Source organism: Euprymna scolopes, chromosome 8, assembly GCF_053919585.1.
Source record: "Euprymna scolopes isolate OS-2025 chromosome 8, ASM5391958v1, whole genome shotgun sequence".
In the NCBI taxonomy this organism is placed as follows: Eukaryota; Metazoa; Mollusca; class Cephalopoda; order Sepiida; family Sepiolidae; genus Euprymna; species Euprymna scolopes.
Genome location: NC_136489.1, coordinates 122026401 through 122089769, shown reverse-complemented (window position 1 = coordinate 122089769; position 63369 = coordinate 122026401). Strand labels below are relative to the sequence as shown.

Here is a 63369-nt window from a genome sequence, read left to right as displayed (position 1 = left end):
ATACAGTACTGTTTCGTTATATCACAACTCATCAGTGCTGCTAGACTAGCACCTCTCCGAAGCCGAGGAGTAACCTAGAACCATCGTGTTGACAGTCAGCAGTTCTACCCATCGACCCATGGGAACGGTGCCCGCAAATAACCTCGACAAATGTCTATTTCAAACAAACATTCGTCCACCACTTTCATAGTGGTCAAACCGTTTACTTACAAACAAACAGTGAACAAACAAACACCCAAAGAGGGAGGGGCTTAGTGACACGTAGAAGCATTGTATACTTTTATTTTCTGCTATAACTCTAGCTTATGTTCGCCATTTTGCTTGATATTTAGTAATATCCTGCAAATTTCTTTTTTAGTTATATGTGGAAGGAAAACCAAAAACTCATAGCTGAATCCATTTTTTTTATCAAAATTCAAAATTGCCCTCTGCAAAAAGTTTAAAAGAGCACGGACGTGCATGTGCAAATACATCCGAAAGACGTCATCGGGAAAGAAAAAGATTATAAAAAGCAGAACGAGCACGTTAGAGAACACGATCACGTTAAAGACACGAAAGCACATTAGATACATGAGTGCCGTCACAACTGTAACGGGAGAATACAGAAATAAATGGCATTGTTACAAAAAAAAAAAAAGGAGTTGAAGTTCTTTCCTATTCTTTGTCTACTTTGCAACTGAGGCTACAAATTGTTGCGTTACACAGCAAAAGTATCGGATACATTACACTTGTTCCAAATTTCAAATCGTATTTTAAAAAATTAAAAATAATCAAATTTTTTATTGTATTGTAATGTTATCTCGCTCATTGAACATTGTGTCGTTTCAGACATAATAGAAGTTATTTGTGGCAATCCAGCGATGAAGTTTGGGGGTGCTGGCAACGATCCTGTTGTCATGACTTGGATTGGGAGAGAGCATGAGTTGTATATGGGTGGATCTCTGACCTCACTCGCTGAACATTGTGTCACTTTTATACATGATAGAAGACTCCTATCGCTGTTGGGATTCGTACACAACTGGCTAACTAATAGATGGTCTGAAACAAAAAATAAAACCGGTTTTCATCAAACGGAAATGGAATCATGTCGCCTTTTCTAGGGAGACAGTTGTATCGTTCCACCAAATAAAAAAACTGAGCTCCGAGGCGGAGCCAATATTAACCGTATGTATCGCTTGAAAAATAACAACAATAACAAAATCTAAATTTATAAGCGATAAAAATAAACAGTATAATTAATCTAGGGATTATGGCCTAACGGTTAAGGCACCGGACTGTGGTAAACATGGTCTGAGGTTCGATCCCTAGAAACAGTTAAACTACGCTGATGAGAAGTAATGACCTTGAAACACGCGTGTACGTAGATTACTGTTTTAAAAATAATAAATAAATATATATATATATATATATATATATATATATTTATAAAGTAATAGGGTTCGTGCGTTTCTGTCTGTGTGTACAGCTCTCCATCATCAACGAAATATAAAGGAGGTAAGAGGGTAGATCTCTCCTGGTAGAGAAACATTAGAACCCATTTTAGGATGTTTCTGTTATAGGAGACATAAGAATCAATGCCTAATTTCTTTATATACTAGTCTACAAACCACCCCCATATCGAATGACTTATGCTCATTTGCATATCACATTATATTAAATCTCTTTAACTAATTACCTCGACCTTATTACATATTGGAAATATTCTAATCATTTCAACTGTACTATTTACAAAATCTATTTAACATTTAATTATTTAATATATTTTCATTTAATTTTATATTCGATTTATTTCACTTTACGTATATTATCAAAACAATTCATTGGCGAGGAAAGCTTTATGTTTTGGGATTGTATTGAAAATGTAATGGAAATTTCAATTTCGTTCCGTTTTAATCTTTTATATTTTACTTGCCAATATAATTGAAAGAATACAATTCAACTATCGTAATTTTATATAAATAAACAAAAACAAATATTTTAAAATAAAACTTTATTAAAAAAGAAATAATTTTATTTTTAAATGAAAAAAATCAATTTAGTAAAATAATTGTATTAAACACCCCCAGCCTTGTCAGCAGACCTGTAAACCTATAAAAGTTAACATTTCGAATGTAAACAGTGATTTTTCGATTTTGTTAGCGCTTGCCGCAATTAAAGACAATTAAAACGGAACTAACTTTATTTCCATTCTATTTTTTAAACAACCCCCAAAACATAACGCTCTCTTCCAGTTATAGCCAATGTTTTTTTAATTAAATAAAACAGGTCAAAATAAACAGATAAGCGCATTTTCTTTTACATTTTTCTTACAACCATTGTCATTTAACCAACTGCAGGATACCGTTACTTTTGTGGGGTTGTTTTGAAAATGGCACGGAGATTATAATTTCGTTCCAATTTAATCTTTCTGGTCGAGCCTATTTCGAAAGCCTGTCTTATCATAGATTTGAACTACAAATAATTTATTACATTTTGATTATTACTATCTTAAGACTTAAAGCTTATATTTATTTCATTTTTCTATTTATATATTGAATTAGTTATTTCCAGTCTTATTTAAACTTAGCGCTTTCTTTAAACCGGATGAACCTTTTATAAAAATATGAGTTTAACGTAAAGAACACGAACAAGGTTTTATTCAACTGAATTTCTTCCAGTTTACTAACAAAATATATAAATTTAAAAGAGATATAATTAATAAAATAAAAAGGTTATGTAATTTAAAAGAAATACACGTACTCACAAAAGCAGAACTTTTTTTACACATTTTTTTTCTTTAAAACCATAACAATGAGACTAACAATTACCTAGATCTTAGTAATTATTTGTTTTAATAGAACTGTTTTAATTGTACTGTTTACTTAGTTAACCTAAGTTGGTATTACATTTATTTTACATTTACTTTTTTTTTTTAATTATTACTTTTAGATTGTGACGTTTACACCCGGAAGTAATGAGTCACACGTAGGTCGCTTTTATTCATTCCTTTTGGTCAAGATCAAAGTGTAGTATCTGTTCTTCAGATGCTGCACTTCATTTTCTTGTTCCTTTTCGGTGGAGGAGAAATCCTTCACGACTGAGACAATTTTTATTTTTGTACCTTTTCTCCACGTTAAAAAACGACCCTGGTGTCTAACTCTGTCCCGTGGGGAGGCATAGTAAATAGGTACAATATAATTGTTTATAATTGTACTATTCAGAAATATTATTTATAGTTCGTCCATTTCAGTTAGTATACATTTCCTTTACGCTTAATTAATTTACAATCATTAATATCGTTAAACAATTCCGTTTAAAACCGAAATTATGCCACCCAAACGAAGTAGAAACGAAAGTGAGGAAGAAAGAATGGAAAGATTGGAAGCTAATAGACTAAGAGTTGCTGCAATTCGCTCCAATGAAAACAATTCAGATAGAGAAAGACGTCTAGAACTTAACAGGATACGTCAAAGAGAAAGGAGAGCAAGACTGTCAGATTTGGAAAGAGAAACCCAACGTGAAGCTGACAGAACTAGACATGCTGTAAGGCGGTTAAATTCATCACAAGATGAAATTCAAGAAAGGCAAAGATATGCACTGGAAAGAGAAGCAATATTACGATCGAATGAATTATATGAGGTAAGTAGACGTACACAAGGTCAGTTGAGAGTGGCTCAACGACATCAGAATGAATCGGAAACCCAACGAAGCTTTCGCCTATACCAAGGGCAACAACGAGAGGCTGCATGGAGAGAGAGTATGACTTTGCCCCAGCAATTGACAGAAAACGAGGCAGCTAGACAACGAATGACTGCTTTGAGACACCATGAAATAGAACACTGCAATAGAAAAGGATTGCTCTACAACAAAAATGACTCTCTCACTACAGCTGATATAGGAAAAATGGACAAAGTATGTCAACATTGCTCAGCTGTAAAATTTAAAGGAGAAACCCCTGGTTGTTGTTCTTCTTCTGGCAAAGTTGTGCTTGATAGCTTTCCACCACTGCCTCAGTTGCTTCAAGATTTGCTCTCCGGCAATGGTCCCATCTCTAAAGATTTTCTGCAAAATCTACGCTGTTATAACAATTGTTTTGCAATGACATCATTTGGTCACAAAATTGCGGCAGTACATGGGTGGAATCCTTCTTTTAGAATTCGAGGCCAGGTTTGCCACCAGATTGGGAGTCTTTTACCACCTGAAGATGAAACAGCAAAGTTTATTCAAGTATACTTCTTGGATAGTCTGGAAGAGGAACTACATAATCGGGGACGTGACAGTAGACTCAATAGAGACATTCTCCAAAGTCTGACTGAATTTTTACATGAGAACAACAGCTTTATTTGTCAGCTGAAAACAACAAAGGAGAGGATTGAAGAAGAACACTTGGTAGAACATAAAGTTGTCATAAGGGAAGACCGAAGGCCGCAAGAAGAGCATCCACGGTGATTCAATGCTCCAACAACAACGTATGAGATTGGAATATTAATGGAGAATGAACCAACAGCTAACCGGGATATTGTCTTGCGTTTTAGAAATGATACATTAAAATGGATCTCCGAACTACATCCCCTCTACGATACTTTAATGTACCCGTTAATGTACCCCCTATGGTTCTCCATCTTACAACATCTACATGAAGGCATCCAATGGGCGAAAAGTTACCCAACAGCAATTTTATTCGTACCATTTAATGACTCGGCCTGGAAACTATTTTCTCTGGTACCGAAGGCTATTTCAACAATGGCTGGTGGATGTGTACTGCAAGATTGAAACAGAACGTTTACAGTTCCTGAGGCGTGAGCAACAGACCCTGAGAGCTGACAATTATAGCAACTTGAGAGATTCAATTCTTAGGGAGGATGGGAATCCAGAACAGTTTGGTCAACGAGTTGTACTTCCGGCAACTTATACAGGAGGCCCTCGATACATGTTTGAGCGTCAAAGTGATGCCATGGCATATGTTCGGCGAATGGGCCGAGCCGACCTCTTCATCACGTTCACAACAAATCCAAAGTGGACAGAAATTACAGAAAATTGTCTTCAAGGGCAAGACCCTCAGGATCGTCCAGATATTGTTGCCAGGGTTTTCAGGCAGAAGCTAAAAAAGTTACTTGAATTTATTAAAAAGGGAGGATTTGGCAGGCTGAGGGCTTTCCTGTACAGTATTGAATATCAAAAAAGAGGACTGCCGCATGCACACATCCTCACCTGGCAGGCCCCAGAGGACAAACTTCTACCAGAAAAAATGGATCTCTGCATATCTGCAGAGATCCCTGACAAAGAGGAAGATCCTGATCTTCATGCTAAAGTGATGGCACATATGGTGCATGGACCTTGTGGACCATTTAATCCAAATTGTCCATGTATGATTGACAACAAATGTTCCAAAAAATACCCAAAAGAATTTCTTCAGTGTACCGAGCAAGGCCAAGACTCTTACCCCAAGTACAGGCGAAGAAAACCAGAAGATGGAGGCCAGACTGGTACAATAAGGATGAAGAGAAATGGTCGGTATGTTAATCAAGAAATAACAAACCAGTGGATTGTTCCGTACAACAAGGTCCTCCTTCAGCAGTTCAACGCTCACATTAACGTAGAAATTTGCAGCTCGATCCAAAGCATCAAATATGTCCTCAAATACGTGAATAAAGGATGTGATCAAGCAGTGTTTGAACTACAAAGAACTGATGGAGCAGCTAACCAACAAGGCCAAGTACAAAGTCACATTGTGGATGAGATCCAGCAGTTCCAGAATGCAAGGTATGTCGGCAGTTCAGAGGCGGCCTGGAGGATATTGGAACATCCCATCCATGAACATTTCCCCCCAATTGTACAACTTTCTGTTCATCTTGAAAATGGGCAGCGTGTCATGTTCTCAGCTGATACTGCTCTGGAACGAGCCCAAGGTCCACCGCCTGCCACAACTTTGACAGCATTTTTTCAACTCTGTCATGAGGATGACTTTGCAAGGGGTCTCAAATACGCAGAAGTCCCTGAGTTTTACACTTGGAACAAATCGACAAAGAAATGGATGAGAAGAATGCGTGGGGTACAAGTTGAAGGTACTGAAAATGATGATGTATGGAAGGCACCATGCATTGGGAGAATCTACACGATTAGTCCAAAAGCAGGGGAGTGTTATTTCTTACACCTGTTGCTCAATGAGGTTGCTGGTCCAACTTCATTTCAAAATTTGCGAGCATACAATGGTCAGGTGTTTGAAACATACAGAGCAGCGTGCCTTGCTCGAGGCCTTCTAGAAAATGACCATCACTTGCATCAAGCAGTAGGAGAGGCAAGTGCCACTCAATCACCTTCAAATTTGCGAAGCCTATTTGTGATAATTTTAACAGCCTGTGAGCCAAGAAATCCTCTTGAGATCTGGATGGCTTTTCGTGATGTAATATCTGAAGACATTCTTCACAGATACAGGCAAGAAGTTAACAATCCAGAAGCAGATTTTAATGAGGACATCTACAATAAAACTCTTTGTCTAATTGAAGAAAAAGTTCTCCTTATGTGCGGTCAACCATTGGCAAGCTATGGATTACCTGCACCAACGCAAGGGAGAGATGAAAGACTCGCGAGAGAGTATCAACGTGAAGTTACTTATAATCTTGAAGAACTTTCCCTACAAGCAGAAAATATGCAAGAAAAACTGACCGATTCTCAAAGAGAAGTTTACAATTCATTCATGGCAATGTTGGAAGCACAAGGTGAAATGAACAAAAACATGATGTTTCTTGATGCTCCAGGTGGTACGGGCAAGACTTTTGTAATCAATTTGATCCTTGCAAAAATTAGATCCATGAGAAAGATTGTGCTTGCAACAGCATTCAGTGGCATTGCTGCTACTCTACTACAAGGTGGCCGCACTCTTCACAGCACTTTTAAAGTACCCTTGGATACTCATCGAATGGATCAGCCAGTTTGCAAAATTACTGGTAACTCAGCCTTGGCAAATGTAATTAGAGACACCTCTGCAATCATTGTAGACGAAGCCCCAATGACGCACAAGAGTGCTTATGAAGCAATTGACCGAACACTGCAAGACATCACAGGAAACAAGAATCCCATGGGTGGCATTCCAACCTTATTTTGCGGTGATTTCCGTCAAATCCTCCCAGTGGTTAAAAATGGCACAAGGGCTAACATTGTCAATGCAAGTTTGAAACAATCCTATCTCTGGAGGCACGTTATAGTGAAGAGACTGACTACTAATATGAGAGCCTATATCTCTGATAACACAGCTGCAGCAGACTTCTCAAAATTGCTTCTCCAAATCGGTAATGGTCAGTTTCCTATCACTTCTTCACCTGACACAATTAAGATTCCAACTGCGCTTGGTAAATGTGTCGGTAATCAGAAGCAACTGAAAGACAAAGTGTACCCAGACCTGCAAAACAATGGAAAATCACCGGATTGGCTTGCTGAGAGGGCTATTATTTCGCCATTAAACAGCAATGTGAATCATTTGAACAATTCAATAATGGATGAATTTCCAGGAGACACAAAGCAATACAAGTCAGTTGATTCGGCTACTAATGAATATGAAGCTGTTCACTACCCTGTGGAGTTTTTAAACTCTTTGGAGATATCTGGAATGCCTCCACACATTTTAAATCTCAAAATTGGATCGCCAATCATGATTCTTCGATCCTTGGAACCGCCAAAAACAACAAACGGAACCAGATGTGTTATCACCAGATTGCACACCAATGTACTTGAGGCCACCATTTCCTGTGGTCCCTACAAAGGCGAAACCGTTCTACTGCCAAGGATCCCCTTAGTTCCATCGGACTCAGAACTTCCATTTAAATTCCGGAGACTCCAATTTCCTGTGAAGGTGTGTTTTGCAATGAGTATAAACAAAAGTCAAGGTCAGACATTTAACACCATTGGCGTAGACTTGACATCAGACTGCTTCAGTCACGGTATGTTCTACGTCTCCATCAGCCGGACAGGAAGTTCAGAAAAACTCTACATTCTGGCTCCAAATCAAAGCAGCAGAAATGTAGTTTACCCTGAGGCTCTTCAGTGAAAAGTTCGAGAAATGGATATGAGGAAAAACTGACATGATCTGATTGTGGTAAGTTTTTAGTATTGAATGTGCAAGATAAAATTTAAGCAAGAGTTGAAAATGACTTCAATGAAAAATTTACTATGTAACATCAAGTAACCTTCCTTTTTGATGAAAATGTTTTGTGAAGTTCCTGATTGAATTTCAGTCACTACAAGAGGTAGTTAAAATGTTAATCACCTTATGCAATCGTTGCTCTTACAACATCAACTTACTGGAAAGGTGCCCACAGATTTTGGTACCCGAGTGCGCAACAAAGCTCCGTGCGAAGCACGGGTATCTTTGCTAGTATATATATATGTATATATATATATATATATATATATATATATATATATATATATATATATATATATACTAGCAAAAGTACTCGTCGTTGACTGGGTTCAAAAACAACCTACATAAAATGGACTCTGATTTATGAAAGTATGATAGGTTATGAAAAGGAAGGGTTGTAAATTTGGGTTGAATTTGAGGGTATCAAAACAAAAGCAAACTATGATGAAAGTAAAAATAAAATAGATAAACCTCATAATTTATTATACCATATCTGTTCACACGGAAACACTTATCACAATATTCTGTGAGTCTATATTAAAAACCTTGTTAAACTTTGTGACATATTTCCATTCTATGGAGGTCAGGCGCAAACGAACACCCCATAATTTTATTATACCATATTTCTTCAAACTGAAACATAATTATCAAAGTATACTTACGCAGATAGATATGAAAAGTCTTTATTAAAGTTTGTGCCTGTTTCCATTCTATGGAGGCCAGGCGTGAACGCAGACACCACAATTTTTTATGCCATCCCTATTTAAGTTGAAACATACTTATCAAATTATTCTTATGTACATCTATATCAAAAACACTTGTAAACGTTTTTTTTTTTATTCATAAATTTTTTATTTCCATACTTTGTGGACCAGGCGCGTACGCAGACCGCACAATTTTAATGAACTACCGTTCTGCCAGATCAAACATACCCATTCCTGTGCCTCGATACATCTTCTATCATTATATGTAATCAGTTTTTTAAAATAGTCAACCATATAGAAGCCTATTCGTGACCACACACACACACATTCAGCTTTATATTATAGATATGAGTAAAAATAAAATAAAAATACAAACGATGGTTGACGTTATGTTATTTGAGAAGGAAAACCGAGAATTGATAAAATAGTAATCAACGTTTCGCCCCGATTTAAAGGGACATTATCAGGATTCCTTAGGAAAAATGTAGAAGAAAACGGTTACAGACAACATGCGAGAGAAAAAGGAAAAAAATCCCTAAAGTCCTTCCCATTCTGGGTAAAATCTATAAATATGCGTGTGGGAAATTTGGATTATTCTATGCATATATATACACATTAAAACGTTATTTCTATAACTATGTACATGCACATTAACTTTATAAGAAATATAATAATCAGAGAGCAAAATATGAATACAGATCCTGAGACTTTCCCCTGAGTGCGTTAAAGGTACAGTAAAGTTTGAAAGGGGTAGTATAATGGTATGGAGCATGATATCTTCAACTGGCCCTTTTGTGAGGACTCATGGTAAAGTTAATGCCCAAATGTACAGAGAATTGATTAGAGAACATGTAGTTCCTAATCTTTCTGATTCTGATATCTTCATGCAAGACAGCGCACTGTTCCATAAAGCAAAAATAGTTTTAGAAGAGCTAAATAGATTCAATATTTGCGTTATAGATTGGCCAGCTCAGAGACCCAAGCTTAAGCCTATTGAAAATGTTTGGAAAATTATTGATGATAAGATCACAGAAAAAAAAACCAAACTCTTGATGATTTATGGGAATGTATAAGAAAATCCTGGAATAATATCTCACCTATAACATGTGAACGAGTAGTTCTATCTTGCAGCAAAAGATGCCATAGTTTGATTGAAAACAAGGGGCTTTTCACTAAATACTGAAAGATTCTTTTTTTTTTTTTTCATTAATAATTTCTCCCGTTCCTTAACTTTTGGGCACCAGTAATTTAATTAAATTTGTTTATATGTAAAAGCTAATATGTATTCAAAATCAAGAATAAAAAAAATATTTTTTATTTAACTACCATTATTAAACATTGGAAAATTCACCAAAAATTTTTTTCCCTTTTTCATAGATAAAATTAGAAGCCATTTAGAAGAAAATGATCGACCGCTCCTTAACTTTTGGACGCTACTGTATATATATATATATATATATATATATATATATATATATATATATATATATATATATATATATATACATATATATATATGGCAGATCATCATATAATGATTAGATTACTCTTACAGATGTTAAAAAGCATTTTAAAATAAATGTTTAAATTTCAACAATACTTCGTGTGGTTAACGGTAGCCGAATGGATTAGGTGCTTGCTAATGAAGCCAGAGATGGCTTCTGTTGACTGGTTCGAATCTATCGACTGTTTCATGTATTTATACTAGATAAAATGTTATAAGGAAAAAATATTTCATGTATTTTCAGCATTTATTTCAATTCTGTTCAATACATCAGCAGGGCTTAGCAGTAAGTTATAAAAAATATATGGCAATTAAGCTGCACAGAATCTCCCACGTTTCATTCCCATTGTGAATCGATCAGGCTAAAATCTAACCTGACGATTACTTATGAGAATGAAACGCTGAAAGGTCTGTGTAGCTTAATTGCCATACATTTTAATACCTTTCTCCGTCTGTCTGTCTGTCTCTCTCTCTCTCTATCTCTCTGTCTATCTCTATATAAATCTTATTCTACATTACACTTTCATTTTTTTTATTTAATCTCAGTTGTTTGTCTCTCGTATTTTCTCTATTTCTCTCTCTCTCTCTCTCTCTCTATCTATCTATCTGTCTCCTTTGTGTGTGTGTGTGTGTCTCTCTCTCTCTCTCTCTCTCTCTCTCTCTCTCTCTCTCTCTCTCTCTCTCTCTCTCTCTCTCTCTCTCTCTCTTACTCTTCTTATTTTTCTCACAGTTTCCTTCTGTTTTTCGTATTTCTGCTTTGTGTTTTCATCTGTCTTTGGCAAAGTGCGAATTTTGCAATTACCTTTCTTGTAAGTTATTCAGATTAGACCAGGTGCAGTCAACATAAATACTAAGTCTTTTTGTTTTAAATCTCATTTTACTTATTTGCATAAGCAAACTGGAATTTACGTTTCTATGGAAGTAGATAACTACAATAAATATAACAAATCAAAAAGACTCGAAATTTGCAAACAGAAATTAAAAAAAAAATGTCTTCCTTATTATAACAGACCGAATCCAATTGTAGGCAGCCATGTTTGATAACAGAGGATATGTCTTCCTTGTCACTTTTCTTAACAGCTGAGAATGACATCTACCCACGATTACACTCAACTAGCAAAAATGTGCCATTTTCTTGTCTGGAAAGTTCCTGCCGATTTTTAATTGTTCAATTCAATGCATTTTAGTTTCTTTCAATGTTACATGTTAGATTATGTCAAATTATTGATGGTAACGTTGTCAGGGAACCAACACGTTCTAGCCTCAGTCGCAAAGTATACGAAGAATAGAAAAGAACTTCATCTCGCTTTTTTTCTTTGTAACAACAACACTTTTCCTCATTGTTAGGGCCGGTACGTCACCCACGTGATCGTCTTCCTGGGCGTTATTTATGCCTCTCACACGTTCTTCACGTTCTTTATTTATGCCTCTCACATGTTCTTCACGTCTCTAATGTGATCCTTCTCTTTCTCTTTTTCACTGTCTTCTTTTTTTTTTTTTTTTTTTTTTTTTTTTGCCAGTGACGCCATTTCGAATGCATCTGCATACGCACGTTCGTGCTATGTTATACAATATATGGTAATGTTTAACGGCGGCAGTCAGGGAAGAACGCGAGAGAAGAAAAAAAATTCTATTTTTGCTATATATTAATAAATGAAAAATCATTTCCATTTAAAATCGCTTTAGTATTATGCATGTAAAATCGAGAAAAGAACGCGTCAAATGTGGCAACATTATGTGTATAAGGCAAAGCAAAACAAAATGACGACCAAATTTTGCCTGGTTTCGTGTTTATCTTGAAACGAAACCGAGCAAAAGCGTGCTTTTCTCAATTTAGTAGGGTCAGCTAGAATAAATAAAAACCTCACAAGAGATGGGTTGGTCTGGAAGTGAATATCTAAAAACAGACCGATACGTGTCACTGTGCCAAAACAGACGTTATGTGGCACTATTTCTTTGTGCCACTGTTTCTAACACACTCTGCAGCATGGACCAGTAGTAATTTGGCCATGAGCGTAGAGATACAAAGAAATCCCTTCCCATAATTCCCTTGCTATCTTTCTGTCTCTTTCCTGCACGACCACCATGATGTGAGGACGCATAGTCTATCTCTCCGTAAATGAGGGGGCCACCCCCTCCCTCACCACTAGTTAGGGTAGTTAGTTTTGAAAACCCTATTGTCCAGTTTTAATTGTAAAAATTAATTGTAATATGTATTGTTATATATATTTTGTAAAATAAAATAGTTAGTTATACCTTATGTATATTACAATTGTGTCGCGTGTCGTTTTTCTTGTGTCTGCCATGAATGCCTTCATAAATGTCTGAAGTCGAAAGGCGGCCCTGAGGACAAAGAGATGAAGATTCCCACCAGAATGCCACCAGGGTGAAGAGATCATCTTGAGAAAAGAAAGGAGCCACACCCAGATCCAACATCTCAGGTATGATTTTCTTCTTGCTACACAGACCCTAATGACTGGCCCATCTTCATATCTTCCCGAGACCGCTTTAAGACATTTACTATAACACGTCTGCCGGTCACACCTCAGTGACCGGCAGATAGTGGTATAGTTAAACCGATGATGGTGATGATGATGATGAAGACAACAAAAATCCTATTTCAAGCTTAAGCTTGACAGACCAATGAGAATATACTATTTAAATTTAACCATGATAAACGAACGAAAATCTTAGAACTACACGCCTGTAGAACTCTCTTCCGATTGCTTGCTTTCCAGCTGACTACAGTCGGATTGTCTTCAAGTCCAACGTAAACAACTTCTTGATGAACCGTCCCCCTAAGTAATCTAATTTACAAAATTCCCACTACTTATGTTTACTACGCTATAATCACCTTGACTAATATATACCCATTAACCCTTATCCTCAAGTGGCCTCCGGGCCTTGATAAGTGATGATTCCTGTGTAAAAAAAATTCTATTTGAAACTAAAGTGTGACAGACCTAGCTGAAGACGAAGCTTTTTTGTCAATAACCAAAGTCGCATCTACAAATTCTGTAACTAAATGCAAATATTTTGGATTAGACGAAATAATGTGGCATCTAAGTATGTCTTTCATCACTTTACGATTCTTTTACTCTCTTTTTTATATGTTTTCAACTGTGCGAATTCTGCAGAGTAACATTATTTTTATTTTCTTCGCAAACATTGCTAAGCCAATGGAAAGTATTCTCCCCCATCCCCTTAACTGTAATCACATCCGTCATTACGTAAATGTGAATTTGAGAAAAATATATAAAGTCGATTTCAGCAAGAAAAAACATTTTCAAAAATGTTAATGTACATCTGCGCCAATCTTGAATTCCGTACAAGCTTCCACTGATTTGGAAATCGTTATGATTTTAAATATGGAAACTTGTATCTTCTGTATATATAAAAGGTAAAATGTGTGTGCTTGTGTTTGTATGTCTGCAAAAATCTTTTGACACACGCAACGAACACTGAAAAAAAATCAGTATCCTTAGAAAGATCAAACTCTCGGACGACAAATATCCAAAACTGTGCCAAAAACATTAATTCTTTCACTGTCAACTGGGTCGTTTTTTCCAGTTTTTGCATTGACATTTTTGCTAAGTCATCCATGCCTTGCGATCTCAACTTAGGTTTTAAAGGTTTTCGAAGGTTCGTAGCATATCTGCACCGTGGGCCAGACGACTAAAGCGTTTCCTTATTTTCATCTTCTTTTTCCTCTTAACATTACAGGTTCAAGCCTGGCTACTGCGGCCAATTTTTTTTTTTTTGTGCTCGCACAGGTACTCGCTGCTATTTTCATTTTTTTAGGGGGTTGGTTATATTTTATTTTGTTTCTTTGCACTCGCTACTATTTTGATTGAAACATTTGTTTTACGCCTGGGTTGCTCAATAGCCTTAATATACCACCTCTTCTCACCCGGGCAACGCCAGGTACCCCTGCTGGCTATCATATCAAGGACAATCGTCTCGATGCCTCCGTTCAGTCTCAAAAAACAAAGGATACCCCGTATGTAATTGTGTAGCAAGGGTTGAGCAATCTCGAACCACACCTCTCCTTAATCGGCACTGCTTGAGTCCAGTGGCAAGGAGAAGTCCAGGACGACTGGAAACAATGCCAGGATAAGCAGAGAACACATACAGCACCTGGAAGTCCCAAATGGTAACCCATCTAGTACTGGCCAGGCTCATCGTTGCTTAACTTCGGTGATCTGATGGGCACCGATGTGTCAAATGCGATTATGCCGTATGTGTTACAGTTTTCTGTGTGTTTGTATATTTGTATGTCCGCTAAAAACTTTTGTCATTCACATCAAAGTGGCACGAACGTGGAACCATTAGAAAGAGTGACCTCTCAGACACATAATATCTAAAGAATGAAAAAATATCGTCAATTATTTCGTGTAGAAATGTCGTTTTTAATTTAAGAAGAGGAATCAGATAAAAAACGTTTGCAAACTGTGCATCCGCGAACCGTCGTTTCGTTCTTTCATTTTAAAAAGCTGAATTTATAAAATGATAACGTCTGTATCGTCGTTGTCCCATCGATAACGCGTTTGCTTACTAACTTAAGTTGTGCGAGGTCGCCCCCAACACATTTTTTTCTTTTTTTTTTTTTTTTGCTTACAAAATTTTGTTTTCAGTTTAGCCTCTGGCTGATGGCACCCAATTCCCGCTAGTTCCTCAAAAAATGTATAATTCGTTAAAATAAATGATCTCATGAAACAGAAATATATACTTTATCTAATAAATAGAGAATTCAACATTTGACAACATTGGAATATTATATTGCAATTTAAAAGTTGGTTAAAAGCTTCTTCGACAACAAAATTTTAAATATCTACATTTGGTATATAGGGAAATTTCCTCAGCTGTTCTACTGACTTCGCAGGCCGAAAGCAGACTCAAGGAATCCCATCGACTAATGGCGATCGAAAGGCGTTTGTAGATCCAATCAATTCATTGTGGTCCATGGTTTAGTGAGTATAATAATAGACCAAGGTGACTGCAAAAATTCTGCATGGCAAGGCCAATTGCTCTGTTTGTTTAATGCAATCAGGTGGGATATAAATCTGTGACGGAGGAGACCAGTGCATTTTGTTGTCTTGCAGGCTTTCATTGATGCTGTTTAATGTTTATGGTTGTTTCCACTTCAGTTATTAACGAAGCCACAAAAGGGTCAACACACGTTGCATTCTATATTAGAGACTTGCAACGCCTCTGTTGAGGCCAACAGGTCTGATGCTCGATGGGAAATCGGCATAATGTCTGGAGCCTATCGGATGACAGAGTTAAGAACATAGTGTCTAAGGAATTTGTCTTTTCGATCATAGGACATGGAGTCAGCACACGTTGACAAACTAACCATAACTACATGGGTATGAAGTCGATACAAGTTGACTTACTGATCACAACTACCTGATAGGGATTGGAGTCAATACACGTTGACCAAATAATGGAAAATACATTATAGTGTATAGAACCCGTACACGTCGACCGACAGACCACGTTTACATGATAGGCTATGGCGTCCATACATATTGACCAAGTGACCACAACTGCACCTGCTATGAAATAAATAATGACTTCGATGTATAAAAGTGTTGAGTGTTTTAGACAAAGTAAAAATTTTGTACATACACACACACATACACACACACACACACACAGACACACACACACACACACACACACACACACACACACACACACACACACACACACACACACACACTCAAGTCTTAGTTGGTATTGCGCCAAACACCTGTTGTAATAAGGTAAAACGATTTGCAACAGCTATTGTAATGGTAATGGTGCTGAAAATCTGGGCAGACTTGTTGTCACTCAGTCTCCATTGATTAATCAATTCTAATAAATCATCTAAAACCTTCTTGCGAGTAAATAATAATAATAATAATAATAATAATAATAATAATAATAATAATAATAATAATTCTGATTTCGTTTACCCATGTCTCCCTGAAAAGAGATGGGATTCATTCTCAGAGGACTTCCCTCAATCCCGGCTCCAAACCAGGAACGTCAAAGATCAAGGGTTTTCCTAAGGATATCGGCCATACCTACAATAGCAGAGGTCTGAAGGCCGCCCAAAACATCAGGGATTTGTAGTTTTTTCAAATGTCCTTGCAGACAACTTGATTAATACGACCAGGATTATTTGTGTTTTAACCCCATGTATACGCCTTATCTTCAAGGCCAATGGAGTAGGATTGCTCTACTTCTCGTTCTCCTTCTCTCTCACGTTCCTGTCCCAGAAGTCTACAATTTTCAAGTTTTGAGACCGTATCAATAATAATAATAATAATAATAATAATAATAATAATAATAATAATAATACCCAAAGGACGATGTTGACCAACTCTACGTAAAAAGGAAAGACGGCGGGAGGGGACTAGTTAATATAGAAGACTGTGTGAATGACACCGAAAAAGAACTAAAAAAAATACATATTGCAAAACACTGAAAGACTAATCATAGCAGCGAGAGACACTGCAAAAATTAATGAAACCGAAAACAGAGAGACAAAAGATAAGACAAGGAAAGAAAAGTGGGAAGAGAAACAACTACACGGAAGATTCATAAGGATGACAAAAGATGAAAATAACGAAAACACTTGGACATGGATGCGAAAAGGACACATAAGCTGACAAATTGAATCCTTAATATCTGCAGCACAAGAAAACTCGATAAGAACCAACCACATCAAATCAAACATCGACAAAACAGAAGAAAACAAAGACGAGACGATAAACCATATAAAAAATAAATGCAGCAAACTGGCCGAAAAGAAATACAAGAACAGAAACGACCAAGTGGGAAGGGTAGAACACTGGGAATTATGCAAACAACTGCATCTCGAACACACGAATAAGTCGTACAAACATAAGCGGGCAAGAGTACTTGAAAACGAGAATCACAAAGTCCTATGGGACATGGACATACAAACTAATAAACCCATCCAAGCAAGAAGACCAGATGTCGTAATAATTAACAAGAGAGAAAAGGTCTGTCAAATGATGATGATAGTCATCTTTCTTATGGCTAGGCAAATCTTCTTAGCTGTGACTTCCTTTGAGTTGACCTCATGCAAGTTTGGTTTCATTCTGCCTGTTTTATGCCATATCTAAACGTTTCAGGTCATTCGATTCTGAACACAATACATATTGTAAAAGACTCAACGTATAGATTTAGGTTTCTGAATTTTTTACATGAGGATTTATTGTCTGTATTCTTTGAGCTACTGTTTTTATCTTAAGAGTCATTTTCACAACGTTTCGATCGATGTAAGCTCCGACCTTCTTCAGGTGTATCTTGTCGTACTTGGAAATCTTTCTGTTGAACTCGACAGTTTTTTTTTTTTTTTGTCAAACTCGGGAGTCTGTACTGGGGTAACATGCTCTCTTTCTGTCAGTTATGACTGGATAGAAGTTCTAAGTAATTTGCGGTTGTATTCTGTGTGTGTGTGTGTGTGTGTGTGTGTGTGTGTGTGTGTTTGTGTGTGTGTGATTGAGGATTGAACCTTCAACCTCCAGATGAGTGTAACTTTACAACTGAATTTTACCAAGTACTTTATCCACTACATCACGGGTTCTTGGTTAATATGACACAAGTTGCTAATTTACAGATCGTTGCACATCTTTCCTCAACCATATTTCTGTAAAAAAAAAAAGCAACAGATATGCAACGATGTGAACTCTGTATGGCCGAATTTTATAGTATGTGATTGCATCTATTTGCCCAATTTCATATGCTGATCATGCTAAGCAAATTGACAGTGTTTTTTTTTTTATCAACCATTAATTTGCCAAAATAAGCTTAATCCTTGCAAAGTAACCTGATATGATAGTTTCGCATCAGATCAAACTAAGATGAGTACCCAGATAGATGCATTTGAAACGTGTATCGAATATGGTTTTATAGATATTTATCTTCGTCTATTTTTATTTATATGTGTATTATAGAAGATCAGAACAACATCGGTACCGTCGGTTTCAAATACAAACAAAGGGGACCTATAGCTTCTGTTTATGTCTGTCTTTCCGGAAAATGGGAAACTCACAATGTGACTTTTCTATGATAATTTAATCTTCAACACATTGTTAAATTTTTATTTTATTTTTATTTTTTTGTTATATTGTTACTAATTTAGGCTTCATACTTGCAAATTTTGTCGATACACGAGTTGTAGGCACATAAGAAAATTTCTCTTTTTTTATCTGTGAATCTAATACCGTGGCCTCCAACAACCTTCCATGATTACCGGTATATATATATATATATATATATATATATATATATATATATAAAAGTGAACGTGTCTGTCTGTGTGTCTGTCTGTGTACATTTCCCTACAAAATAACTTTCAGTCTACAGATATACAGGGTAGTGAGATTTGCGAAAATCTTTGCAATCCGTTTTTGGACAGAAATTTGGCTATTAAAGGGTCATGGTTCAACCATTTGACCTTTGAGAACTCTACCAAACTCCTCCACCAATTTTGGGTCTAAACACTTGAAATTTTAGACATAGGTTCCTTGGACATGGATCTAACTTAATAACTTGATTTGAGCCCCACACCAATAAATGTTAAGTTGTCATAATAGAATTCAAAGTTTTAAAAAAATTGACCCCTGCGGTCTCTAACAAATTACTCAGACAATTTCTGGTCTAAATAAATAAAGGGTATTCAAAGATAGGGCAAGCTTTTTAATCGGTTTGGGTCGAAAATTTGAGTTACAAATATATAAATGTATGTATGTTTGCATGTCTACCTAAAACTTTCGAAAGAGCTGTATTGTTTGAAAGCTCGATCCTTCAGACGACAAATACCCAAACATTGGCTAAAAACATTAATTTCTTCACCCTCAACTGGGCACTTATCTACAGGGAGGGGTCACTTTTTTCGCCTATATTTTTGAAAGTCATCCCCTCTTTTCGATTGTCTAGCCTTAATTTAAACCTACGTCACTTCCGGTTTGGCGGTGGTCGTAACAGCAAAGACGTCAGGTGTTTCCCCGTTCCTTTCCTGCCTTCCTACTACCACTTTTTTTCTTTGCTCAACATACACCTCGACATACCCGGGCAACACCGGACTAACATGCTAGTATATATATATATATATATATATATATATATATATATATATATATATATATATATATATATATACTAGCATTTCCTGTATATATATATATATATATATATATATATATATATATATATATAAATATAAAATATATTTTAGTCATACCATGTAGCAGTTTCGGCTGAAATGCTAGTATATATATATATATATATATATATATATATATATATATATATATATATATATACTAGCATTTCAGCCGAAACTGCTACATGGTAAGAAGCTGATAATCCCCATTTTCTATTTACAAAATTTTAGTTAAGGTTTTCACTTTTCATCCTTATGTAGTTAAATTTTGTTTTAAAATTGAAGACTTTTGCGAAATCGGCTTATATATATATATATATACACACACACAGGGTTACCCCAAAAAACGGGCCCCGTGTACACTTTATGTGATATCTCCATTATTAAGTCTATTTCTATTTAAAAATTTTAGTTAAGGTCTCTTTTTTTCTTCTTTTTTTTTGTCATCCATATATAAATGAATTCTCTTTGTATGTAGGTGCTTAGTCTGCGATAGGTTAAAGTTAATATTTTTTTCCTTCCGGGAATCTAAACCACATTCTTTATTTTTATTTTTGCAATTCTTGATTCAAAGCTTCTTTATACTATATATATATATATATATATATATATATATATATATATATATAGTCTAATATCAGCACACAAAAACATGAAATGCAAGGCACACTCGCATGCACATCCATATACATATACATATACACACCCACACATAAATCAGAACCGACACATTAAAACACACACACGCGCACGCATACAACCACACACAGACATAACACTCCTATCTCTAATACAACACACTGAACAATACCAACCCTACTTAACCTCGAAACCAACAACACTAGGAAAAACCTAGAACCATGGTATAATATCTGTTCCAACACCTCGCTCCCTCCTCAGTCAGTGGAGGAGAAACCCCTCATGACTGAGACAACTATCATTCCTTCTATCATCCCCCTCCCATACCTATACCCATCCTATTGGCCCCTCCCCTCTGGGGAACAAGATCTTCCCCATACTAGGAACCGATCCTTGGTCTGGCCATACACACATGGGGAAACAAATAAATAGAAACATAAAAAAAATCCCCATTACATATTTTTAAATACACTCCTCTATCTAAACAATCATGACATAAAGAATACCCGAAAAGACTGAAACGAAAAATCACAATACTAAAATCCAAGAATCCAAAAAATAAATATCAAAATAGAATGAAAGCACCCCTACTCTTATATCAGAAGAGCTGGTTCTTCCCCCCCCTCCTCACACATACACATTAGTAACGACCTTGGATCACAGTCAACTTCCTAGGGAAGCAAATAACCTCATAATACTATAAAACAGTACACACATTCTCAAACCAACAAAAGAAAACACACACACACACACACACACACACACACACACACATACACACACACACACACCCTACCCTAAAGGAAAAGAAAAAAACACAAGCAGAAAGAGAAAGTGAGAGAGAGAAACACAACACAGGAGTGACCACTGCTGAGGTCAGTGGCCTCCACAAGCCCAATAAAAGAGTAATAAAAATTGAACATTCCAATGAATAGTAGACACTTACACGCTTCCACCCCTTGGAAACACTTCAAATGAACTATGAAAATGACATTTTTAAATCTCCAACACATTTGAAAATAATTTCTGAAGAGGATGCTTCACAGAATGTCTGAAACGTGTAAAAACGATTTCAATGATTTAAAAACATTATTACAATGATCTAAACATAATTCTCAATGAAAAACCAAGACATGGAATAATAAAATAATGTTAAAAAATACACATTGTTGGTGACTACCCCCTTATATATATATATATATATATATATATATATATATATATATATATATATATATATGTATGTATGTAAAAGGCCCTGTGTCTGTTTGTCTGTCTCCATATTTTCAAACTCTATTTCCTCCAAAACTAAAATGATTGGATTTTTTATGAACCGTTCTTTTATGGGTCTTTAGCCGGTTAGAATAGTTTTTAAGGGGTCAAAAATGGGTAAAAATTGAAACAATCGTTATACATTCATGTTAGTTTATTTTTAATCAGTTCATATGCGTGTCTCGTTAGTACAGTGGTAACGTCACCAGCTTTGGATGCTGCAGTTTTGCTTTCGATTCTAGATGATAGCACCCTAATACTTATTTTTAAAAATTTAAATAACCACTCTATTATACTATGTACGAAATCTGAACAAATTAAAATATTGTATATATATTTTTTTTGATTACATTTTCACCCCAAACAAGGCACATTGCCACTTTGATGTAGGGGGCTACTATCAGGGGCATAAACTATAGGAGGTACTATGTAGGGAGTTGGGCAGCAAGATGTTGGTTCACGTTACACTTGAACTTCTGCATGTCAGTACAGTTGGGGAAGCAGGAATCCGGGAAGGAATTCCAAAGTCTAGTGGTTCTGGGGAAGAAACTACTGGAGTAGAAGACTCTCTTACATCTAGGGATCTCTATGGTGAAGGGGTGGGATTTAGCTGCTTGTCGGGTTTGTTGGGGGTATTTACGTACAAGGGGGCACAAGTGCTTGCAGTTCGTTCTTATTTAAGCGTATGTTACATCCGTGCAAAGCCCCTTCTCGCAAGTATATATATATATATATATATATATATATATATATATATATATATACATATATATATATATATATATATATACACACACACAGGGTTACCCCAAAAAACGGGCCCCCGTGTACACTTTATGTGATATCTCCATTATTTATTCACCGATTGCCTTTACAGGATATGGCAGAAGCAACAACCGTGAGTACACCAAGACCCCAGTGGGAGTTGGGACAAAGAATACACTGTGTTAAATGTTACTACAAGACAGGCTCATTTAAGAAAACCCAGGACAGTTTCATGCGTCAGTTCGAATGTGAAAAGGCTCCACCCAAAATCAGAATTCAGAACTGGGTGGACCACTTCAAGAAGTATGGGACGTTGAGAACCTCAATGCTGCCAGAGAGAACCGTCCAAGCCACTCTGCACGTCCCAAGAAGCGAACAGCCGAGCTGGTCGAAAGAGTGAGAGAGTCTCTCCAGCAGAGTCCGAAACTTGCAAGAGAGTTCTAGTGAACGATATCAGGGCTTATCCATACAGAATACAGACGCTGCAGACCCTTACAGCTTCAGATAAGAAGCAGAGGAGGGCTATGGCAGTCAAGATGCTCGAGAAGATCGAGGAGACACCAAGTTTCCTTAACCTCCTTTGGACCTCAGATGAAGCCCGCTTCCAGCTTGATAGAAAGGCAAACTCCAAGACAAATGTCTTCTGGGGGTCCTCCAGACCCAATGAAGTAGCCACCAACCCCCTAAGTGCATAGTGTGGGCTGCAATCTCGGCCAGAGGCATCATCGGATCAATATTCATCGAAGAATCTGGCACAGCAGTGACAGGCACCAAGGAGCGGTACGTGGAGGTCGTCAAAACCTTCAAGAGTGAGCTCCAGACCATCTACCCGTCGCTCAGGAGCAAGTTTTGGTTCCAGCAGGATGGAACAAGTTCTCACACCTCAAACCTGTACCGAGATTGTCTGAAAAAGAACTTTGGAGGTCGAGTGATCAGTCCCAAGACTGATTTTGAGTGGGCACCCCATAGCCCGGACCTAAACCCCTAAGATTTTTTTCTTTGTGGCTATCTTAAGGATAGAGTCTACGCAGGGAAACAGAACCATCACGGAACTCAAGGAAGCCATCAGGAAGGCGATGAGAGCCATTTACCAATTCGGTCTGTAAGAACGTCATGGACAACTTCGTGCTGCGCCTCAAGAAAGGCACGGAGCTAAATGGAGGAGGCCATCTAGAACATATGCTGTAGAACGGAGAAAAAAGGTCAAAGATCCTAATGTTTTGATGTGATGTTTGAAATCTGATAAACTAGTTATGACCAAATTTTCATTTTATTCGGATAAAACACTAAGAAACGGGGCCTAATTAGAGTTGGGGCCCGTTTTATGGGGTCACCCTGTATATACGATGTTCTAAAAGTAATACCCACTATTTTTTTTATTCCGCTTGATTAGATTAGAAGGGATTGCAAATTGCATTGTAATGATTATTGAACTCATTCATTCACAACCTGAAATTTTCATCTCTATGTTAAAAATATTGGCAGTGTGAGACTCTAAAAAAGCAATCCCTGTCATTATCCTTTTTATTATTTAAATTTAAAAAAAAATCGTATACATTCCTTTCTTTCTTTATTCATTTATTTAAAATTGTCCTCTTTCTTCTTGCCGTAATAATACCCCCTTCTGCCCCATTGGTTAGTGATTGAGACTATAGGGCAATTTGAGAATGAGTTATTTTTTCATTATTATTATTATTATTATTATTATTATTATGATGATGATGATGATGATGATAATAATAATAATAATAATAATAATAATAATAATAATAATATTAACAGTGAATTGTTTCATAGTGAATCTTTGTATTAAGGGGAGCGTCCGGCCGTGTATGTGTGTGCGATATATATATGACAGAAGTAGTATTAGTAGTAGTAGTAGTAGTAGTAGTAGTAGTAGTAGTAGTTCTGCTTTTAAGCTTACTTCACTGAATAACAGAGGGATTTTTAATAACAAAAATTAAATATCACAAAGGGGAGGCATCAGGATTTTAGAAATGCCTAGGTGGGGCATGGCCCAAAATAGGTTGGGAACCACCGATGTAAACACTGCCTGGCCGATTTTCGCAGTATGCGATGATATCCATTCGGCCAATTTTGTATTCAGGTCGTGCAAAACAATTGACAGTATTTAAGCAAACGACTTTTATCAACCATTAATTTGCCAGACGAGCTTAATCCTTGCAAGGTAACTCGATATATCGTATCAGATTAAACTCCGATAAGTTCATAGATAAATGTATTGGAACGTGGATCACATATGTTTTCGTGAATATGTATGAAACATGAAACCATAAACTACATGGCTGAAAGAATGTGTCTGAAAATGAATTTACGTGTTGGTATTCGATAAAGGAAAGTTGTCTGTGTGTCTAAAGCTAAAATAAAACTATTAAATATATACACCGGCAAACCGTATATATTCTGCTTAAGTGCCACTCATGACAGGTTTTGGTAACAAAACTAACGCCGTAGAGCTTATGTGAGTGTAAGTTTTAAAGTATGGAAGAAAAAAAGGGTCAAAATATAAACAAAATAAGTGCACCATTTGTACAGTGAAGAAGAAGAAGAAGAAGAAGACGACGACAAGAACAAAGAAGCAGAAGAGGAAGAAGAAGAAAGAAGATATAGGAAGAAGATGAAGAAAAACAAAGAAGAAGAAGAAAAAGAAGTAGAAGGAAAAAGGAGAAGAAGAAAAAATGGGAAGAAGAAAAAAGAAGAAGAAAAAGAAGAAAATGAAATAATAAGAAAAAGAGGAAGAAGAAAAGAAGAAGAAGAAGAAGAAGAAGAGGAAGAGGAAGAGGAAGAAGAAGAAAAAAGAAGAAGAAGAAGAAGAAAAAAGAAGACAGAAGAAGAAAGAAGAAAAAAGAAGACAGAAGAAGAAAGAAGAAAAAAGAAGAAGAGGTGAAGATTTCTTCTGGTATCTGCAACCTCCCTTTTCACAAAAGCGATATTGCTAGTCTTTCTCTACCGTTATTTCCAGTGAATGTGCCCGGCAGAGCTCCGATCTCTAATTTCTCCATGTAAGACATTAGCAATAATAACTCGTCGTCCACCTGTAATTAAAAAAGAACTTTCGCTCCTTCCCTCATGTGTCGCGCTGAATTTCCATGAACGTGGTTTCTTTCCAAAAAGTTTATCCTCTGTGGAACACATTATGATGGAACTGTACCTATGCAGACAATGTAATGGGCGTTTTCATATCCAATGCTTGTAATACACAGTCTCCCATAAGTAATTAAACTTGGCTCATTCCATTCACCATTTTCAATCTTCTCATAATATTTTTTATTTTTCAACTGAAACTCTATCCATCTTTTCTTTTTTTTTTACAAAGGAGTCACCACTTATCAAGGCCACTCGAGGATAAGGATTAATGAGTGTTCAGTAGTCAATGGGACAATATCTTAGTACTCGTTAGTAATGGAAATTTGGTAAATTGGATTACTTAATGAGACGGCTCATCAAGAATTTGTTTATGTTGGACTTGAAGACGACTATATTGTAGTCAGTTGAAAAGCAGGAAAACGAAAGAGAGTTCTACAGGCGTGTGGTTCTAAGAACGAAGCTTTGTTCATGGAATCAACGTTTAGGTTTAGGCACAGATAAAAAGTGTGGGAAATTATTGGTAGTGGTTTCAACTAAACAAGTGTTTTTCGTGAAAGCTTGGAAAGGGGGGATAGATTGGAGCTCAGATGAGCACTTGCTATGAAAATAACGATAAAGCAGAGACAAGCTCACAACGTCTCTTCTGTGAGAAGAGAAAAAGTGCGTCCCCCACTAGGCTATGAAGTTTATTTTGAACTCTATCAAGGCAGGATAAGTGCTTCTAGTAGCTCCTGCACAGATATGGCAACAGTACCCCATCCTTGGACGTACTTGACTCTTATATAGGTAGAGAATTGCATCAGCAATGAGATATCTACTGGAATAGAATAATCCCACCATTTTTCCAGCGACCTTGGCAACGGATTTGATGTACATGTTCCATTTCAGATTAGGAGTAAAGGTCAGGCCCAGAAGCTTGTCAAAACATGGAGCCTCGATAAGACGAGAGCCATTCATTTCAATTGATATCAGACGGTTAGCAGAGCGTTGATGATGTAAAGATATAAGCTTGGTTTTAAGATTAACTAGCCACCGTTTTCACCATTGTATCACATGCTCAAGATCAGAGGAGAGAGAATCAGAGAGGACAGTCATTTACAGCCTTTGAAGTGTTGGCATAGATGGAAGTGTCTTCAGCATAAATGTCTACGGACAGAAGTTGGGAGATCATTGAAGTAGATTAGGAAGAGAATTGGGCCTATGGTGAACCTCTGAGGGACTCCAGCATCATTACTGTGAGTTTCAGTTTTTGCCCATCAACCACTATTCTTATTAATCTATCAGCGAGAAATGATTTAATAATTGAGAAGACTTTTCCAGCTATACTGTAGCTGGAGATCTTGTGGAGTAAACCTTTATGCCACACCCTGTCAAAGACCTTTGATATGTCAAGAACAATTGCCCTAGAAAGGAAGCCTCCATCGAGAGATTCACTAATCCCATGAGATTTAACCATCAGCACAGGGGAAACCATGTTGTATGTCACAAGGAGGTTATTTTTGCTGAGGTGGTCGACTACTTCTTTATTTAACACAGATTCCATCAACTTACTCATGATGCACACGAGACTTATTAGTATGCATTGAGAAGGAGATTACCGATCACATGAATTCTTAAATACAAGGCATACTGATGAGGTTTTCCATGGTGTTGGTGGTCTTTAAGACAATGTTCAAACAGCTTTATAAGTATGCGCGCTATTTAACATGTGTATTATCTAATTGTGTGTTTAACTGTGCATTATTTAACTTTTTTTACGGACTGTTGTTCTCGTGTCCTTCATGTCTGTTTTAACGGCTCATGACTCGTCTAGTCTTTGTGTGTGCGTGTGTGTCAAAACATATAATACACATAACATGACAACATAGCTGTCCTCTGCTATTCGCTTCTGGGTAATTCGTCAACGTCTTGGGAAGCTGGGTTCTGTTTAAAGGAAACACCTCAAGACAGACACAAGACGATGTATGTTTTTATATATATTCTTTATTCACTTCCAGGCATCTCGTTATAGCAGATCCGTCAGTGAATCTTGGATTGTGGTTTCTTTGCATCCATTTGGAAACCGTCGCCCTCTTATGGGGAGACCTTGATCTTGATTCTTAATTGTCTCAAAATCTATTCACTAAACTTAACTCAGCTGTTTCAAGCCGGAACCCCTGCCACTCCACTTCTAGTCCCATTTGCATACTTTCCAGTGCAACTTAATCGATCACCCAAATTTGATACATGTCACAACACAACTCTCTGAACCTGCATGGTCACTCAGCTAATTGTTTCCTAAGATTCAATCCTTCGTTTACTCCGCTAGCTAGATAGATAAACAGATAACATAAAATTAAATGCTTCTACCCGGCGTTGCCCGGTATTTACCTAACATTAGTTCCTATTTACAATGCCTCCCCGTGGGACAGAGTTAGACACCAGGGTCGTTTTTTAACGTGTAGAAAAGAAACAAAAATTTAAAATTGTCTCAGTCGTGAATAGTTCTGGTTGAAGTTTTTCAGCATTTTAATTTGAATGCTGTTATGAAGAGTTGCTTTACTGAACTCAAGGTTTTTGATTAGCTTGGCAACATCATGCACAACTATTTGTATGCCACATTGCGTGTTTTTAGATACAGAAGGATATACGAGGTGGGGGTTAGTAGCCTTGAATGCATAGGGAAGATTTAGCTGCTAAATTCTTGGCAAAGCGTTTGTCTTTGTCCGATGCTGACGCGATTAACTCAGGTCCATTGATGATCGTTGGTATAGAGAACTTTAATGCAAACCATTATGTGAGCGTAATTCTATAAAATCAACAGTTGAGTCTTTGATAAGACAAAAGCGCGTTCAGAATGAATGTTTCTATTGAACATCACAAGTGCATTTCAGAAGTTTTAACACTGCACGAGCTGAAAGGTCCAGCCTATAAAATCAACTATAGATTCTTTTATAAGACAGGGGCGCATTCGAAAATTCAAATGATTACGTAAAAATAATTTCACAAAATCAACAGTTACTGCTTTGATAAGATAAAGGCGCTTTCGAAATTAATGTTTCGGTTCAGCATACAATTGAACCATGATACTTGACTTTTGCTTTTCAAACTTAAAGTGAAATCATCAGTTGTAGATAATTTTATAAAAGCTAAAGTAGATTCTCTACAGTGCAATATAGACTGTAATGTGTTGTGGACTCAGGTCACTGCGATAAGGCGTGTGAAACTTCCTCTCGGTACACTGCAGAGCAGGCAATTAATCGATTTAATTAGAGAAATCGGCAATTTCACCGATTTCGATGACAATAAAAATATGGGAGGGTGGAACATTTGTTGACGCTCATTCAATTGCGAACAACGTCGGGTTCCTTGCTAGTTTTACATAAATTTAAATAAGAATTCTGGACATGGTGCAGAACAACTTGCTTATTTTAATTTGGCGCCCTAAAGCAATGGTTGCTTCATGGCTGGTAGGGATGGGCTTATTTGAGAGGGTCGGGCTTAAAGTTTGGTTCTAAATCAGCGTTATTTATTTTTTCTTTATTTCAGGCACCCCAATGAGCATCATGGAGTGGATGAAGTTGGAACACGCTTTCATCTCCTTGAGGGGAAATCTGCATTGGCCAGCATGGTCCCCAGATTTATCACCATATGACAATTTTTTTATGGGGATATCTGAAATCAATGGTTTACAACGATCGTCCTAGCACCTTGATTCACCTGAAAAACAATATTCGTAGAGCTGTCGCCAACATACCCATCGATATGCTGAAAAGAGTTGCCGAAACTTCAGTTCGATTAACTCAGTGTATAAATAACAATGGACGCTATCTTACGAATATCATTTTTAAAACTGGTAAAAAATAAAATGTAAATGTTTTACTAGTTTGCAGTTCAAAGAATTCACGTATATCGGCATTACTTTTGTTTCAATTGATATTCTAAATAAACCAGTTGCTCTGCTCCACTCTGTATTTGCCAGCATAATATTGTAATTTTTATATTCGTATTAATAAAAGTATTTGAAAATGGTTCTGTTTGGGAATTTCTTTCACCTATCTTGGGACGGGTATTCTTCTAGTTATATATATAAATCTGATTGAAAACTGCTGATCTATTTAGAAAAATGTGAAAGTATAATGTTGTACCTATATTTTATATACATTTGTGGTTCATGCTGTTACAAAGACGAACCTAGTTCAAACATAAAAAGAAGAACTAGTCGAATTGAAATATAATCTGAGATGTTTGCTCCTCTAAATTTAGCCACTAGTTGGAAGATATTTCCAAAGCCAAATTTGACACTTGAAAATCTTTGATACACGAAGAGAATTTACTGCCCAGTTTTTATTTTTTATTTTATTTTTTATTTTTTTTAAATTTTCTTCAAACAGAATTTTATCAAAAATACATTTCGGCTCGAGGCTATAATCCATTTTACAATTTAAACAAAAGCGAATTAAAATTCATCTTCTATTTGAGGTTTTACTACTAGCAAAATTTTTAAGATACAAAGAACAGTAAATATAATACTTAGGTAAATTTATAACACGTCAATATAAAACAATTATTTTCACGATATATGTGTTTATTAAAATACTGTAATAAAATAGTTTTAGTTATATCAGTAGGGCTAGGACAACAGCATATTCTTTTCATTGTTTTGACCCTCGAATGTGTATCCGTTGGTATCTTATATGTTTTTATATAGACGGATGTGGTTCTTGGGTGCTTAACTGTGTCTAACTGTGTCAGATATATACTCGAGAGTCAGAACAATGAAAAGAATACGCTGTTGTCACAGCCCTATATATCAGTTAAGATGGCTCCCTCTAGTGCTCTAGAAAACTTCTAGCACCTGCTCGTATTCTATATCTACATAAATCCACCATTCGCCTGTACATGGAGTATTGTTAACACATCTGGACTAGTGCACCAACCACTAGACTCTCTCTTTTAAACAAGGTGAAAAAAAAGAGATTCTCTAACCTAATAAGTTCTGCACTGTTTACCAAGTTCCAGTTCCTCTCCCATGTTGAATCCGTGTACTTCTTTTATGAGTACCTTCATGGAACTTGCTTTTACGAACTTACTGAAGTTATACCCCCTCAACCTTAACGCCTCCATAATCAACCTGACTAGCAGCAAAATATCGCCCCTTTACTGTAAATGCTGGAAAACTTTTTGTTTTATTCTCATCGCCTGTTTTCTAGAACCTTTGGCCTTCGAAACTTCCTCTCTGTTCTCTGTTTCCCCGACTGCACAATCATGCAAAAATTTCAATGTAATGTGAAAAACATCTTGCTAAGCAGAGCCACCCTATAAATCTGACTCCTAGTCACTCTAGCCTTTTTACATATCAGCGGCAATATGCCTTGCTTGAAGTGAATAAAAGTTTTTTTGTGTTTTTTTAGTGAATCATTGCTTTGAGATAGAAATACAAAGCGGTTAAGCATAAGTATTCATTCAACATCCTGTTAGATAATAACATTGTTAAAAGTTAATTAGTTATTATCGATCTATCTGTCCATCTGTCTATTTATCTATCTATTCAGTAATATTGTTAAAAGAGTTTATATTAGGAGTTATTTATTGTTTATAGAAAAAAGTGTAGCAATGGGTTTTAGCTGAGGATGTTTACATAAATAACCTAGGGTAAATAAACAAAATGACCTTAGCCAGGCATACGTGGAAAGGTCGCACATTTAGATACGTGTGATTTTTGAATGATGACATAACGGAACTAAAAAGAGGTCGGGAAGTTTAGTCTGTCAAGGAGTTGGAGATTGGTTCTGCAAGTGAACAGACGTGATTGAAGTCAGAAAGCGAGGTTGTGAAGAACAAGCATGTAGACACGAAATGTAGACTCTTTGTGAACACCATTTGAGACTACTGAAATAAATTTATATTTTAAAAATAAAAAGTGTTGTTCTGTGGTTTCACAAAAGAAAAACAGAACAGAGGTTTCAATTGGTTATGGTGTTGGCCATTTAAATGTTTATCACAGAGATCAGCAGTGAAGATAGAAGAACTCTTGAAAGAAGGAAAGGTATGACGCATATATTATTCTTCTTATAAAAAAATCATACCTTATGTAAATATGAACTGTAATATATACACGTGTGATAAGTTTCTGATACAACGTGACTCGGTTTATACGTCAATATCATATCCGATGGCTAAACAACAATACATAAAATTTATACGTGTTTATCTGATTCCTTTATAAAAACAATATCTTCCACCTTTCTATACAACTCATATTATAGCAATACAGTTTTGAAACATATGATGTACATGGAGTACGTATTATGCATATGCAAAGTAAAGGAAAATAAAGCGTATGCAAATGAATGCACATGCAAAGTAAAACATACAATAACATACAAATTAAAGATATTCACATTAAATAACATAAAAATAAAAGATATTCACATTAAATCACATGCAAATTAAAGATATGCACATTAAATCACATACAAATAAAAGATATGTTCTTGAAATCACATACAAATTAAAGATATTCACATTAAATCACATACAAATTAAAGATATTCACATTAAATCACATACAAATTAAAGATATGCACATTAAATCAAATAAAAATTAAAGATATGCACATTAAATCATATACAAATTAAAGTTATGCACATTAAATCACATACAAATTAAAAATATGCACATTAAATCACATACAAATTAAAGATATGCTCATTACATCACATACGCATTAAAGATATGCACATTAACTCACATACAAATTAAAGTTATGCACATTAAATCACATAAAAATTAAAAATATGCACATTAAATCACATACAAATTAAAGATATGCACATTAAATCACATACAAATTAAAGATATGCACATTAAATCAAATACAAATAAAAGTTATGCACATTAAATCACATACAAATTAAAGATATGCACATTAAATCACATACAAATTAAAGTTATGCACATTAAATCACATACAAATAAAAGATATGCACATTAAATCACATAGAAATGCAAAATATGCACATGAAATCACATACTAATTAAAGATATGCACATTAAATCACATACAAATACAAGATATGCACATTAAATCACATACACATTAAAGTTATGCATATTAAATCACATACAAATTAAAGTTATGCACATTAAATCACATACAAATAAAAGATATGCACATTAAATCACACACAAATTAAAGTTATGCACATTAAATCACATACAAATTAAAGTTATGCACATTACATCACATACAAATACAAGATATGTTCATTAAATCACAGATAAATTAAAGATATGAAAATTAAATCACATACAAATTATAGATATGCACATTAAATCACATACAAATTAAAGATAAGCACATTAAATCACATACAACTTAAAGTTATGCACATTAACTAACATACAAATTAAAGATATGCACATTAAATCACATACAAATAAAATATATGTTCATTAAATCACATACACATTAAAGATATGCACATTAAATCACATACAAATTAAAGATATGCTCATAAAATAACATACAAATTAAAGATATGCACATTAAATCACATACATATTAAAGATAGTCACATTAAATCACATACAAATTAAAGATATGCTCATAAAATAACACAAATTAAAGATATGCAAATTAAATCACATACAAATTAAAGATATTAACATTAAATCACATACACATTAAAGATATGCACATTAAATCACATGCAAATTAAAGATATGCACATTAAATCACATACACATTAAAGATATGCACATTAAATCACATACAAATTAAAGATATGCACATTAAATCACATGCACATTAAAGATATGCACATTAAATCACATACAAATTAAAGATATGCACATTAAATCACATACGCATTAAAGATATCTACATTAAATCACATACAAATTAAATATATGCTCATTAAATCACATACGCATTAAAGATATTCACATTAAATCACATACAAATTAAACATATGCACATTAAATCACATACAAATTAATGATATGCACATTAAAACACATACAAATTAAAGATATGCACATTACATCACATACAAATTAAAGATATGAAAATTAAATCACATACAAATAAAGGAAATGCACATTAAATAACATACACATTAAAGATATGCACATTAAATCACATACAAATTAAATATATGCTCATAAAATCACATACGCATTAAAGATATGCACATTAAATCACATACAAATTAAAGATATTCACATTAAATCACATACACATTAAACATATGCACATTAAATCACATACAAATTAAAGATATGCACATTAAATCACATACTAATTAAAGATATGCACATTGAATCACATACAAATTAAAGATATGCACATTAAATCACATACAAATTAAAGATATGCACATTAAATCACATACAAAGTAAAGTTATGCATATAAAATAACATACAAATTAAAGATATGCACATTAAATCACATACAAATACAAAATATGCACATTAAATCACATACTAACTAAAGATATGCACATTAAATCACATACAAATACAAGATATGCACATTAAATCACATACAAATTTAAGTTATGCACATTAAATCACATACAAATTAAAGATATGCACATTAAATCTCATACGAATAAAAGATACGTTCATTAAATCACATACACATTAAAGATATGCACATTAAATCACATACAAATTAACGATATGCTCATAAAATAACATACAAATTTAAGATATGCACATTAAATCACATACAAATTAAAGATATTCACATTAAATCACATACAAATTAAAGATATGCTCATAAAATAACATACAGATAAAAGATATGCACATTAAATCACATACGAATTATAGATATTCAAATTAAATCACATACACATTAAAGATATGCACATTAAATCACATACAAATTTAAGATATGCACATTAAATCACATACAAATAAAAGATATGCGCATTAAATCACATACAAATACAAAATATGCACATTAAATCACATACAAATTAAAGTTATGCACATTAAATCACATACAAATACAAGATATGCACATTAAATCACATACAAATACAAGATATGTTCATTAAATCACATATAAATTAAAGATATGCACATTAAATCACATACAACTTTATGATATGCACATTAAATCACATACAAATTAAAGATATTCTAATAAAATCACATACACATAAAAGATATGCACATTAAATCACATACAAATTAAAGATATGCACATTAAATCACATACATATTAAAGATATTCACATTAAATCACATGCACATTAAAGATATGCACATTACATCACATACACATTAAAGATATGCGCATTAAATCACATACAAATACAAGATATGTTCATTAAATCACATACAAATTATAGATTTGCAATAAAATCACATAAAAATTAAAGATATGCACATTAAATCAAATAAAAATAAAAGATATTAACATTAAATCACATACAAATTAAAGATATGCACATTTACTCACATACAAATTAAAGATATGCACATTAAATCACATACAAATTAAAGATATTCACATTAAATCACATACAAATTAAAGATATTCACATTAAATCACATACAAATTAAAGATATGCACATTAAATCACATACAAATTAAAGATATGCACATAAAATCACATACAAATTAAAGATATGCACATTAAATCACATGCAAATTAAAGATATGCACATTAAATCACATGCACATTAAAGATATGCACATTAAATCACATGCAAATTATAGATATGCACATTAAATCACATACAAATTAAAGATATGCACATTAAATCACATACAAATTAAAGATATGCACATTAAATCACATGCACATTAAAGATATGCACATTAAATCACATGCAAATTATAGATATGCACATTAAATCACATGCACATTAAAGATATTCACATTAAATCACATACAAATTAAAGATATTCACATTAAATCACATACAAATTAAAGATATTCACATTAAATCACATACAAATTAAAGATATGCACATTAAATCACATACAAATTAAAGATATGCACATTAAATCACATACAAATTAAAGATATGCACATTAAATCACATGAAAATTAAAGATATGCACATTAAATCACATGCACATTAAAGATATGCACATTAAATCACATGCAAATTATAGATATGCACATTAAATCACATGCACATTAAAGATATTCACATTAAATCACATACAAATTAAAGATATTCACATTAAATCACATACAAATTAAAGATATGCACATTAAATCACATACAAATTAAAGATATGCACATTAAATCACATACAAATTAAAGATATGCACATTAAATCACATGCAAATTAAAGATATGCACATTAAATCACATGCACATTAAACATATGCACATTAAATCACATGCAAATTATAGATATGCACATTAAATCACATGCACATTAAAGATATTCACATTAAGTCACATACAAATTAAAGATATTCACATTAAATCACATACAAATTAAAGATATTCACATTAAATCACATACAAATTAAAGATATTCACATTAAATCACATACAAATTAAAGATATGCACATTAAATCACATACAAATTAAAGATATGCACATTAAATCACATACAAATTAAAGATATGCACATTAAATCACATACAAGTTAAAGATATGCACATTAAATCACATACAAATTAAAGATATGCACATTAAATCACATACAAATTATAGATATGCACATTAAATCACATACAAATTAAAGATATGCACATTAAATCACATACAAATAAAAGATATGCACATTAAATCACATACAAATTAAAGATATTCACATTAATCACATACAAATTAAAGATATGCACATTAAATCACATACAAATTAAAGATATGCACATTAAATCACATACAAATTAAAGATATGCACATTAAATCACATACAAATTAAAGATATGCACATTAAATCACATACAAATTTAAGATATGCACATTAAATCACATACAAATTAAAGATATTCACATTACATCACATACAAATTAAAGATATGCACATTTAATCACATACAAATTAAAGATATTCACATTAAATCACATACAAATTATAGATGCACATTAACTCACATACAAATTAAAGATATGCACATTAAATCACATACAAATTAAAGATATGCACATTAACTCACATACAAATTAAAGATATTCACATTAACTCACATACAAATTAAAGATATGCACATTAAATCACATACAAATTAAAGATATGCACATTAAATCACATACAAATTAAAGATATGCACATTAAATCACATACAAATTAAAGATATGCACATTAAATCACATACAAATTAAAGATATGCACATTAAATCACATACAAATTAAAGATATGCACATTAAATCACATACAAATTATAGATATGCAATTAAATCACATACAAATTAAAGATATTCACATTAAATCACATACAAATTAAAGATATGCACATTAACTCACATACAAATTAAAGATATGCACATTAAATCACATACAAATTATAGATATGCAATTAAATCACATACAAATTAAAGATATGCACATTAAATAACATACAAATTAAAGATATGCACATTAAATCACATACAAATTAAAGATATGCACATTAAATCACATACAAATTATAGATATGCAATTAAATCACATACAAATTAAAGATATGCACATTAAATAACATACAAATTAAAGATATGCACATTAAATTACATACAAATTAAAGATATGCACATTAAATCACATACAAATTAAAGATATTCACATTAAATCACATACAAATTAAAGATATGCACATTAAATCACATACAAATTAAAGATATTCACATTAAATCACATACAAATTAAAGATATGCACATTAAATCACATACAAATTAAAGATATTCACATTAAATCACATACAAATTAAATATATGCACATTAAATCACATACAAATTAGAGATATGCGCATTAGATCCCATACAAATTAAAGATATGCAATTAAATCACATACAAATTAAAGATATGCAATTAAATCACATACAAATTAAAGATATGCACATTAAATCACATACAAATTAAAGATATGCACATTAAATCACATACAACGTAAAGATATGCACATTAAATCACATAATAATTAAAGATATTCACATTAAATCACATACAAATTAAAGATATGCACATTAAATCACATACAAATTAAAGATATTCACATTAAATCACATACAAATTAAAGATATGCACATTAAATCACATACAAATTAAAGATATGCACATTAAATCACATACAAATTAAAGATATGCACATTAAATCACATACAAATTAAAGATATTCACATTAAATCACATACAAATTAAATATATGCACATTAAATCACATACAAATTAGAGATATGCGCATTAGATCCCATACAAATTAAAGATATGCAATTAAATCACATACAAATTAAAGATATGCAATTAAATCACATACAAATTAAAGATATGCACATTAAATCACATACAAATTAAAGATATGCACATTAAATCACATACAAATTAAAGATATGCACATTAAATCACATACAAATTAAAGATATTCACATTAAATCACATACAAATTAAAGATATGCACATTAAATCACATACAAATTAAAGATATTCACATTAAATCACATACAAATTAAAGATATGCACATTAAATCACATACAAATTAAAGATATTCACATTAAATCACATACAAATTAAAGATATGCACATTAAATCACATACAAATTAAAGATATTCACATTAAATCACATACAAATTAAATATATGCACATTAAATCACATACAAATTAGAGATATGCGCATTAGATCCCATACAAATTAAAGATATGCAATTAAATCACATACAAATTAAAGATATGCAATTAAATCACATACAAATTAAAGATATGCACATTAAATCACATACAAATTATAGATATGCAATTAAATCACATACAAATTAAAGATATGCACATTAAATAACATACAAATTAAAGATATGCACATTAAATCACATACAAATTAAAGATATGCACATTAAATCACATACAAATTATAGATATGCAATTAAATCACATACAAATTAAAGATATGCACATTAAATAACATACAAATTAAAGATATGCACATTAAATCACATACAAATTAAAGATATGCACATTAAATCACATACAAATTAAAGATATGCACATTAAATCACATACAAATTAAAGATATGCACATTAAATCACATACAAATTAAAGATATTCACATTAAATCACATACAAATTAAAGATATGCACATTAAATCACATACAAATTAAAGATATGCACATTAAATCACATACAAATTAAAGATATGCACATTAAATCACATACAAATTAAAGATATGCACATTAAATCACATACAAATTAAAGATATTCACATTAAATCTCATACAAATTAAAGATATGCACATTAAACACATACAAATTAGAGATATGCGCATTAGATCCCATACAAATTAAAGATATGCAATTAAATCACATACAAATTAAAGATATGCAATTAAATCACATACAAATTAAAGATATGCACATTAAATCACATACAAATTAAAGATATGCACATTAGATCACAGACAAATTAAATATATGCACATTGAAATCACATGCAAATTAAAGCACAGGCAAACAAAAGTACATGCAAATTATTGGCTATAGGGCCCAAATAACAAAATTTTACTAGATTTTAGCTTTTGTGAAGAAAAAATGATGGCAAAGGAATCCCAATAGACTGCTGAACGTGATACTATTTTCACAAACATAAAGAAAAGAAAGACGGCCATATTTAAAGATGGCTGAGAACGATTCAAATAGAGCATAATGACTTAAAACCTAGTACCATCCAAACTAATAAACATATAAACATGTAGTTAAGTAAATTTTATTCCCAATTAAATTCTTCATTCTTTATTATATGGATATTGAATTAGTCAATTTCAGAGTCGAGAATATTTGTAGAAAATAAGCCCCTTTTTAGACATTTTCTGCAATTTTCTGCAGTATTTTATATGTATAACTTAAAAATAGTTTTTTTTTGTTTTTGTTTTTTTTGTTAGATTTTTGTATTTCTTATGTAGAGACATTTATATTCTATCAATATGACTCATCACACAAAATCATAATTGTTTTTTTCCTCCACCAAGAGGTTATGTTTTTAGTCATATTTATAACTTTATACATTCCTGAGTTCGACAAGATACACTTGAAGAAAGTCGGAGGTTATATCGACCGAAACGTTGTGAAAATCACACCCAAGATGAGAACAGTAGTCCGATGAATAATAAGACAAATAACCGATCCTCATCTCAAAAAATCAGAAACGTGATATAAAAACGTTTCACATTTGGTAGAGCATTTTATTAAATCTATTAAACTCCCTGGAACTTAATTGTCTACCATGACAATACCCTGATTGATGAATATCTGGATTTGCATTAGAGTGTATAACCTGATATATTTCTAGTGTCTCCAATGTTTTTTTATTGTTCTCTTCAGAGATATACCTGAAATATTAGCGAAACTCGTGTAATTGATATAGGACAAACGTTGTTTTGTATAATTATACAACTTGTATTGTGGGTTGTTTCATGTCCAGAAAAAGTTTCCTCGCCCAAATCATTATTGTTGCGTATCAAATTTGTTTGAATACCTGTCTGAATAGTGGATGGAAGAGATGTTTTTCACGATTCATCTCAATTTCAATTTGTACTGTATCGTGATTTAAACTTAGTTAAAAGCACACTGTTACAAACATTCACCAGACGAATCAATAGATTAGTGTAGATCTAGGCAAATAGTGTACAACCACACCAAATGTGTTGCCATTAATGTCCATCTATTAAAAGCTAAAAAATATCTTGTCAAATAAACAAAAGCTTTCTACGCGCAGATGCAAATACATCCACTATTTTTCTGTACATAACGCTTCAGATGTATTAACTATCCATGCAAGAAAGTTATATAAAATATGGAGTTCTGTCTCTTCAGCCTCTTGCAAATTTATTATGCCTGGTGGCCATAACACAGAAGGTGTAACTTATCTAATAATATTTCTCTGATTCAGAGATAGAGAATTTGAATTTGAGTGCGCATGATTTTACGAATGTGACGGTAAGTCGGTGTAATTTTGCGATTAGTGTCTTTCATTTGGTGTTGTTGTCTGTGTTTCCTCATGGAGTACTCATTTTAACTCTACAAGAGGAGACGTTGAAATGTCATTCCCATACTCAAGGTCACCCGTGATCTCATTTTAGGACTACTTAATACACTTGAGGAAATTTTGAATCAATTTTTGTCTTAGAAATCCTGTTTTATATAAGTAAGTATAATCACCAATCATTTTTTGTATCTGCTTTACAAAGTCTTTTAAACATTTCAGTTTCATTATTTTCTTGGTTTCAGTTATTCGTTTGTGAACGAATATGGCAAAAAGTAGTCTTTTCGGTTTTTCTTGGTTTCGTCAAGTACTTGGAATTATTGTACCACTCATTAATTGTTATACAATCTTAATTTTTTTTATTTGCATGAAGCGTGTTCCATTTTCTTCTTGTAATTTTAAAATTGATGACTGAACATTTTACAAGCTTTTCTGTTCCTTTTTCAGATATTTTATAGCTTTTACTTTTTTGGTAGAAATAGATTATTTTTCATATTTTGATTTAACTGGCAAAGATAGTCAACGGAATTAGAATACAACGCCCAGCTATTTTAGCTGATGGTTCATTATTTTCAATAGTTACGTACTATTGATAATTTTGAAACTGTGTTAAATGTTCAATGGTTTTATGTGCATTCGAAGTGAATAACTTACACACATAAAAATGTTAAAATTTAAAATAATATTCGACTCTTATTTGATAAATCCAAAACGTTTGATTAAAATTTTAATAATTATTTTTTTGCATAGTTTAAAAACATCTGCAGTTAAATTTCTGTGGGGGAAAAAAAAAGAAAATTGAATTTCTGAGTTTACATTCTACAATTAAATCCTCCATAGAATGATTATTAATGAAACCAATAAATGTTTATATAATCATGCATGAAATTAGAAAACTTTAATGTGTAATGCATTTATGTGTTACTGATGAGTCAGTATTTATCAAACCTAAAGTCTGTTCAAGATAAGACTTAGTGAATTGAATAGATTGTCAATTGAAAGATACTGTGTCTGAATTGAAAATGATAAATATAATGATTAAAATTCGGTTATTAATTACAATGTGTCTGTAGACATTGAACTTAATGATTGATGCAGCTGTAACTCAAAGGGAAGCATTTCTGTGGTAACATGTCTTATAGATGGAAAATTCTTGCAAAGAAACTTTGCTTGTGATAACTCTGATATAAAAAGGAAAATTCTTTGTGGTTAGTGAATAACTTCTTATGAACGTCTGACAGGAAGGAACCAAAGATTAAAGGTCGGTCTAGCACCTTTCATGAAAATAATGATAGAGTAGAGAAAGACTAACAAGGTCTTTTACGGGGCTGTACAGAAGAGAATAGATCACCTTCTTCCACTAGATTATGAAGTTGATTTTGGACTCTATTAAAGAATGAAAAAAAAATGCCTTAAGCGACACCTCCCCAGATGTGGAAACGGCACTCCAACTTAGAATGCATCTGAGTTTTGTAACGCTAGCATATTGCATCAGGAGTTTGTACTTTTGGAGGAGTAGAAAGATCCATCCATTTCTCAGCAACCTTAGAGATAGATTGGATACAGATCTTTAATTTCATGATTTAACTGCCATCAGCTATAGTCAAAACCGAAATCAAAACTTATGAAGAATTCTTGGTAAAATTATTTATGACAAGAAATAGAAGAACAACAATTAAACGACCCGGATGTAAGCGTGACACACAAAAGAACACACACGCTACCGTATTAATATATAGATTATAATTATAATAGATTAAGTTATGATATAGAAAGGCCAAAAAATAAAATGAATAAGAAAATATGAGATGTAATTTTGCTAATATGAAATTGAAAATTTAATTGCAGGTTACAATTTTTATCAATTTAGTTTCGTCTTTGTTTACATTTTCAATATTGATGTTTAAAACAAAAACAAATATTCTAGTGTATTTTACTTTCTCTGAACAGTCGGTAATTTCCTATTTATTTATTATAATAAAATGTCCTGATCTAGAAAGATGCAAAAAAAAAAAAAAAAATAAACAAGAAAATATGAAATGTTATTTTTATCAATATGAAATCGAAAATAGTTTGTTTACATATGTTCTTCTCGCTGAGTGCCACCTTCTTGATGTTAACACATACTTCAATCATTGTGATCGGTTGATTATAAGCAACTAAATGAAAGATACATTCTGATTGGCTACATTTTGGACATACACTGAATAAAAGCTAAGCCTTAATTTGATGATTAAAATTCAAATTATTAATTAATGCACTAAAATCTTGCGTGTGAAAAATTTTCCAACTTTCCTTATGATTTTAAACACATCATTATCAAAAAATAATCCCCACCCATTATATACCACATTAAAAATGATAGTTTCCGTTTTAGACCGACCGCCTGTTAAAACACATGCAAACAAAAATACACGCGAAGTAAAGCACATGCGGAAGAAAACCACATACAAAGTAAAACGCATGCAAACTAAAACAAATGATAAAGAAAAGAAATGCAAAATAAAACAAATGCAAAGGAAAAACAGGCAAAGTAAAAATTGATCAGGAAATATATGCCAATTAAATCACATGAAAATTAAAGCGGAGGAAAATAAAAACACATGCGAAGTAAAGCACATGTAAACTAACACACATGCAAAATAAAATCACATGCAAAATAAAAGCACATGCAAAATAAAATCACATGCAAAATAAAAGCACATGCAAAATAAAAGCTCATGAAAAAGAAATCACATGCAAAATAAAAGCACATGCAAAATAAAAACACATGCAAAAGAAAGCACATTCAAAATAAAAGCACATGCAAAATAAAAGCACATGCAAAATAAAAGCACATGCAAAATAAAAACACATGCAAAATAAAAGCACATGCAAAATAAAAACACATGCAAAATAAAAGCACATGCAAAATAAAAGCACATGCAAAATTAAAGCACATGCAAAAGAAAGCACATGCAAAATAAAAGCACATGCAAAATAAAAACACATGCAAAATAAAAAACACATGCAAAATAAAAGCACATGCAAAATAAAAGCACATGCAAAATAAAAGCACATGCAAAATAAAAACACATGCAAAATAAAAGCACATGCAAAATAAAAACACATGCAAAATAAAAGCTCATTCAAAATAAAAGCACATACAAAAGAAAGCACATGCAAAATAAAAGCACATGCAAAATAAAAGCACATGCAAAATAAAAGCACATGCAAAAGAAAGCACATTCAAAATAAAAGCACATGCAAAATAAAAGCACATGCAAAATAAAAGCACATGCAAAAGAAAGCACATTCAAAATAAAAGCACATGTAAACTAACACACATTCAAAATAAAAGCACATGCAAAAGAAAGCACATGCAAAATAAAAGCACATGCAAAATAAAAACACATGCAAAATAAAAACACATGCAAAATAAAAGCACATGCAAAATAAAAGCACATGCAAAATAAAAACACATGCAAAATAAAAGCACATGCAAAATAAAAGCACATGCAAAATAAAAGCACATGCAAAATAAAAACACATGCAAAATAAAAGCACATGCAAAATAAAAACACATGCAAAATAAAAGCACATGCAAAATAAAATCACATGCAAAAGAAAGCACATGCAAAAGAAAGCACATTCAAAATAAAAGCACATGCAAAATAAAAGCACATGCAAAAGAAAGCACATTCAAAATAAAAGCACATTCAAAATAAAAGCACATGCAAAATAAAAGCACATGTAAACTAACACACATTCAAAATAAAAGCACATGCAAAAGAAAGCACATGAAAAATAAAAACACATGCAAAATAAAAGCACATGCAAAATAAAAGCACATGCAAAAGAAAGCACATTCAAAATAAAAGCACATGCAAAATAAAAGCACATGCAAAATAAAAGCACATTCAAAATAAAAGCACATGCAAAAGAAAGCACATTCAAAGTAAAAGCACATGCAAAATAAAAGCACATGTAAACTAACACACATTCAAAATAAAAGCACATGCAAAATAAAAGCACATGTAAACTAACACACATTCAAAATAAAAGCACATGCAAAAGAAAGCACATGAAAAATAAAAACACATGCAAAATAAAAGCACATGCAAAATAAAAGCACATGCAAAAGAAAGCACATTCAAAATAAAAGCACATGCAAAATAAAAGCACATGCAAAATAAAAGCACATTCAAAATAAAAGCACATGCAAAAGAAAGCACATTCAAAGTAAAAGCACATGCAAAATAAAAGCACATGTAAACTAACACACATTCAAAATAAAAGCACATGCAAAAGAAAGCACATGCAAAATAAAAGCACATGCAAAATAAAAGCACATGCAAAAGAAACCACATTCAAAATAAAAGCACATGCAAAATAAAAGCACATGCAAAAGAAAGCACATTCAAAATAAAAGCACATGCAAAATAAAAGCACATGTAAACTAACACACGTTCAAAATAAAAGCACATGCAAAAGAAAGCACATGCAAAATAAAAGCACATGCAAACTAAAGAACATGCAAAAGACGTACTAATAAACGACATGCAAAGAAAAACACATGCAAAGTAAAACAGATGCAAAGAAAAACACATGCAAAGTAAAACAGATGCAAAGAAAAACACATGCAAAGTAAAACAGATGCAAAGAAAAACACATACTAAAGGAAGCACGTTCAAAGTAAAGCAATGCAAAGTAAAACACATGTAAAGCTAAGCACATAGAAAGAAAAACAGTTGCAAAGAACATCATATGCTACGAAAAAATACATGTAAGGTAAAATTAAATGACAAAGTAAATGCAAAGTAAAGTATATCCTAAGTAGAATACATGCAAAGTAAAGCTTATGCAAATGAAAACGTCCAAAATAAATAACACCAAAAGTAAAACACATTCAAGGTAAGGCATATCCGAAGTAGACCAAATGCAAAATAAAGGCATTCAAAGTTAAACACGGTTAAAGTAAAGTACATGCAAAAGACGGCATATGTTTAATAAAGCACATGCAAAGAAAACCCATGCAAAGGGAAGCATGTGCAAATTATAAAGCAAAAAATGTACATTTAGCCTTGGAGTCCTTTTTTAACAGCAGAAAACGTCATCCAGTTTATGGGCAATTAAACAGATTATAAGAGTAGTCTCGTTTTTTTTTGTTTGTGTTTTTTTTCCTGATCACATTTCGACATGAATGTAACCAACAAAACTTTGCATTCACCACGACATTTGAGTCTAAGCCTTTTTTTTGCACCAAGATTGAAATCTGTGGTTTCAACACTACTTTAGAACATAAAATTAAGATGTTGATCTATTTTTAATACTAGAGAAACAAATCTTTTCGATTCTTGCAATTAATACATATAAAGTAAAACGTTTTCATGGATTTCTAAAATACTATTTTTTTTTAGTGTCAACCATAAACTTATAAAATGCATTGCAGTGATCATGTAGATCTTGATTGTAAAGGAGTGTGTGAGTCCATACGTGAATTTGTTGCGACATCATTAAAAGAAAAAGAGATATCTTGAAGAAGGAAGAAAACAAACAAGATGAAAATAATATTACCTTGAAGGTAACACAGTCAAAGTAAAAACACATGCAGAGGAGGAGAACAAAAGCATGGTGGAAAGATGTGACACAAGGTTCGGAAAGTGCGATTGAATAGTCAGCGTCCCTGACCTGCAGAAAATGCATCGGTAAACCCATTATCATTTCTCAATATGGCTATCTCAGACGATTAGCAATATATTCATCACTTCTCAAAGAGAGAAGGCAAGGACTGGGAGTGCGGACCTCCTAGAACTCCACAGTCAACAGGAAAAAAATATTTTTAAAATTGGTGAAGATTCTATTGGCTTTGGTACCGAGAGAAAAAAAAATATTACCCTGAATGCTGATAATGATAAAATCTTTCAACATTTCACCGAATACATTGATATCTTAAGCTGTTAATAAGAGATACATATTGACACATGTCATTTTGGATACACGATTAATGAAACTAGAAACGTGACGTTTTCTATTATTTAAGACCGTGCACAACTTTTAGGTGATAATCATTCCTATACATCTTACATTATAATATTTTACAGCTAAATCGTGTGGACCAACCGGTTTCTGTCAGACCTTCAAAGTTAAGCGATGCTGAGACTGGTCTGTAGTCAGATGTGAGAATATAAAGTGCTATTCAAAGACACCCAATCCAGAAGTATAAATAAATTGCTGTAATTATAAATGACGATAGACTAACGTCCTATCACTGGAATGATTTGGTATCAACTCTATGACCTGAATTATGATGCATATGATTCCAAAAATATTTATTAAGTTTAGTTAGTTTAAAGGGTAATAATACTATGATTGTCTTCAAACCGGAAAAAAATATGAAGTTCAATATTTAAACTACCACTGAAAATTTTTGCATTTCATAAACTTACCTTGATTATTATCCATAGTTCTTGAAAAAAGTGTGTTTATGACAACAAACGAAATCCTCCACTCTCTGAGACAGATGGCAGCATACTGAATGTAAGCAATGAACAGTTGCAATCTGGAGGTATCTGGCATCTACCTAGATATTGAATTAATACGTACAAGGCGTGTTTAAATCAATTCACATTTTATTGAAACCATTATATTAATTTATTTACGACTGAACGAATTAGTTCAACCAGGTCATAAAGGGTAAATATACAATAGGCATTTAATTCAGCTCATAAGTAGATGGCTGTTAGGGATTATTCATATATCATGATTAATTTTCTTAATGTTGATATTTCTGACATGCCTTGTACTAATTTTGGTGAAATTTTAATCAATACTTTTAGAACCTATAAGCGTTTATTGCTATTATTATAACAACTAGACTATTTAGCCTGTTAAAAACGGGCAAAAGTTATAGCCCGTTGACTTGGAATGAGTGATTTATGCCAAATTAGGTGTACGGTCTTTTAATGACGAAACATTTCATCGCATGACTATTAATCACTAGACATTTAATCACATGTTTTTCATAACGTGGACACTTAATCACATCGAGACACTTAATCACTTGTGAATTTCCGAAAGTGCTAGAAGGGTATTATTTTTTCGCCACATTATATTTGTTTGTTTTTTGGAATACTCTAAGGTGATTCTTCATAATCTATATATCCATTTTTGCGAACTATTAGCTTTTATACACAATATGTTTTGACAAATAAATACGGTATTGCTCGGTATTTTTGTTAACATTAAGTAAAAAAAATAAATAAATAAAACTATTTTCATACGTTTGTTTACATTTTTAAATGAAAAATAAATAAATTAAAATAAATGTTATGCCTAATGTTTATTCGTTAGAAAGTTTTTAAAAAAAATGGCTGGTATTTACTTTAAGTGAACAGATAACCTCTCTTCTAAATCTTGTATGATTTGTAAGGGGGGTAGTTTTTACCCTATAGATTTTAATCTCTCGTAAAAATAACCCCAACCTTGTCAAAGGGGCTAAAAGTTTAATGTAATTAAAATATAATCACATAAATAACATTATTACATAAATAAATTTTATTTTTTTCTTTGGGAGGTGATTGTCTCGGTATCGAGTGATTAAGTGTGCACGTGAGGGGAAAAAATGTGATTAAAAGTCTAGTGATTATATGTCCTTGATTAACAGTTAGGTGATGAAATGTCGGTAAACCGCTAAATTGATGGTTGAATATGGTTAAATTTGTGCTCATTTTTCTATCTCTATTATTCTCCAGCTGTGCATCAAATTGATACCATAGTACTTAGTTCACTACACCTAATCATAACAAGGCTCCATACTAAATTTCAAACAGATCGGCCCAGTAGTTTACGAAAATACTTCTAGAGTAAATTTGGTATTGAGATGACTAATCCTTATTAAGCACTATTAATCCCTAACTGTGAATTGAACAGATACCATAATACTTAGTTCGCTACACGTTATCACACCAACAATCACTTCAACATTTCAGCCAGATCAGTCATCAGTTTCCGAGAAAAAGTGGAACGGGCAGACATATAGAAAGACAGACTAAAAAAACATACAATTTAGATATAATAGTTATTATTAATATTATTAGTAGAAATAGCAAGTGCAGTAGTTGTTGCTTGATTGTTGGTACCAGCCAAAGTTGGTGTCAACCCATATACATGTTTTTTGTTTGTTTGTTTACTTTTTTGGAGGGGGGCGGAAGGAGAGGTAGAGGGCAATGTTAGCTCATGGGATTTCTGGTAATTTTAATTTCCCTGGGCTTGTGTGCTACCAGATTTAAAACTATTTCCATTGTACGGATAGCCAGCACTAATGCAAGCCCCACAATAATATTGTAACACTTTTGTTCAAGCTGAAACATACTTAGTTACTGTTGTTTCAGAGTATATCTGGTTATGAGGGCCAATCTTCAAAACCTTTATAAGAGTTTGACATATTTCTCTTTTAGACAGTAATATTATGAGGTCTGCATTCACATCGGATGTCTATAGAACGAAAATATGTTACAAACTCTTACAAACTCATATATGACCACATATATTCTGAAACTATAATGAGTATAATACTTAGATAAGTATGTTCCACTTGGAACAAAGATAGTACACAATAATAGTGTGGGGCTTGCATTCACACCGGACATCCATAGAACAGAAACATGTTAAAGACTTCTGCAAAGGTTTTGGAAATAAACATACATAACCAGATATATTCTGAAACTTAACCATAATACTTAGATAAGTATGTTTAAGTTCAAACAAAGATAGTACAATGCTACTATTGGGATCTGCGTTCATGCTGGACCTACATAGAATGGAAATATATTTAAGCATGAAAGCAATATACAACGGATGAAGAATGAGTCCCGCTGGTATTTTTATGGGATAGATTGAATAGTTTGTGATATTCTTCGATCAATAAATTGAATAAATAACTGGCATTGACAAAACTTATAAACGTCAAATAAACTGATGAAGAAAATGTTTCAAATATTTTATGAAGAAAATTGTCTTTTTTTTTTAAAATAAAAAGACATTGAAAACAAATCGTGAAAAAATACACCAGTGACATGTGAAAGAGTTGCATCATTAAAATTTCATTTTTTTTTTTACTTAAAATTGAATAGCAAGAAAGAGAAATTAGTAATTTGCTTAATCGCATTGCAACTTTAAAAATGTAAAAAAGACCAAAACTTGTCTGAACTTATTATGATAGAATCCCAATATGTTAAACTCTTTCAAAACCTGGATAACAAAATATATTTTGAAACAACATCAACCATATAATTTTTCCAGATTGAACAAAGGTGGTGTAATAATATTGAAGAGTCGCTGTTTGTGCCAGACGTTCATAGGATGAAAATATTTTCATGCATGGCAGTAATGTACAACGGATGAATACAGCTGCTGTATTACGGTTCCCGATATATATATATATATATATATATATATATATATATATATATATATGTATACTAGCAAAAGTACCCGAACTGGGTTCAAAAACAGCCTACAGAAAATGGACTCTGATTTATGAAAGTATGATAGGTTATGAAAAGGAAGGGTTGTAAAGAGATAGCTTCGAATTCTGGAATATCAAAACCAAAGCAAAATATGATGAAAGTAAAAATAAAATAGATAAACCCCATAATTTATTATACCATACCTGTTCACACTGAAATACTTATCACAATATTCTGTGGGTCTATATTAAAAAACCTTGTTAAACTTTGTGACATATTTCCATTCTATGGAGGTCAGGCGCGAACGAACACCCCATAATTTTATTATACCATATTTCTTCAAACTGAAACATAATTATCAAAGTATACTTATGCAGATATATATGAAAAGTCTTTATTAAAGTTTGTGCCTATTTCCATTCTATGGAGGCCAGGCGCGAACGCAGACCCCACAATTTTATTATACCATCCCTATTTAAGTTAAAACATATTTATCAAAGTATTATTATATACATCTATATCAAAAACACTTGTAAACGTTTTTTTTTTAATTTTTAAATTTTTTATTTCCATACTTTGTGGACCAGGCGCGTAAGCAGACCCCACATTGTTAATGAATCATGATTATGCCAGATCAAACATACCCATTCCCGTGTCTCGATACATCTTCTATCATTATATGTGATCAGTTTTCTATAATAGTCAATCATATAGGAGCCTATTCGTGACCAGACACACACAGCCGTTCAGATATATATATATATATATATATATATATATATATATATATATATATATATATATATATATACATACATCAGGGACCTCTACGTCGGTGGTGATTAAGTTAGCTAGTGTGAATTGTGACAAGGGTAACACTGAGTGCATGATAACATAGATCTGTAAAACAGAATCGTCTCCAGGGTTGAATGAAAGATGGATGACGTAAAGTTAAGGCAGGGAGGCCACAAGTCAAACGGTAGACAAAACAGGAGAATAACGATGATAAATGACGTCACGTTTTTCAAGCTGAACGAAAACTAGGATCTTCAAATCAGTCTCTACGTGGAAGACGTGCGAATGAGACACCACCAATAATGTAGGGTAATCTCAGCGAATGCTACATTGAAGTCTCTGGCCACGCGCGTCACTCATTTCGTTAAGTTAGAAGGTAAGTTTAAGAAATAAATAACTAGATTAAATAACATAAGTCTCTCTCTTGTATCAATTTCCTCCCAATAACATTAGTCTCTCTCTCCCTCTCTCTCTCTCTCTCCTGTATCTATTCCCTCCAAATAACATTACTCTCTCTCTCCCTTCTGTCTCTCCCCAGGTCTCTCTCTCTTTCCTGTGTCCGTTTCCTTCAAATAGAATTATGAAGAACACTCAGCGAACGTCTCTTTGTGTTGCTTTCTGCATATAAGAGAAGCTTATATCTATAGCAGCCACTGGACGAAACAGCAACCATGAAAAAAAAACAGAAATCGCACAAAAGACAAGAACGTATAAAAACGTATGTAAAAAGACTTTTATTTGTTATCAAAAATATTACAGCGTTAGACAAACAAGATTAACGGCACTCATATACTTATTCTGCAGGCCGAAATAAGTTTTTCATATAAACTTATGGCCATATGTGTATATTATTGTTTACTCACTTCTTTACCATAGCGACATAATTATGCCGACACAAGGTTCCCATTAGATTTCTGAAGTTAAGCAAGATTGAGCCTGGTCAGTACTGAAATAGTGGACCATTTTGGAATTCTAGGAGTTCTATGTTCTCTCTGCTTATCTCGGCATTGTTTCCAGTCTTCCTGGATTTTTCTTTGCCATTGGAATCAAGCAGTGACGACTCAGAAGAGGAGTGGTTAGGTTGCTTGTTTTGTTGGATTATACGGCATATCAACCCTTTGGGTCATTTTATGCTGATTATCTATGGGTTTAAAAACTGGATACACCCTGCTATAGCTGACATATAAGTAATATGGTTTTTTTTTAAATTTTTGATAAAGTATGGTGTGTTGTTTGTTCTTCTCGAATATTTCCTTAATATATCCTTTTATTTACATAAATTATTTCTTGTTGTTATAAAGTCAGTTCACTCAAGTACAATGTGTTTAATTTGAATGGAGTTTGACATGGTATACAAATGAGTTGATCTTCTTGACTCAAAAGATATGACTAGGTTAACTGAGTACATCCCATTTTTTATTCGTGCTATTATGATTTCTTCTTTTCTGATTCCTGTTTTTTTTTTTTTTTTTTTTTTTTCATTTTTTGGCATCATTTCATATAATTTGTTGTTGGGAAATTTATTCCAGTAAATTTGCCATTTTCCCATTGTGTATGTATTGATATGTTTTTTTAAGATCAGAGTGAAGGATTTTGAAATTTGAATCAGTTGGGATGTTTAAAGGCAGATATTGCTGCTGAATCAGCTAATTCATTTCCTTGGATACTGGTATGGCTTGGTATCCAACAGAAAATAATTTCATTTGGACGGTTTAATTGTGTTAGTTTGTAGTGTAGTTTTGCAATTAGACAATTGTTTATATATATTTATGTTTGTGTATATATATATATATATACATATACATATATATATATACATATATATATATATATATATATATATATATATATATATATATATATATATATATATATATATAAACTCCCTATCTGGGGTTGAGCATATTGGGAAGTAATATACAAATTACCATTAGCGTATAAAGCGATGCTCTTTGTGTAAACAAATTGAGCTTAGGTATTTCAGACAATGTCAAAACATTGCTAATTCACTGCCCGCATAGCAGCAGCCGAATAGCGCAACAGTTAGAAGCTCTGACTGTCATGCGGGCGTCCGGGTTTTGATCCTGGCTTGAGGTAGTTGCTTGTCTAGCCGCACTGATGAGCCATGAAACAGTGAAACAGTACTGTATGTGGATTACTATACACACACACACACACACATATATATATATATATATATATATATATATATATATATATATATATATATAACTTGAGTTTTTTCAGTTATAATCGCAATCGAAACGAAAAGTATAAAGAATTTTTGGTAAAATTAAACAACAGTCACTCAGATGTATGTGTGACACACAAAATAAATAACATATGATAAATATGATAATAATAATAAAAATGCCTATATAATAATAATAATAATAATAATAATAATCATCGTAATAATAATAATAATAATCATAATAATAATAAACACATATAAACATGCAAACCTAACAATAATCCACACACAAACATGAAAACATAATGATAATCATATACAAAAATACAATAACATACACTACTACTACTACTACTACTACTACTACTACTACTACTACTTATAATAATAGTAATAATAATTAGTATTATTATCCCCATGCAAACATATATAATGATAAAATACATACAAACATGCTAAACTACACATAAAAACATAATAGTACTCATATACAAACATACAAAAATGATAAAACACATACAAATATACAAATTTAATCCACATTCTAACATAGGAAAAATAATAATAATAATAATAATATGCAGACATAATAATAAACCACATACTGCATACAAAAAAATAATCGATATTTAAACGTAAGAAAATAACAATAATCAAATATAAGCATAGTAATAAACCGCAGACAACCCACAAACATAATGATCCACATTCTAACATAAGAAAATAGTAATAATCATATAAAAAATAATAATAATGAACCACATACAGCATACAAACAAAGTAATTCACATTTAAACGTAAGCAAATAATAATAACCAAATACAATCATAGTAATAAACCGCAGACAACACACAAACATAATGATCCACATTCCAACATAAGAAAACAATAATAATAATAATAATAATATACAGACGTAATAATAAACCACATACTGCATACAAAAAATAATCGATATTTAAACGTAAGAAAATAACAATAATCAAATACTAACGCAGTAATAAACCGCATATAACACACAAACATAATGATCCACATTCTAACATAAGAAAATAATAATAATAATAATAATAATAATAATAATAATAAACCACAAACTGCATACAAACAAATTAATCCATATTTAAACGTAAGAAAATTATAATAATCAAATAAAAGCGTAATAATAAACCATATAAAACACACAAGCATAATGATCGACATTCTAACATAAGATAATAATAATAATATATATATATATTGATCATATACAACCACAACATACAAAGATAATAATGAAACACATACAACTACTTGTTAAACATATAGATTTGTTTTGTTTCTGTTCATGTGATATGTATGTTTGCACTTTGTATACCTACTACCTATCAGCAGGATTATTTGTAAAGACATGCATTTACATGTGCTTTGTATTTGTGTCTGTGTGTGTGGCAATACAAGAGAGAAAGGGAAAGAGAGAACGTGCGCAAGCTAGAGACGGTTGGGAGGTGTGGGGGGGGGAGATTGAAGTAGTTCTAAATGTAATCAATATATCTTATTTACATTCCCTTTATTGGCATTTACACAAATAATTTGTAGCAGTGCTAGTGTTTGTCATACTCAAAACTAACTCTTGGCAAACGCACTCTTTAAAGGCCATCTTCTTTTAAAGACTTGCACACGCAAACATGAACGCAATACATAAAGAAATTAAGAGTAAGCCCAAGTAATATCTGAGCAATGAACGAACTAAAGTAGACGGTGCGAGTCTATCTCTACTCTATCGTTATTTCCATGGCAAGTGCTTGACTAAGCTTCAATCTATTGTCCCCTCCCCGCAAACAAATCACAACAAACACTCGTCTAGCTACAGCCACTGCATACAATTTCCCTTAATATCTGTACTTATTTTTAAGTACAGATAGTAAGGAAAACACAAATTCCATGAACAAAGTTTCCTTTCGAGAATAGTCAGCTTGTGGAACTCGATGCCGTGAGGCTGCTTCTCAGCTGAATACAACATGGTCGTTTTCAAGTCCAGTATAAACAAGTTCTTGTTGAGCTGTCCTCTTAAATAATCAAATTCTATCCATTTTCCACCACTACCCAGCATTATGGTGTTGTCTCACCAAACTGCTGACCCTCACTAACCCTTATCCTCAAGTAGACTTTGGATCTTGATTAGCGGGGTTTTCCGTGTAAGGAAAAAGACGAGGGAAACGAGAGAAGTACAGTACATGTATTCAAGCATGTTATATATACACATATAATGGTTAATGCATGGGATTATCGGATAAGCATGTAAACAAACTAATTAGAGAAATTAGATGGTTGGTTGATTGTTTTTGTTTTACGGCATATCAACCCTTTTCGGGTTATTTAATGTCGAATCCAAAGATTTTGAAGAAATTTTTTTTAATAGAATATATTTGTTGTTTTCACTCGGTTTCTATTTAACCCATAGTTGGGACCCTAGCAGGTACTACCACTCCGGGTCAGAGTGGACCTGGGAGCAATAGTAATTAAAGGGTGGCTCCACACTCCCCAAAGCCCGCAAACTGGGGCCTCACCACTGGATATAGTTTAAGGTCATATCCAGGACCCCCATTGAGGGACTTTTACCCTCTGCAGGGGGACAGTCGGTGTATTCTAATGCCCTACCGACAGGGCCAGAGAGAGATTAGACAAACATATATATACACATATAATGCTTAATTAGACAAACATATATATATAGAAATTAGACAAACATATATATACACATATAATGCTTAATGCATGGGATTATCGGATAAGCATGTAAACAAACTAATTAGAGAAATTAGCCAACCGATACAATAGATTAAAGTCGGTTCCACAAACAAAATCTCTGTCCCATTGACGAAATGTTGCATCCCTCTGCCCGTTCTATATTTTTAATGTATTTTAATGGTGAATGCTCCAACAAACTGCAAGTACTTATACCCTCTCGACGTAAATACCCCGGACAAACCTGACAAGCAACAAAATCCCACCCCCACAGAGTAGAGATCCCTAGATGTAAAAGAGCTTTCAACTCCAGTAGTTTCTTCCCCAGAACTGCTAGACTTTGGAATTCCCTTCCGGGTCCCTGCTTTCCCAATATACACTGACATGCAGAAGTTCAAATGTAACCTGAACCGATATCTTGCTGCCCAACTCCCTACATAGCATCCCTATGATGGTGCATTTCACATTTTTAGTCTCAGTTAGTGGAGGAGAAATCTTTCATGACTGATATATTTTTAATTTTTGCTACCAACCAGAGTGCCCCTTTTTGGGGAGCTGGTTTCCGCCCATATCAAAAATCGACCTTGTATCTAACTCTGCCCTCGTGAGGAGGCATGTAGGCAAAAAAAAAACAAAAAAAAAAACACAATTTAAAACGATATCAAATCCCTTGTATGTACAGCTGTTCCCCATTTCTCTTTCTTTCCTTTCCTGTTCCTCTTTTTCCCCCCTTTTTGGAGAGAAGATTAAAGGAATATATATATATATATATATATATATATATATATATATATATATATATAAAAGTGAAAGTGCCTGTCTGTCTGTCTTTGTGTGTGTCTGTGTGTCTGTGTGTGTACATTTCTCTACGCAATAACCTGTCAATTTTTAGTCTACAGACTCGAAATTTGATATATAGGGTACTGAGATTTGGGAAAATCGATGTGATCGGTTTTTGGGCAGAAATTTGGCAATTAAGGGGTCAAAGTTCAATGTTTTGACTTTTGAGAACACTACCAAACTCCTCCGACAATTTTGGGTCTACACACTTGAAATTTTAGATATAGGTTCCTTGGACATCTAACTTGATAACTTGATTTGAGCCCAAAACAATAAATTTTCAGAGGTTATAATAGGGGTCAAAGTTTAAAAAATTGACCTTTTTTTTTTGTTATTTTTGCTCAGCATACACCTCAAAACACCCGGGCAACGCCGGGCACCCATGCTAGTGTATCTATATTTATATATATACAAATTTACTTTTAATCATGAATCATAAAAGTTTTCCCTTCCTAATTGCAATATATATATATATATATATATATATATATATATATATATATATATATATATACATTACCAGGGAAACTTGACGTTGCCCGGAATTGAATGATAATCAACGAATGTTTTACACTCCAATATTTTTATTGTCATCAAAATCGGTGAAATCGCTCATTTTTTCAATCAAAGCGATTGATTGTCTGCTTTAGTTGGGAACCCATCATAGTACACAATGACTTAACCCACAATATATCGTAGTTTACATTGCACTGTAAAAAACCTGCTGTTGATATAAAATCTTTGTTATATATAATGGCTTGAATTAAAGTTAAAAATGCAAAAGTCAACTATCATGTTTAAATTATGCTCTAAACAGAAACATTTATTTCAAACGCACCCTTGTGATATCAAATGACCTACTATTGATTTCTTTTTTATGCCTGGCCTTACTGTGCGGTGATAATGGCTTGAATTTAAGTTTAAATTGAAAATGTCAAGTATCATGGTGCAATTGTGCTTTAAACAGAAAGAGTCATTTGAAACGCTGTCACATCAAAGAAGCTACTGTTAATTTTATATCTCGGGCCTTTTGGCTTGTTTGGTGATAAAACTTCTCAAATGCACTTGTTATGTTAGGTGTACAAATAGTTAACTTTTGTCTAAATCGTCTGTGCCTTCTTTCATTGGATTATTTCGATTATCAATATCGAAAACATTCCGATACAAAACCTATATAAGAATACTGCCAAGCACATTAAGTACCTTCTCTCTTTCTCTCTCCCTCTCTCTCTTTATATATATATATATATATGTATATAATATACGAAAGTATAGATTTATGCGTAAACGTTAAGTATTTACTTCAAAAGTGCTCAATACGTAGGTAGAGCTAGTTAATTATTTATAAAATATATATGGCGATTAAGCTACACTTAATATTCGGCGTTTCATCCACTCTAGGACTCTTCAGGCTTATGCACGAATTTTGTGGTTGTTTATCGTTTTTATATGCTCCTCTTCTATTGAGATTTTAGTTAGCCAATCAGCTTTCTAGTATCAAACATATGTATATATATATATATATATATATATATATATATATATATATATATGTGTGTGTGTGCATATATGTATGTACACATATATATTTATATATAAACTAATATTAAAAAAAAAACACTAACCTAGTTTTAAAACAGATCAAGAGACCAAATAGAGCACACACAAAGGAACAGGTCAACCAGAGGCCAAATAGGCCTTTGTCCGATAAATGCATGCTCATTGGCTGATAAGAAGGGCGCGGTGGATACTAGAAAGCTGATTGGCTAACTAAAATCTCAATAGAAGGGGAGCATATAAAAACGATAAACAACCACAGAATTCGCGCATAAGCCTGAAGAGTCCTAGCGTGGATGAAACGCGGAATATTCAATGTAGCTTAATCGCCATATATATTTTATAAATTACTATATATATATATATATATATACATATATATATATATATATATATATATAGTAAGTTATAAATGGCGAACTGATTTTTTTCTATTTTAGAAAAAATATTGTTTTCGCACATATTTATTTAGAAAAAATATTGCATTCAAATATAAATAATGACAATGTTCGTAAACATTAAATATATTCCGCGTTTCATCCACTCTAGGATAGAATGGATGAAACGCGGAATATTCAGTGTAACTTAATCAGCATATATATTTTATAACTTACTACCTAGCTCTACCTACGTATTGAGCACTGTTGAAGTAAATACTTAAAGTTTACGCATAAATTTATACTTTCGTATATTAATTTATATGAGTAAATGAAGTAGTTATCTTTATATCTATAAAAGTGAAAGTGTCTCTCTGTCTGTCTGTGTGTGTACATTTCCCTACGCAATAACTCTGTCAATTTTTAGTCTGCAGACTCGAAATTTGATATTACAGAGTACTGAGATTTGGGAAAATCTATGTGATCGATTTTTGGCCAGACATTTGGCGATTAAGGGGTCAAAGTTCAACGATTTGACCTTTGAGAACTCTACCAAACTCCTCCGACAATTTTGGGTCTAAACACTTGAAATTTTAGATATAGGTTCCTTGGACATGGATCTAACTTAATAACTTTATTTGAGTCCAAAACAATAAATTTTAAGGGATCATAATAGGGGTCAAAGTTTTAAAAATTGACCAATTTTTTTTTTTTTGCTCAACATACATCTCCAAATACCCGGGCAACGACAGGCACCCATGCTAGTATATATGTATATATATATATATATATATATATATATATATATATATATATATATATATATATATATATTATTATTATTATTATTATTATCATGCGTCTAAAATAAAAATAAAAGCGCCTTTCATTGATAAAAACTTGCAAGAAAATTACCAAAAGTGTCAATTCACATTTTGTTACGTCTTCAAAGAGTCAACGAAAAAAAAATGATTTCGACTGTGTTTGTTTTGGCCACGTGACATGTGCCGTAAACACAAAGAAAATTTCTAAACTTGTCGACAACTATTTTCTCTATTAATTAATTTATACCTGATAGTTTTTCGTGAGTGTTTGCTATTTACATTAATGCGACATGGCAATTCATTGGATACTATTGGTTACACCTGCACATCGTCAATTCGATTTCCCATTTTCGCTGCAATAACGAAGAGAAACGAACATGTTTACGAACATTGTCATTATTTATATTTGAATGCATTATTTTCTCTAAATAAAATATGCGCGAAAACAATATTTTTTATAAAATAAAAAAAAAATCAGTTTGCCAAACAAATTCCCCCCCCCCTTTTTTTTTTACATCTTTACATTCTTTTCTCGTTTGTTTCTCCCGTCTGAATTACCATCCGTCTCCTACTTTGTTGGTATAATCTCTGAACAGTTTTCTTTTCAATTTTCTATTGTTTTATTTATGATAAAACACGATACTTTCATACAAAAAAGAAATTGGGCTAAATTTTTGAACTTACGACATTCCCCAGTGCGTGCTCACATAGATGTCCATAGTAAAATTAAACCCTCATGTTCTCCCCCTGCCAACATAAGGATTAACGGGCAGTGAATGTACATTGAATGACTTTAACGAATGCACCATTTTTATTTAAGATATTGAACTTAACAATTCGCTGTCGTTTGCGATAACATTAACAAGTCTAAAAATGTTGTGTATCCACAAGTATCGAGACCATATACATAATAAAAACTATATTTTGCCTTATTTTTGTTTTTTATTTGTGTTCTATTTAAAAAACTGAGCCACAGTAACGCGTTACCGCGTACAGCTAGTCTTTATATATATATATATATATATATATATATATATATATATATATATATATATATATATACTCGGTTTTTTTATTCAAAAGTAATGGACTAGTGAATTCAACTAGGTTGTTAGATAGTGCTCAATAAAAAGAGCTGATAATACTTGTTTATTGTTATATAAACATGCTCACATCACGCTGCTACAAACAGCCACTTGTTTCAATCAAACAACAGATATCATCAGGCAGCGACTTGACTATTCAAATGTTCAATGAACAATTGAATAGTCAAGTCGCTGCCTGATGATATCTGTTGTTTGATTGAAACAAGTGGCTGTTTGTAGCAGCGGGATGTGAGCATGTTTATATGACAATAAACAAGTATATATATATACATATATATATATATATACATATACATATATATATATATATATATATATATATATAAAGAGAGAGAGAGAGAGATAGCGAGAGAGAGAGAGGAGAGAGTAATTAATGTACAGTATAAGTTGCTATATTTACAAGTAAATAAAGTGTGACCAATATTAGTAGTAGAAAAAAGATGTAGAAACAAAAAAAGATGTAGAAAAAAAGATGAAGGCATAAGAATAAGCAACACATGATTTCTAGTAACTTCTTACTTAGCTTTCTTCAGACCTTCAGATCATATATATATATATATATATATATATATATATATATATATATATAATGATGGGAATAATGGAAATGGCATTCTGATGTCGGATGAGATAGAGAGATAAAAAGGAGCAAACCCAGTTGTGTCTTCATCAACGTTTCGTCTTTATTGTAAGACTTCTTCTGGATGAATGAAATTAAGGAAATAAAATATCAGTACAATGTTTGTAAAATTTCATTACAACAAAAATGTATTTTCAAATATTGTACTGATATTTTATTTTCTTAATTTCATTCATCCATAAGAAGTCTTACAATAAAGACGAAACGTTGATGAACACATAATTTGATTTGTTTCTTTTTAAATCTCTCCCCTCTCTCTCTCTCTCTTTATATATATATATATATATATATATATATATATATATATATATATATATGTGTGTGTGTGTGTGTGTGTGTGTGTGCGAAAAGCATGGACATAAAATCAATTAACATTACAAAACTAATTGCTCAAAAACAAAGAATGCGAGATAGAAATAATTCATTCTATCTTGTATTCTTTGTTTTTGCACAATATATTTTAACGATATATCTATATATCTATAAAAGTGAACGTGTCTGTCTGTCTGTGTACATTTCCCTACGCAATAACTCTGTCAATTTTTAGTCTATAGACTCGAAATTTGAAATACCGGGTACTGAGATTTGGGAAAATCGATGTGACGGGTGTCAGCCAGAAATTTGGCTGTTAAGGGGTCAAATTTCAACGATTTGACCTTTGAGAACTCTACCAAACTCCTCCGAAAATTTTGTGTCTAGACACTTGAAATTTTAGATATAGGTTCCTTGAACCTGGATCTAACTTAATAAAGTGATTTGAGCCCGAAACTATAAATTTTAAGGGGTCATAATAGAGGTCAAGTTAAAAAAAAAATTTACTCTTTTTTTTTTTTGCTCAGCATACACCTCCAAACACCCGGGCAACGCCGGGCTGAAATGCTAGTATTTGATAATATTAACTTCATTCCATTTTCACACACACACACACACACACACACACACACACACACACACACACACACACACAGATATACGTATATATGTATAGATTTATATGCTTGTGTGTATAGAAATATGTATACATATATTTTGCATATGTATGTGTATATATATATATATTCAAAATATGTGTATACATATTCTTATACACGCAAGCATATATTTTGAATGTATATATATATATATATATATATATATATATATATATATATATATATATATATATATATATAGCGTGTCAGGTGGCGATGAAAAAAATGCAATGAAGTGCTCGATCTTGGATGTGAGAGCTGAAGATACAATATTTATTACGACACTGCTGGTCTCTTTCTATATATATATTTTCTACGAATAAGACGTGCTTCAATAAGTTTCTAGACTTTTTTGGACAGGCATTCAAAATCGTCGTAGTCTCTTGATAATTTAGTACGTTATCGCTATACATCTTATGAAATGACTGGATAATTATGTTTTATGATTTCATGTTCAAATGAACAGCTACAGCAGGAATTGAATTACACCCTACTAAAGCCTGATTGTCACAGCTGGTGAATTTCAGAAATGTTATCTGGACGTGAAGACATTTTAGAAGAACGATATGCAATAAAATTCTGTCTTAAACATGAACAAAATGCCACAGAAACGTATTGAATGTTTCAGACTGCTTTGATAAATCAGTTTTTGAGTGGCATAAGAGATTTAAGGTAGGGAGTGTGTGAGGGATTATGAGATGTTTGGGAGGAGTATGGAAGTCAGAACACCAGAGTTGATTGGCCAAATAAAGAATTTCATAGATAAAAACCGTCGTGGGTCTATAGGGACAATAATTCCACAGTTTTATGCCAGTGTGGGAAGTGTACACACAATTATTCGTGAAGAACTGAAGATGCAAGAGATTTGCAGAAATTTTTTTTCTATAACTGCAGTCTACAACTTCATCTTTGTCACAAACTATTTGATTAAGATGGGCATCAAGACAGTTCCTCACCCTCCCTATAGTCCAGACCTTGCTCCCTGTGACTTTTGGTTATTCCCTAAGCTCAAGGAAAACCTTAGAAGGAGTTGTTATGAGACAATTAAAGAGATGAAAGAGGCTGGGACGAGGGTCATTGACATGCTCACACAAGAGGACTTCCATGGGGCCTTCCGGAGGTTGCTAGAACGGTACAACAAGTGCATTAAAGCGAGAGGAGATTATTCAGAAGGGAACTAGAGTTTCATGTGTTTATTACCAATAAAAATGTCCACACGAAAACAGTCTGGAAACTGATTGGAGGCAGCTCGTATATACATATACTTGACGAATCCTCATGAGAATGAAACGCGGAATATTCTGTGTAGCATTATTGCCATATATATTTTCATAACTTAGCTCTACCTAGGTATTGAACACTGTTGAAGTGAATACTGAATTAATTTACGCAAAATTATATCTTCATATTTTAATTTATATGATTAAATGAAGTAATATATATATAT

At 32.8% G+C, this 63369-nt stretch overlaps 1 pseudogene; it reads right to left on the bottom strand.

Moving 5' to 3' along the window:
• Positions 1-14452: 14452 nt before the first annotated feature.
• LOC145284358 (5S ribosomal RNA) lies at positions 14453-14570 on the bottom strand (annotated as a pseudogene).
• Positions 14571-63369: the final 48799 nt, after the last annotated feature.